The sequence below is a fragment of the Eulemur rufifrons genome, chromosome 2, assembly GCF_041146395.1.
Source record: "Eulemur rufifrons isolate Redbay chromosome 2, OSU_ERuf_1, whole genome shotgun sequence".
Classification (NCBI taxonomy): domain Eukaryota; kingdom Metazoa; phylum Chordata; class Mammalia; order Primates; family Lemuridae; genus Eulemur; species Eulemur rufifrons.
The window spans coordinates 126461016-126527002 of NC_090984.1; the positions used below are offsets into that span (position 1 = coordinate 126461016).

At 46.2% G+C, this 65987-nt stretch overlaps 2 gene segments (V, D, J or C); both read left to right on the forward strand.

Annotated features, from left to right (window-relative positions):
* Nucleotides 1–30143: 30143 nt before the first annotated feature.
* On the forward strand, nt 30144–30604 carry LOC138397103 (immunoglobulin heavy variable 3-23-like; the record flags this gene model as incomplete). The annotated part of the segment is given in 2 exon segments: nt 30144–30189; nt 30294–30604. Coding segments are annotated over 2 exon segments (357 nt in total), but the record flags the coding sequence as incomplete, so codon positions are not given.
* Nucleotides 30605–43431: 12827 nt separating this feature from the next.
* Nucleotides 43432–56676, forward strand: LOC138398817 (immunoglobulin heavy variable 1-2-like). The segment is given in 4 exon segments: nt 43432–43533; nt 43615–43911; nt 50356–50375; nt 56617–56676. Coding segments are annotated over 4 exon segments (423 nt in total).
* Nucleotides 56677–65987: the final 9311 nt, after the last annotated feature.

Consider the following 65987-nt stretch of genomic DNA (forward strand, 5'->3'; position numbering starts at 1 on the left):
TCGGGGAGCTCAGGTACAGATACTGCAGGTAGCTCTCACTATACATGTGCTTCCTCTTGCACACATTGCAAAACTGCACCATCCTTCTCTTTGTAGTTTCATCTGTGAAATATCATGACCTATGAACTCCTCCAGGATGCTCACCTCTTCCCTGGGCACTGCCTTCTCCGCAGGTGTCCCCACTCAGGGCTTGCTATATAGCAGGGGACATGCAAATAGGGCCCTCCCTCTGCTGATGAAAACCAGCCCAGCCCTCACCCTGCAGCTCTGGGACAGGAGCCCCAGCCCCGGCATTCCCAGGTGTCCCCATTCAGTGATCAGCACTGAACACAGACACTCACCATGGAGTCTGGGCTGACCTGGGTTTTCCTTGTGGCTCTGTTACAAGGTAATTCATGGAGAACTGGAGATATTGGGTGAGGGAGGGGTTGTGAGTGAGAGAAACAGGGGTGTGTGTGGCAGTTTCTGACCAGGCTGTGTCTGTGTTTGCAGGTGTCCAGTGTGAGGTGCAGCTGGTGGAGTCTGGGGGAGGCTTGGTCCAGCCTGGGGGGTCCCTGAGACTCTCCTGTGCAGCCTCCGGATTCACCTTCAGCAGCTACTACATGCACTGGGTCCGCCAGGCTCCAGGGAAGGGGCTGGAGTGGGTTGCTCTAGTTAGAATCAAAGCTAATAGTTACACGACAGAATACGCTGCGTCTGTGAAAGGCAGATTCACCATCTCACGGGATGATTCCAAAAGCACTGTCTCTCTGCAAATGAACAATCTGAGAGCCGAGGACACAGCCCTGTACTACTGTGCCAGTGACACAGTGAGGGGACATCAGTGTGAGCCCAGACACAAACCTCCTGCGGGGGTAGCGCGGGGCGACCAGGGGGCGCCCAAGACACAAGGAGCAGAGTCAGCCCAGGACAGGTGCAGGTGGAGGGTAAGGGCTGGTTTCCTCTCAGGGTCGTGGCTTCCTCTCAGGGTCGTGGTTTCCTCTGGGGAACTTCTCTGAATTCACGATTCTGTGTTACCCTCTGCAGTCTCTGAGTTAGATATGTTTGTGGTAAGGAGAGAAAATATTGTCACCTGCTCAAAAGGCAGACAGTGCCTTCCAGGCACTTTCTCCTCTCCCCAAATGGACATTAATTATCAACACTTCTCCACAAGCCCGAAAATCAACAAAACATTTTTTTCTTGGACAACACAATGCAGCACAGCACACAGAAATAAACGTTCCTTCTAGCCAGCAAGCAGGACAAAGTGCCTAGTGGACGTCAGGGGCAGACGGAGTCAGCGTCCTAAGCAAGAGCAGGAAGTCCCTGTGGAGCTCCGTGTCCCAGCACCAGGCTCACAACATCGATTATATCTCACAGAATTCAAGGGCAAAGGGACCCACCAATATTTAGTGTCGATGTTGACTCTGATGGTGTTAGACACCTGCACACACAGGCAGGCACAGATGCACACACACACACACACACACACACACTGAGTGAACACGGGAAGGGTGAGTCTCTCCACTACTGAGGTGTCTGCGGAGCAGGGCAGGCCTCTCAAGACAGTCCCAAGTGGCTTTTTAGGGCAGGAAGGGAGACTGGCTCAGGTTTTCACAACAGTTCCCTTGGGGGGGCAGGGAGGGTCTGGTGAGGTCTGGGCCTGTAACAGCCATCTGGTGAGAAAGCACCTGTGATTCCTTCCTAGGATTCCCATGAGTGGGGCAAACAGGGAAGACGAAGGATGGGCCTTCAGATGTCAGCGGACAGACACCAGTTAGGAGACACTGACTTCTTATTCCACTCAACAACTATTAAATATTTTAAAAAAATTTGTTTTGAAAAGCAGGCAAAGGCCATTATGTTTGGAAAACAATGAAGTCTGCTGAAAAATAGATGACATTTCTTTAGTATGAACACATCATAGTACTAATGAGGATGAGCAGGAGGAGGAGTTACACAGGGTCTTGGTCCAATGTCATGGGGGGAAGCTTTTCACTGTCCAAGCTCATCAGCTTATCCTGAAGGCTCTGGGTCAACTGTGGGCTTCAAAATACCAGAAGCTTTGCAGGTTCTACTAGGATGCTCAGTTTGACATTCTCTACCACAGCAGACTTCCAAGTGTCTAGAATTCTGAACTGATGCTGTCGTTGTGAAACATGAACCCGAGGGTTTCCTCCCTGGAATTGCACTGCTGTGTTTCCCTTAAAATCCTTAATAATATTTGTTCCAGTATGGCTCAAGACCAGTATTTTCCTGATGTTTCTCCAACACACACTCTGTGCTGGTTGAACATGATGAGAGACTGCTAAAAAGACATAGTAAAAAGAGCCTGAATCTGTGGTGATAGGAGTATCTATAATGCATGAATTGTTTTTAAAATTATTTACTCTTACATGCAATAGGGAAAATGCTAGTAGTGGGGTAAAATCTAAATGTTTGTTCAGTTGCTACCAAGTGATAGGGTAACAACTGATGTGTCCCTGAGGGACTGGACCACAATGCTGTAAGCAAATGCTCATGGTACACTGGTGAAGGAGTTGAAGATCTGCTTAAAACTGTGACATTCAAATTTCATAATGCTAATTAGATCAACATTTTCCACATTTTGAAAATATTTCCCATGAGTGGACGGTGTGTTACCTGAGCAGTGGTGATGCCTCACAAGCTTGGACAGCATCACAAACTAGGTTTAGGCTGCTTGTTCTTGGCAATGACCTCCTAGAACACTTGTTTAACCCCCATGCTATTTTTTTTTTTTTCTTCTTGATTCCTGTTTACTTTAGCTGGATCTCTAGGATTTAGAAGTCTATCTACAAGTTCCTTAGCTTTTTGTTCATTTTGATAGGTTTTCCAGAACCTTTGAGAAACCGTTTTGTTTGCAAAATATCCCAAGTTCATGTACTACTCTAAAAACATATGCATTTAATTCCGGATTTTGGCTAATTGGCAAGCACTAAGTAGGGCAATGACTTCTGCCACACGGGCTGATTTTACCTCCAGTTGGGCACAACATTTCCAAAGGAAAGTTTTCTTCCGTAACATGAATCACTGCTTAATAACTTCCAGTTTGATTACTGAAGTGTGATTGATCAACAAATAATATTGTCTCAAGTGTCTCAGTGAGAATCTCATTCAAGGAATATACAGAACTTTTCGCTGATGCAGACAAAATAGCTCTGTGCGCACACTTAGCTTTCAGCCACGTGTCCTAGCACACAATGAACCACACGCCACTGTTCACCTCAGTGGGGGCTCCTGACTAGGAAATCAGGTACTTTTGATTTTAATGCCTCTAGACCATCATATCTGTCTATTTTACCAAAAAGTAATGGCAACATGAAATAACTAAATGAGGTAAAGCATAACCTAATGTAACAAGAAGCCAGATGTGAGTGGCTCCATCTTTGCCAATTTCAAAAGTTCATCCACAGAAGGAGCTTCTTGTCTCAACGTTTCACACTGATATGCAGAAAACGTCCCCTTTATCCCCCAGTCCCCTCTTATGTGGACGTGGTGGGAGTGTTTTCAGGGTCACACAGATAGGACAAGGGTGGAAGAGGAGAGGACACCTTTCTGAAATTTCCCCTGAAGGATCAGCAAGGTCACAACAGAGAGTCTCTCCTGCCTCCATGACTAGAACTCTGTCACACGCCCACATACACTTGAGTTCCTGATGGGCATAAATGCTACAATGATGAGGCTGATCATTTTATCACATAAAATTACTGGAAACTGACATAAATATTTTCTTTTCTTTTTTTCTGTTTCTTCTTTTTCTTTGTTCTTTTGGAAAGACGGTCATGTTATCTATCTACGCTACAGAACAGTGTCATCGTCAGAGCTCACAGAAACCTCAAAGTAATGGGCACAAGTGATCCCACAGCCTCAGCCACCCAAGTATCTGGGACTACAGGTGCACCCACAGTGGCCGGGTGAGATACATATATGTATAAAACATTGTCTCACTGGGATGCCAGCCAGGCTGTCCTCAAACTCTCGGCCTCAAATGACCCTCCTACTGTGACCTCCCAAAATGATGGGTTTACAGACATGGGTCACAGCACATGATGAGCATATTCAATAACAAACTTTCCTTCGCATAAACTTAATTACTTTTTGATCATTACCTGAACTTTCACTGAAACATTCCTACTGTGATTGAGTTTCATTTTCATTTCCAGTGTTCAAAACTGGGCCTCCATCAGAGTCTAGAGCATAAAAACATCTTCCCCCAGACACTCATTTGTGATCTGGACCCTTCTCTCACTCAGCTGTCCCAGTCAGAGCTTGCTATATAGCAGGGGACATGCAAATAGGGCACTCCCTCTCCTGATGAAAACCAGCCCAGCCCTCACCCTGCAGCTCTGGGACAGGAGCCCCAGCCCCGGCATTCCCAGGTGTCCCCATTCGGTGATCAGGACTGAACACAGACACTCACCATGGAGTCTGGGCTCACCTGGGTTTTCCTTGTTGCTCTGTTACAAGGTAATTCAGGGAGAACTAGAGATATTGGGTGTGGGAGTGGATGTGAGTGAGAGAAACAGGGGTGTGTGTGGCAGTTTCTGACCAGGCTGTGTCTGTGTTTGCAGGTGTCCAGTGTGAGGTGCAGCTGGTGGAGTCTGGGGGAGGCTTGGTCCAGCCTGGGGGGTCCCTGAGACTCTCCTGTGCAGCCTCCGGATTCACCTTCAGTAGCTACGGGATGAACTGGGTCCGCCAGGCTCCAGGGAAGGGGCTGGAGTGGGTGGCAAATATATGGAATGATGGAAGTAAGCAATACTATGCAGATGCCGTGAAGGGCCGATTCACCGTCTCCAGAGACAACAGCAAGAACACGCTGTCTCTGCAAATGAACAGTCTGAGAGCCGAGGACACGGCCCTGTACTACTGTGCCAGTGACACAGTGAGGTGACTTCAGTGTGAGCCCAGACACAAACCTCCTGCGGGTGTTCGCATGAGCCACCAGGGGGCGCGCGGGACACAACGAGCAGAGTCAAGACAGGGGACAATGATTGTTTCCTGTCAGAGTTTGGGGCCTCTTCTTTAGAAATTTCAACCAGGGACCTATATTCTTTCCTGGCTCTGCTCTCGTCACTGTAGTGTCTGAATTAGAAACGTCTTGTTGTACTAAATGAACACACTCTCACCTGGACACAAGGCAGAACGTCACTCACGTGGGCAGAAATGACCCTGGTGTTACCACAGGGGTCAGAGTCCTGAGGAAGGAAGCCCAGGGGAACCTGCTGAGCATTTTCCAACCAGACTCAGCGCACAGACCTCAGTGGGACTCCCTGAGTGGGACAGTCTTTGGGATTCAGGTTGGGACATGTAGGGACCTGGGACAGGGTCAGTGTCTCATAAAACCTAACACTGTCAAGTTGTTCTCTCCTCATTTAAAACTGTACATTTCAGATGCAGAAATGATTTAGTTCAATTTTTTTTTTTTGGAAGTCTGTTTGTTTCTCCCTTGGTTCTGTTTTCACATCTTCCTCTGTTCCTTTGTCCCACACAAAATGGAGGGTGTGGTCTCTGTGTCTAAATCCTGGGGCTCAAACCCTTTACCTGGAGCTCAGGTGTGGCTCTGGCTGTGGCTCCTGAGGCACCTGGGAGAGATTGATGGGATGGGACTGTGTCACCCACCATTGCTGGGACCCTCCTGCTGTCACCTGGGCATGGACTCACATTGGAAATGCAAGCAGCCATTAGTAGCTGCGAGAACAAGATTGATTGGTCAAAGTGGGATGTGTCCACTGAGACTCTCACAGAGTCACCTTCAACACCTGTGGCATTGGTGAGACCTAAAGATGGAAACCTAAGTGTGCTGAGCAGTCTGGGTGACATCCAGGTCCTTGTGAGTGGTGTCCTTTGGCTCCACATGATCACACCCCACCCTGCAGTCCAGTCCCTGCTGTGTGTTGTGTCTGCCCGAGATGGCCCTTTATCCAAGAGCCTCCTCATCCTCCCCCCTCTGCTCCTCCTGACTGCCCTCTCCTATGTTCTCCTCCTTCCTGTGGAGAGCAAAATCATTCCTTGTTTTTATTGTCATACCCATCACTATCAAGGAGAAAGAAGTGTCGTGTATTGAACAAGGATTTGTGTCTAACCCACATGGGATTCACAAAAGATTTCTTCCATACATTAGTCTTCATCATGGGAGATATTTGTGGAAAATGGTGCACAACATCCATCTCATGAAGAAATTTCCATTCTGAGTTAGTTCCATGTGTACCTTTAGACACAGATGTGTCCTCATTGCAAGTAGGAAACAGCTAACTATGTGACAGGCTTTGCCACCTTGTACAGTCCCTGCCTATGAAATAGCTACAGGGTCAGACAGGAAGGTGCTAACACCACAGGGCACATCAGGGAGTGTGGAGGAAGGGACAGGGCCATCAGGACAGGTGTGACCACTGCTCCTTTAGAGTAACTTTGTTGATTTTTGTTGTTTATAGCATTTTAATTCAAAATTCCTACAGCACTAAAACACACTTGATTTATGTAAAGCCCAAGAAAGCTGCAAAGCTCAGGAGTTGGTGAGCACATGTCATGGTGCAGGACGCGGTGGCTGCCCCTGAGGTGGCCACAGGTGAAGGGTCACTCAGCATGAGGGTGAGGAATATGGACATTATGGCAAAGAAGGCAGGTGTCCTGCTGGGGAAGACAGGACGTGGAGACTCTGTTGGCTGAGTCTGCAAGGGCTTGGGCAGGGGCACCAGGGTCTGTCCTAGAGAAATGGCATCTGATGAAAGGATCTGATGTTGGGCGATTCTGGAACAAAGTGAGGAGCACGGAAATCAGCTGAGGGGGCTCCCCTGAGGCCTTGAAAGAGGTTGCTTTATGAATGCGACATCATGACATGTGGATCAGAGGAGCAGAGAGCCACACTGTGGAGCGGCCACGACCCCGGACCTGTTAGATGCGATCATGTGTGTGCAGAAGCAGCACAGCTGACACAGGGCAGGAACGGATGGCGTGGATGGGTGTGGCCGCACGTGTGTATCGTGGGAAAGTGTGATCCGTGCAGGGACAACTCAAGTCAGCGCGGAATCCTCTCTTCACAATATCGCAGCTTTGAATGTTCATATCTACAGTTAGCAACATGCATATTTTCTTAGTTTATTTGCTAAAGGCAACAGTATATGTTTCAAATAATTCGTGATTATTTTATATTTCCTGATATTTATAGGTTTTTCTTTCAATAAATTCTCTAATCTGTGGCTGGGAGCCTGTTTAAATATGCCCCTATCAGAGCATAGCAACTAAATCTACAAGAGAAAAATGTTTCCCAGTTGCTGATTGCCAGGAGTCAGCGATTTCAGTAAGATGTGTGCGGTGACAGCGTGTGGAGCCACGAGATGACGTTTGCAGTCACCTACCGTGAGATGCTTCATTCTCTCCCAGTGAAACACAGCAAGTTGGGACGGCCACAGCAGACGCAGTTGGGATAATCTCCTGTGTTCTAAACTGCTCTTGCATGATGGGTTTCTCCTTTGAAGAGTTTATTTTAACTCACATCAGCCTGTATTTACTATTTTAAGGAGATGATACATGGGGTCCTGTTTTGTCATACCTACGAGTAAGTCATAATGAAATGATTTAATTTTAACTTACTACTCAGTGGGCCAGAGCATCCAAGCCCTCAGTAGAATATTTTGGAACAATGTGTGCTCTCACCGTGGCGATTTAGGCAAGGAAATCCTTACAGTGTTTAGGGTGAGGTGTTCCTCCTTGTCCATATTATATATGGCAAAAACCATAATAGTATAGGGAGACTTTGTGAAAACTTTTTATGGGATTCCTAGCTTTAATAGTAATCTGTGCTTCAGTATTAAGGATATGCAATACTGTCAACGAGTGAATTTCTGCTCTAAGATACTTACAGCTTTTGTTGAAGAGGACAAAAACCCAGACGACACCCCATTATATTTACCATATATTATTTTATTATATTTATATTTACCATATATTATTTTAGTATATTTTGGATTTCTAATTGGGTCACTCACAGACTGCTCTCTGTTCTATTGCACAGTATAACTAGAGTTAATAAAGTTAATAATAATGTATATTTCAAAATAGCTGAAACACAGAATTTTACATATTCTCACTATAACGAAATAACAAATATTTGCAGTGATGGACATGCTAATTATGCTGATTTGATCATTCCACAATGTACACAAGTATTGACATCCTATTGCGTCTCTTCAATATATATAATTATTGTCAATCAAAAATAAATGAAATTTTACACAAGTGCCCAAAAATATACGACTGGAGTAATAAAATGTGGCATCTGTATACCATGGAGTTCTACTCAGCCACAAAATGCAATGGTGATCTAGCACCTCTTGTATTATCCTGGATAGAGCTGGAGTCTATTCTACTAAGTGAGGTATCACAAGAATGGAAAAACAAGCACCACACGTGCTTCCCATCAAATCTGTGCTGACTGATCAACAGTGCAGTGTTCACATGGTAGTAATATTCAATGGGTGCCCGACAGGTGGAGATGTGGGCGGTGAACTTACAACTAATGCATGTTGAGCCCACTGTGTGGGGGGAGGGCACTCCTACAGTCCTGTCTCGGGGCGGGGGAGGGGGGGCAAAGGCATTATATGTAACCAAAAAATTTGTACCCCATAATATTGTGAAATGAAAAAGAAACGATAAAAATGATAAATATTTTGGATGAGGAATATTATAATTTTCTTAATTTGATCAATATGCAAGGTATACATATATCAAAACACATGTTAAATATATGCATTGTTTTTCAATGAAAATAAAATAAAATGTTTAAATGTAATGGTACAAAAAAAAATCACCCAGGTATATTTCCTTTTATGCAAATTGTATAATTTTCTTTATTTTTTATTTAATTTTTCACGTATCTTTTTTTATTTCATAAAAATCTTTAGGCTACATAAATTGCCTTCCTCCCACCTGAGTCAGAGCTTCAAGCCTGTCCATCCTCCAGATCCCAAAGGCAATCACAACAACAACAAAAATAAGTAAATGGGACCTGATCAAATTAAAGAGCTTCTGCACAGCAAGAACACTATCAGGAGAGCAAACTTACAGCCTACAGAATGGGAGGAAAGATTCGCATGCCACACATTTTATATTCTTTAAGCCTTTTCTTCCATGTCTATACGCAGATCATATGCAAAGTGGTCCTTGCTGTGAAAACGTACAGACCTCTCTAGAAGCTCCATGTGATCTCTCATGGCTTCTGGGCACCTTCAATGTTCAGTGACAGAAAGGATGGTGTGAATATTTCAGTTCTTTTTCTTTTCTTTTTTTTTTTTTTTTATTTCAGGATACTATGATGGTAGAAATGTTTTGGCTACATTTTATGTCTTTGCCTCACCCAAGCGAGGATTAGAGTCATGGCCTTGCCATATACAACGCTCACCTTGTCCATGAGTTGTGAGTTTACCCCCCTCATCCCCTAATCCCTGGAAAATATTACTACCATGTGAGCACCATAGTGTTGATCAGTTAGTGCCAATTTCATGGCGAGTACATGTGGAGGCTGTTCCTCTGATCTTGTGATACCTCCCTGTGGATAATGGGCTCAAGCTGAATCTAGGAAAATAGAAGAGATGCCAGGTTTCTTATAATTGAGTAATATTCCCCTGTATACATATACCAAATTTGAACGATGCCCTCATGAATTGACGGACACTTGGGTTGTTTCCACATCCTTGCAATACTGAATTCCGCTGCCATAAATATTCGGGTGCAGATGTCTTTATTATAGAATGTCTTTTGCTCTTTTGAGTAGATGCCTAATAGTGCTATTGGTGGATCTAATGGTATTTCCATTTTTAGCCCTTTGAGGTATCTGCGAATTCTTTTCCACAGAGGTTGCATCCATTTGCAGTCCCACCAGCGGTATAAAAGTTCTGCAAGTCCTGGTCTCTCTGCAGATTTCAGGTTTGTTCTTAGTCATATAACTTCCATTACCTGAAATATTAAATAAAATGTGCTAACGTATGGCTCATGCAGGTGTGTTGATGTGAATGATGATTATGTTGCTGTTATTTTTGTTGATGTAAAAAGAAGAAGAGCTGTTTTCTCAGCTGCCTCCTTCTCCCAGATGAAGAGAAGCTTTATCCATAATAGCAAGGAATTGGAAAGAATGCCAACATTAACGAGTAGCTTAAAAACCAAGTCTTTTTTGCAAATGATGTATCAGGACACTACATCATTGACAGCAATGGCTGTGTCATGCTCACTGCAGCGTGGCCGCGTCCACAGTGTGTGCTGTGAGTACAATAGGCAAAAAGCACTTGCTACATGATTCCACTGTTACAAATTCTAGAGAGTGAAAACTGAAGTAACATAAACTATGTTAGCAGGTGCCTGGGTAAAGGGAGGGAGAGGGAAGGAGAAAGAAGGAGGAATTTTAGAAGGAGAAGTGTCAACATTGAGGGAAATCGATTTCCTCCATATCGCAGACAGGGGACGGTGTGTCAGCATCTTTCACTTGTTCACTTCAGCTATGTTAAGGCCACTGAGTACCAACTATGCCTCATTAAAGTTAATATGAACAATTAATAGATGATTTGGTAGAGAAGGAGCGATGGACAAATAGATAATAAGGGAGATTTTAGGTTCAGTTATCTGCATTAATCCTGTGTGCCAGGCTTTCTATATATTATTCAGAAAAAAAAAGCAGAGAGTCAAGAAACTGGCTTTATCTTGTTATTATAGAACTGGGTTCTAGAATCCACCCTAGGCATGTCGAGGTATGGTCTGCTGTGGGTTCCAAGGACAGGATCATGGCCCAGACACTGACATTCCCAGATATGTGTCTCTGGATATATCATACAACTTCCATATGTGTCTGGGCTTACGTTTACATCTGTAAAATACATGGAAACTTCACACCTACAGCACATGGTTTCTATGTGTCTGTAAATTAAATAAGTGAACACGAGCTATCAATCACTGTACAGTCACCGAATTATTTTCTGGTCCTGCCCTCCCTCAGGTGTCCCACACCAGTGCTTGCTATATAGCAGGGGACATGCAAATAGGGCCCTCCCTCTGCTGATGAAAACCAGCCCAGCCCTCACCCTGCAGCTCTGGGACAGGAGCCCCAGCCCCGGCATTCCCAGGTGTCCCCATTCGGTGATCAGGACTGAACACAGACACTCACCATGGAGTCTGGGCTGACCTGGGTTTTCCTTGTGGCTCTGTTACAAGGTAATTCATGGAGAACTGGAGATATTGGGTGTGGGAGGGGATGTGAGTGAGAGAAACAGGGGTGTGTGTGGCAGTTTCTGACCAGGCTGTGTCTGTGTTTGCAGGTGTCCAGTGTGAGGTGCAGCTGGTGGAGTCTGGGGGAGGCTTGGTCCAGCCTGGGGGGTCCCTGAGACTCTCCTGTGCAGCCTCTGGATTCACCTTCAGCAGCTATGCAATGAGCTGGGTCCGCCAGGCTCCAGGGAAGGGGCTGGAGTGGGTCTCATACATTAGTTATGGTGGTGGCACATACTACGCAGACGCCGTGAAGGGCCGATTCACCATCTCCAGAGACAACAGCAAGAACACGCTGTCGCTGCAAATGAACAGTCTGAGAGCCGAGGACAGGGCCCTGTACTACTGTGCCAGTGACACAGTGAGGGGACATCAGTGTGAGCCCAGACACAAACCTCCTGCGGGGGAGCACAGGGCCGCCAGGGGGCGCGTGGGGCACAAGGAGCAGAGTCAGCCCAGGCAGGTGCAGGGGACAATAATGGTTCATTTCCTGTCAGAGTTTGGGGCGCCTCCTCTACAAATTTTATCCTGGGACCTATATTCCTTTGTGCCTCTTTGCTCATCACAGTAATGTCTGAATTGGAAACATGTTTTTGTTAAATGAACACACTCTCACCTGCACACACGGCAGAACGTCACTCATGTGGGCAGAAATGACCCTGCTGTTATCACAGGGGTCAGAGTCCTGAGGAAGGAAGCCCAGGGGAACCTGCTGAGCATTTTCCAACCAGACTCAGCGCACAGACCTCAGTGGGACTCCCTGAGTGGCACAGTCTTTGGGATTCAGGTTGGGACATGTAGGGACCTGGGCAGGGTCAGTGTCCCATAAAAGCTAACAGTTTCAAGTTGTTCTCTCCTCATTTAAACCTGTGCATCCCTGATGCAGAACTGAATCAGTTATATTTTTCTCTGCAAGTCTGTTTTCTTTCTCCCTGGGTTCTATTTTCAAAACTTACTCTTCTTCTTCTTCCTGCACAAAATGGAGGGTGTGGTTTCTGTGTCTAAATCCCAGGGCTCAGGCCCTTCAGGTTGAGACCAGGTGTGGCCCAGGCTGTGGCTCCTGTGGGACCTGGGAAAGATTCATGGGACTGTCTCACCCACCTTTCCTGGGACCCTCCTTCTGTCACCTGGGAATGGACTCACATTGGAAATGTAAGTGGCCATTAGTAGCTGAGAGAAGAAGTGTGATTGGTCAAAGTGGGATGTGTCCACTGAGACTCTCACAGAGTCACCTTCAACATCTGTGGCATCGGGGAGACCTGCAGATGGAAACCTCAGTGTGCTAGGCACTCTCTGATGACCTCCAGATTCTTGTGAGTGGTGTCCTTTGGCTCCACATTATCACACCCCACCCTGCAGTTCAGTTCTTCCTGTGTGAAGTGTCTGCCCCAGATGGTCCTTTGTCCAACAGCCTCCTTATCCTCCCCCCTCTGCTCCTCTTGACTGCCCTCTCCTATGTTCTCCTCCTCCCTATGGAGAGCAAAATCGTTGCCTGTTTTTACTCTCACACCCACCGTTATCAAGAAGGAACCAGGGTCATGTATTGAACAAGGATTTCTCTATAAACCACATGGGATTCACAAAAGATTCCTTCCACAGTGTGGTGTGTCATCATGGGAGACACTTGTGGAAAATGAGGGGCACCGTCAATCTTACCAAGAGATCTCCATGCTTGAGAACTTTTTCTGTCTATCTGAGACACAGATGCATCCTCATTGCAAGTAGAGAAGGAATTAATAGCACGAGAGCCTTTGTGGCATTCTATGGGCCTTGCCTCTGCGATGGCTTCAGAGCAAGACAGTGAAGGGTGAGAACATGACAGTGTGTTTCGTGGAATGTGGAGGAAGGGAGAAGACTGCCAGGGCAAAGGGGAGTGCTCTGCTTTGCAGTATTTTTTCTTTAGTTACTGATGGGGAGAAGATCACCGAAGCTTAGAGACCCCTTTTCTGAGGCCGTGGGAGGACAGGAGGTGAAGGGATGCTGCCTGAGCAGGAGCCAGCGATAAGGGCAGAAGTTAACTGCCCAGTTGGGGGACATTCCAGCGATCAGGGAGCACAGCAAAGCAGACTCCCATCTTAAAGCCTGAGGGGCCTCATGCCGAAAAAGCCACGGAGCGGCTTGACACGAATACCACACATGGCTATGAAGGAAGATTGCAAAATGTCAGCCCTGGAAAATGGACCCCAGACTCCAACTCTTAAAACACACCAGGTTGAGCTCCTTCCCTCCCCTTTCTCCGTAAAATGCCTCAGTTGATGGAGAGCTAACCTCCCCGGAAGAAGTACTAATCTCTTTGTTCCTCAATCGAATGGGCCACAGCTGCTGAGTTCAGAGATACTATCTGTACATAGCTTAAGGCGTAGTTGTGCTTAGTAACGAGCTACGTGTTCCTGCTTCTATAGATAAGAGTAATTAGCTAAGGCATCTTGTGACTTTTAGGGGAGACTTGAAACTTCTACACATTGTAACCCATGAGCTTTTCACGTGAAATCATTGTAATCTATAGCATCAAAAAGGGAGAAAAACGGGTGCTAGATTTCAGTCAGTGGCACCTGGCTCATGGGAATGCTGGTGGCCCCTGACTTCCCTGCACCCTTTCCTCTTACTTTTTGTGTCCGTGTCTTTGTCTCTCTCATCTTTGCAGCCCACAGTGCCTGGGACCCGGTCATATCACAGGCATCATGAACCCCCGATAGTTCACAGTATTTTTTTTCTTCAAGATTGGTAGGGAGTGAAAACATACTGTATTTATGTAAAGCCCAGGAAAGCTTCCCGGCTCAGGTGTTGGTGAGTGAATACGATGCTGCAGGAAGCTGTCTGTGCCCCTGTGGGGCACAGAGGGAAGTGTTCACTCAGCCTGTAGCCGAGGAACAGGGACGAGGTGACAAAGAAGGCAGGTGTCCTCCTGGGGAGACCAGGACTTGGTGATTCTGTTGGCTATGTCTGCAAGGGCTTGGGCAGGGGCACCAGGGTTTGTCCCAGAAAAATGGCATCTGATGAAAAGACCTGATATTGAGAGAGTCTGGGGTGGAGTGAGTTACGGGAACCTGCCCGGCGGGGGGGGGGGGGGGGGGGTCTCCTATGAGGGCGTGAAAGACATAAGGACACGACACAGAGGTGCAATTCTCAATAGAAGTAGCAAACATTTTTCATCAGAATCACTGAATTTTACAACAGAAGATAATCTACTCAAAGTGATGGGGAAAATGTTTTAAAAACTGAAAACAAAGAATATTTTTCCAACATATTTTTTCATTCAAAAACAAGGAAGAAATTTTTTAAAAATCCCAGACGAACAAAAGGTAATGGAGTTCATTACCAGGAGGCCTGCCTTATAAGTGCCAAAAGGAGGGTTTTTAGATGAAAAAGTCCATTGATTAATAACATAACACATACGAAAGCACAAAACTTAATGGTATAATTAACATAGAGTCATATGAAGAGTACCGTATAATGTTGCTGTGTCAAGCAATTTTATTCTCCTCTAAGGGTTAAAATACAAAATTTTCAATAACAACTCTTAAAAATTATGTAAATTCTGACTTCAGAACCATAAAATATAATGGCTGTGTGTAAAAGTGTAAAATTTTTGATATGCAATGACAATTCAGTTGTTATCAATTGGAAATAGACATTTCTAAGTGTGAGGTGTTTTATGTAAGCCTCATGGTAACAACAAAAGTAAAATCTATACTAGGCACACAAAAGATAAATAGAAAGCATTCAAAGGATACCACTACAGAAAGCCATCAAACCACGAAGGAGTCAGCAAGAAAAGTAGAAACTAAGGATACATTTATAAAACGACCATCAAACAAAACATAGGAGTAGTCAGTACATATTGAAATTACTAGGAATATAAATAGATTAAATTATCCAATGAAAAGAAAGAATGACTGAAAGGTTAAACAAATGAATGAATAAAAAGACTCAACTATTCCTCTGGTACAAGAGACACACCTGACTTTTAAAAACACACATAGACAGAAATTGAGGCTATAGAAAAATAAATTTCATGAAAATGGAAACCAAAATAAAGAAGGGGTTGTTATACATACATGAAACACAATAGACTTCAACTCAGAAGTAGAAATTAGAGAAAAAGAAGGACCTTGCATAATTATAACTTGTGAATTCATAAAAAGGATATCCCTTTTGTAAACAAATACCCCCTCTCATCAGGGCACTGAAATATATAAAGCAGTTACATAAAAATCTGAAGTGGTGAAAAGCCTGCAATACAGTAGAGTAGGAGACTTCATTGCCCCATTTTCAGCAATGGGAAGATCATTAAAAGAGAAAATAAACAAGAAAATATGAGACTTCTTGATTTTAAACCAACCTCCCTAACAAATATACGTAGGACACTCCATCCATCTATAGCACAGCAGGACAACTGTAGTTAACAAATTAATATGCACTATAAACTTTCCAGTGCTGGAAGAGAGCATTTTGCATATTCCAAACACAAAGAAATGATAAATGTCTGAGGTGATAAATTTGCTGTTTGCCTGATTTGATCATTAGATATTTTATACACATGCAATACAAAAAATGTAAAATTATTAAGCGGAAATTAAAAATTTTAAAAGTCCTTTCTATTTAGATAGGATGCTATTGTCACACAGTAAAAATAAACCAACACAGAGCTGAAAAATGGATATTACTTTACCTTTAAATAGTACATTGTCTAAACATGACACATACATTCAGTTTTATCAAAATATATTTAATTGTATTTTATAATATGGGTTGGAATGGACACACTTTCACATAGAAATATATAATCTCCACTTTTGACAACTACTTCATGGCATGAATACAAATATTTTCAAATAAACCAAGTGGAAAGAGTAACATTGGGGCAGTGCCCGTGTGTGTGTGTGAGGTGTGGGAGCCTTTGCAAGTGCACAGACCTACGCCCATGGCAGATGTGTTGTGTGTGTGTGTGTGTGTGTGTGTGTGTGTGTCTATGTGTGTTTATCCAGCTTCAAATTCTAGGAAATTCTTGGGTGTGTTACTTGGGGTTTGTCATAATATTTGGGAAATTATTGCCTGTATAATTCTTCAAATATTTATTTTTGTCTGTTTTTAATTTTCCTTTGGAATTTGAAACATATCCATCTTAAAATTTTCATAGTGATATTCTGTTTTCTTCACTCTTTTTGTCTGTGCAACTAGGTTTGTGTCATTTCCAATGACACTTTTTTAAGTCCCTCGTTTCATTTTGGGGCTGAGCCCACTCTACTGACGAGTGCACCCAAGGCTTCTTCAATTCTCAAGCACATTGTTTGGTTATTTCATGCTCTAGGTTTGATTCTTGATGTTTCCATCTGTCAGCAGCAGGCACCTGTCTGATCCTACAGTCTGCCCATATTTTCCCTTAGAAATTTTTGTATATTGATTGTGGTTGTTTTAAATATTTTATTGAATTAGATCATTCCAATATGGTGTCATTTACAAATCACATTCTGATCATTTGTCCATTATGACCTTTGTCTTCCTCCTGGAAAAGTCGTCTAATTTTTGTGAGTAGCCAGACACATTGCACTGGACAGTTGGTGGGGCCTCATGACCGATGCTGTATTTATGCATCTTCTCCCTGCAGTTTCTCATACCCTACCTTGACTAGGCCTTTCTTGTGGAGGTTTCTGACAATCTCCTCGGGGCCACATTTGGAATCAGTTTCTGCCGTGGCTACCACAGTTGAAGGCTGTTCCTTCTACGTCCACCAGAGGCTTCAGATTCCTGCAGTGACCCCGGTTTCTGTTTCTTGCTTGGCTGTATGTTTGCACCTTGTGCTGTCCTGCAGAGATCTGTCTGTGTCAGCTCTGCCACACGCAGTCCCCTGTGATGTCCGCCTGACAATTGTCAATGGATGGACAGGGTGGGCTGAGGTGGGATTGTCTGCCCTTCGGCAGAACTATATTTCTAGTGGGCTGGGGGCCCTGGGTCTGGCGGCTGCCTCCAAGTGTCCCCGTCTCTGCCCCAGAGGAGCTGATGGTCCAGCATCTTGCCCGTCCTCCTGGGGTACAGTGTCCCTGGTTGTCCCTCATTGTTCTGTCTCCCAGCTGCAGGGGTTCTCCCTCGGTGTCCTTACCTTCCAGGTGTGCTGCCCTTCCCTGCAGATTGAGGCTTTTATTCCACAGGGAACAGGGAGGTGGCTCTGGGCCTAACCTTGCTGGGGACCTCTGTTCCCTCCCAGGTCCTACAGGGTCCATCTGTGCCCCCAGGATGCCAGTTTTGTGGGTTTTGTGGGAGATCAATTCTCAGTTCCACAGTGGTGATGGGGATGGGTCTGGATGCACTTCCGAAGTGTGTGCATCCCTCTCTCCCAGAGAGCACCTTCATGACAGAGAGAGTTTGTGACTGTCCCTGTTATAGAGGACAGAGACAAGAGGAGGGGAATCCCCTTAAACACGTGGTCCCTGAGCATTTCCCAGCAGGATGTCTTCACCATGCTCAGCCTCCAGCAGTCCGGTGCATGCTGGCAGCTGCATCCGGCCGTAGCCTGCATTGTATATGGCAGCCCCTGCCCCGGAGCAGCGAGCTCCCTGGCTCTGTCACTTCCTGCAAAACTCACCTCTCCCCACCTTGAGTTAGTTTTTAGTCTTACAGCATCAATTATCTGAATTTTTAAATAATGTTTGCAAAATTGCAACTACTGCAGTTTATCTGTTGTTGTCAAAGTTGTTCTAAGAATAAAATAATAAAATATGTTTCTCACTTGTGTACACCTTCAAGCTCAGTAGCAGGTTTATTTGTAAGACCCAGAAAATGTAAGTAATGTATATCGATCAATATCTTAACAGAAAAAATACTGTAACTGTGTTCATTGGAATACTACGCCTTGTTATCATCTATGAATGTATGATACACAACACAGCACCGCTGTTACTCGCCTTTACACTGAGTTAATAAGAGTACAGATTACATTATTCCATTTTTACATATTCTAGAAAATGAAAGCTAAAGTAGTTTAACAAGATGAACGTCTGCCCAGGGGATGGTGGAAGAAGGTTAGCGGACAGAAGGGAAGACACAAGCAGAGATGGAAACATTACCGAGAATTGATCTGCTCAAAGTCTTCATAATGATTATGGATGTGTCAATATTTGTCAATTGCACACTTTAAATATATGAAGTTCTCCCCATGTCAATTATAACCCATTAAACTTATTTCACATAAATAATAAAAATACTATTGGTAAGAAGTCTTACAAAGATAATATGTTACGTGTCCAAGCACCCTGAAAATTCAGCAGCATCTACCTTGGCCTCTGCCTCTGTTGGGGTAAAGTCCAGGTGTGGAAAACCACACATGTTCTCATGACAGAGTTCTAGAACCTGCACTAGACATGCTCAGCTCTGTGCGGGAGATGGTTCATGGGTCAGGCGTGTGCAGTGCTAAGGAGCACAGGCTCAGATCCCAGAGCTCACTCTCACCAGACGTGAGCTCCTGACACATTACACAGGCCCTGGATGCCCTGGGGTGACTCTCACATTTGTAACATGGAACAGACATGGACACTTACAGCACATGATCCATGTCCTTGTGCCAATAATAAATATGATGATAGATACTCAGTATTTATCACATTACGATCTCATAGGAAGAATTTGTAATGTACAATATACTATTATAATTCTCATACAACTTCAACCAGACACTCACATCTTATCTGGGCCCTGCCCTCCCTCAGCTGTCCCACCCCGGCACTTGCTATATAGCAGGGGACATGCAAATAGGGCCCTCCCTCTGCTGATGAAAACCAGCCCAGCCCTCACCCTGCAGCTCTGGGACAGGAGCCCCAGCCCCGGCATTCCCAGGTGTCCCCATTCGGTGATCAGGACTGAACACAGACACTCACCATGGAGTCTGGGCTCAGCTGGGTTTTCCTTGTGGCTCTGTTACAAGGTAATTCATGGGGAACTGGAGATATTGGGTGTGGGAGTGGATGTGAGTGAGAGAAACAGGGGTGCGTGTGGCAGTTTCTGACCAGGCTGTGTCTGTGTTTGCAGGTGTCCAGTGTGAGGTGCAGCTGGTGGAGTCTGGGGGAGGCTTGGTCCAGCCTGGGGGGTCCCTGAGACTCTCCTGTGCAGCCTCTGGATTCACCTTCAGCAGCTACTGGATGACCTGGGTCCGCCAGGCTCCAGGGAAGGGGCTGGAGTGGGTCTCAGCCATTAGTAATGGTGATAGCACATACTACGCAGACGCCGTGAAGGGCCGATTCACCATCTCAAGAGACAACAGCAAGAATACGCTGTCTCTGCAAATGAACAGTCTGAGAGCCGAGGACACAGCCCTGTACTACTGTACCAGTGACACAGTGAGGGGACATCAGTGTGAGCCCAGACACAAACCTCATGCGGGGCAACGCGGGGCCGACAGGGGGCGCCCAAGACACAAGGAGCAGAGTCAGCCCAGGGCAGGTGCAGGTGGAGGGTAAGGGCTGGTTTCCTCTCAGGGTCGTGGCTTCCTCTCCAGAAAACGGTTTCCTCTGGGGAACTTCTCTGAATTCACGATTCTGTGTTTCCTTCTGCACCCTCTGTTTTAGATATGTTTCTGGTAATGAGAGAAAATATTGTCACCTGCTCAAAAGGCAGACAGTGCCTTCCAGGGACTTTTTCTTTCCCCCAAATGTACATTAATTATCAACACTTCTCCCTAAGTCCAAAAATCAATAAAAGATTTTTTTCTTGGACAGCACAATGCAGCACAGCACACAGAAGTACACGTTCCTTCTAGCTTACAAGCAGGATAAAGTGCCTACTGGACGTCAGGGGCAGACAGAGTCAGCGTCCTAAGCAAGAGCAGGAAGACACTGTGGAGCTCCGTGTCCAGCACCAGGCTCACAACATTGATTATATCTCACAGAATTCAAGGGCAGAAGGACGCCCCGACATTTATTGTAGATGTGGACTCTGGTGGTGTTAGACACCTGCACACACAGGCAGGCACAGATGCACACACACACACACACACACTCTCTCTCTGTGAACACGGGAAGGGTGAGTCTCTCCACCACTGAGGTGTCTGCGGAGCAGGGCAGGCCTCTCAAGACAGTCCCAAGTGACTTCGTAGGACAAGAGGGGAGACTGGCTCAGGTTTTCACAACAGTTCCCTGGTGGAAAGGGAGGGGGCTCTCACTCCCAGGAAGGGTCTGGTGGGGTCTGGGCCTCCGACAACCATCTGCTGAGAAAGCGCCTGTGATTCCTTCCTAGGATGCCCATGAGTGGGGCAAACAGGGAAGAGGAAGGCTGGGCCTTCAGATGTCAGCGGACAGACACCAGCTAAGAGACTCCGACTTCTTATTCCACTCAATAACTAGGAAATATTTTTAAAATTCTTTTTGAAAAGCAGGCAAAGGCCATTATGGGTGGAAAACAATGAGTTCAGCAGGAAAAAAGAAGACATTTCATTAGTACAAACCATAGTACTAATGAGGATGAGTAGGAGGAGGAGTTATACCGGGTCTTGGTTCAATGTCATGGGTGAAAGCTTTTCACTGTCCAAGCTCATCAGCTTATCCTGAAGGCCGTGGGTCAGCTGTGGGTTTCAAATTACCAGAAGGTTCACAGGTTCTACAGGGATGCTCAGTTTGACATTCTCTACCACAGCAGCCTTCCAAATGTCTAGAATTCTGAACTGATGCTGTCGTTGTGAAACATGAACCCGAGGGTTTCCTCCCTGGAATTGCACTGCTGTGTTTCCCTTAAAGTCCTTAATAATATTTGTTCCAGTATGGCTCAAGCCCAGTATTTTCCTGATGTTTCTCCAACACACACTCTGTGCTGGTTGAACATGATGAGAGACTGCTAAATAGATGTAGCAAAAGGCAGCCTGAATCTCTGGTGATAGGAGTGTCTATAATGCATGAACTGCTTTCCAAATTGTTTACTTTCACATGCAATAGGGAAAATGCTAGCAGTTGTGGTAAAATGTAAATGTTTGTTCAGTCCAGCTACCAAGTCATAGGGTAACAACTGATGTGTCCTGGAGGGACTGGACCACAATGCTGTAAGCAAGTGCTCATGGTACAATGGCGAAGGAGTTCAAGAATTGCTTAAAGCTGTGACACTTATATTTCATAATGCTAATTCGATCAACAATTTCAGAAGATTTCCAATGAGTGGACGGTGTGATACGTGAGCAGTGGTGATGCCTCACAAGCTTAGATGGCATCACAAAGTAGGTTTAGGCTGCTTGTTCTGGGGAATGACCTCCCACAGCACTTCTTTAATCCCCATATTATTTTTTTGCATGATTTCTGTTTACTTTAGTTGGGTCTCTAGGATTTAGAAGTCTATCTCAAAGTTCCTTACCTTTGGTTAATTTTGATAGGTTTTCCAGAACTTTTGTTTGCAAAATATCCCAAGTTCATGGACTACTCTAAAAACATACCAATTCAATCCCAGTTTTCTACTAATTGACAAGCACTAAAAAGGGCAATGACTTCTCTCACATGGGCTGATTTTACCTCCAGTTGAGCACAACATTGTAATGGAAATTTTTCTTCCGTAATATGAATCTCTGTTTAATAACTTCCAGTCTTATTACTGAAGTTTGATTGATCAACAAATAATATTGTCTCAAGGGTCTCAATGAGAATCTAATCCAAGAATATACAGAACTTTTCTCTGATGCAGACAAAATAGCTCTGTGCCCATACTTAGCTTTCAGCCACGTGTCCTAGCACAGAGTGAACCTCATGCCACTGTTGACCTCAGTGGAGGCTCCTGACTAGGAAATCAGGTACTTTTGATTTTAATGCCTGTAGACCGTCATATCTGGATATTTTAGCCAAAAGTAATGGCCACATGAAGTAACTAAACACTAAGGAAAATCATAATCTAATGAAACAAGAAGCCGTGATGTGAGTGGCTCCATCTTTGCCAATTTGAAAAGTTCATCCACACAAGGAGCTTCCTGTCTCAACGTTTCACACTGATATGCAGAAAACGTTCACTTCTTCCCCCAGACCCCCCTTGTGTGGACGTGATGAGAGAGTTTTCAGGGTCCCACAGATAGGACAAGGTTGGAAGAGGAGAAGACACCTTTCTGAAATTTCCCCTGGAGGATCAGCAAGGTCACAGCAGAGACTCTCTCCTGCCTCCGTGACTAGAACTCTGTCACACGCCCACATGCACACGAGTTCCTGATGGGCATAAATGCTACAAGGATGAGGCTGACCATTTTATCACATAAAATTACTGGAAACTGACATAAATATTTTCTTTTCCTTCCTATGTTTTTTTCTTCTTCTTCGTTCTTTTGGAAAGAAGGTCCTGTTCTGTAGGCACCTAGCCTACAGAACAGTGTCATCATCATAGCTCACAGCAACCTCAAAGTAATGGACACAAGTGATCCCACTGCCTCAGCCACCCAAGTGTCTGGGACTACAGGTGCACCCACAGTGGCCGGGTGAGATACATATATGTATAAAGCATTGTCTCACTGTCCTGCCAGCCAGGCTGACCTCAAACTCTTCACCTCAAGTGACCCCCCTACTGGGGCCTCCCAAAGCGATGGGTTTACAGGCATGGGTCACAGCACATGATCATATTGAATAACTAACTTTCCTTAATGTAAAGTTAATTACTTTTTGATCATTACCTGAACTTTCACTGAAACATTCCTACTGTGATTGAGTTTCATTTTCATTTCCAATGTTCAAAACTGGGCCTCCATGAGAGTCCCACAACTCAGGCCCTTTACCTGGAGCTCAGGTGTGGCCCAGGCTGTGGCTCCTGTGAGACCTGGGAAAGATTGATTGGACTGTCTCACCCACCATTGCTGGGACACTCCTGCTGTCACCTGGGCCTGGACTCACGTTGGAAATGCAAGTGGCCATTAGTAGCTGAGAGAATGAGATTGATTGGTCAAAGTGGGATGTGTCCACTGAGACTCTCACAGAGTCACCTTCCTTACCTGTGGCATCAGGGAGACCTGCAGGTGGAAACCTCAGTGTGCTGAGAGCTCTGTTGTGGCATCCAGGTCCTTGTGAGTGGAGTCTTTGTGGCTCCATATGATGACACAGCACCCTGGAGTCAAGGCCCTCCTGTGTGAAGTGTCTGCCCAAGATGGACCTTTTTCCAAGAGCCTCCTCATCCTCCCCCCTCTGCTCCTCCTGACTGCCCTCTCCTATGTTCTCCTGCTTCCTATGGAGAGCAAAATCATTCCCTGTCTTTACTCTGACACCCACGGTTATCAAGAAGGAACCAAGGTCATGTATTGAACAAGGATTTCTCTATAAACCACATGGGATTCACAAAAGATTTCTTCCACAGTGTGGTGTGTCATCATGGGAGACACTTGTGGAAAACGAGGGGCACCACCAATCTTACCAAGAGATCTCCATGCTTGAGAAATTTTTCTGTCTATCTGGAGACACAGATGCATCCTCATTGCAAGTAGAGAAGGAATTAATATCACGAGAGTCTTTGCGGCATTCTATGGGCCTTGCCTCTGAGATGGCTTCAGAGTAAGACAGTGAAGGGTGAGAACATGACAGTGTGTTTCGTGGAGTGTGGAGGAAGGCAGAAGACTGCCAGGGCAAAGGGGAATGCTCTGATTTGCAGTTATTTTGTTTAGTTACTGATGGGGAGAAGACCATCGAGGCGTAGGGACCCCATTTCTGAGGCTGTGGGAGGACAGGAGGTTAAGGGATGCTGCCTGAGTAGGAGCCAGAGATAAGGGCAGAAGTTAACTGCCCAGTTGGGGGACATTCCAGCGATCTGGGAGTACAGCAAAGCAGACTCCCACCTTAAAGCCTGAGGAGCCTCATGCCGAAAAAGCCACGGAGCGGCTTGACATGAAAACCACACATGGCTATAAAGGAAGATTGCAAAATGTCAGCCCTGGAAAATGGACCCCAGACTCCCACCCTTAAAAAATACCAGGTTGAGCTCCCTCTCTCCCCTTTCTCAGCAAAATACCTCAGTTGATGGGAAGCTAACCTCCCAGGAAGAAGTACTAATCTCTTTGTTCCTCAATCGAATGGGCCACAGCTGCTGAGTTCAGAGATACTATCTGTACATAGCTTAAGGCGTAGTTGTGCTTAGTAACGAGCTATGTGTTTCTGCTTCTATAGACAAGAGTAATTAGCTAAGGCATCTTGTGACTTTTAGGGGAGACTTGAAACTTCTACACATTGTAACCCATGAGCTTTTCACGTGAAATCATTGTAATCTATAGCATGAAATAGGGAATAGACACAGGTGCTAGATTTCAGTCAGTGCCACCTGGCTCACAGGAATGCTGGTGGCCCCTGACTTCCCTGCACCCTTTCACCTTACTTTTTCTGTCCGTGTCTTTGTCTCTCCCATCTTTGCAGCCCACAGTGCCTGGGGACCCGGTCATATCATGGGCTTCATGAACCCCCGATAGTTTACAGTATTTTTATTCTTCAAGATTGGTAGGGAGTGGCCGGGCGCGGTGGCTCACGCCTGTAATCCTAGCACTCTGGGAGGCCGAGGTGGGCGGATGTTTGAGCTCAGGAGTTCGAGACCAGCCTGAGCAAGAGCGAGACCCCATCTCTACTAAAAATAGAAAGAAATTATATGGACAGCTAAAAAAATATATATATATAGAAAAAATTAGCCGGGCATGGTGGTGCATGCCTGTAGTCCCAGCTACTTGGGAGGCTGAGACAGGAGGATCTCCTGAGCTCAGGAGTTTGAGGTTGCTGTGAGCTAGGCTGACGCCACGGCACTCACTCTAGCCTGGGCAACAGAGTGAGACTCTGTCTCAAAAAAAAAAAAAAAAAAAGATTGTTAGGGAGTGAAAACATACTGTATTTATGTAAAGCCCAGGAAAGCTTCTGGGCTCAGGTGTTGGTGAGTGGATACGATGCTGCAGGAAGCTGTCTGTGCCCCTGTGGGGGACAGAGGAAAGTGTTCACTCAGCCTGTAGCCAAGGAACAGGGACGAAGTGACAAAGAAGGCAGGTGTCCTCCTGGGGAGACCAGGACTTGGTCATTCTGTTGCCTATGTCTGCAAGGGCTTGGACAGGGGCACCAGGGTTTGTCCCAGAAAAATGGCATCTGATGAAAAGACCTGATGTTGAGAGAGTCTCGGGTAGAGTGAGTTACGGGAATCTCCCCGGGGGGTCTCCTATGAGGGCGTGAAAGACATAAGGACACGACACAGAGGTGCAATTCTCAATAGAAGTAGCAAACATTTTTCATCAGAATCACTGAATGCTACAACAGAAGATAATATAATCAAAGTGATGGGGAAAATGTTTAAAAAACTGAAAACAAAGAATATTTTTCCCAGATTTTTTTTCATTCAAAAACAAGGAGGAAATTTTTTTAAAATCCCAGACAAACAAAAGGTAAAGGAGTTCATTACCAGGAGGCCTGCCTTATAAGTGCCAAAAGGAGGGTTTTTAGCTGAAAAAAGTCCATTGATTAATAACATAACACTTACAAAAGCACAAAACTTAATGGTATAATTAACATAGAGACATATGAAGAGTACTCTATAATGTTGCTGTGTCAAGCAATTTTATTCTCCTATAAGGGTTAAAATACAAAATTTTCAATAACAACTCTCTTAAAAATTATGTAAATTCTGACATCAGAAACATAAAATGTAATGTCTGTGTTTAAAAGTGTAAGATTTTTGATATGCAATGACAATTCAGTTGTTATCTATTGAAAATAGATACTTCTAAGTGTAAGGTGTTTTATGTGAGCCACATGGTAACAACAAAAGTAAAATCTATACTAGGCACACAAAAGAAAAATAGAAAATATTCAAAGGATACCACTACAGAAAACTGTCAAACCACAAAGGAGTCAGCAAAAAAACTAGAAACCAAGGATACATCTATAAAACGACTGGCAAACAAAACATAGGAGTAGTCACTACATATTGAAATTACTAGGAATATAAACAGATTAAATTATCCAATGAAAAGAAAGAATGACTGAAAGGTTAAAAAAGTAAATGAATAAAAAGACTCAACTATTTGTCTGGTACAGGACACACACCTAACTGTGAAAAACACACATAGACAGAAATTGAGGCTATAGAAAAATAAATTTCATGAAAATGGAAACCAAAATAAAGCAGGGGTAGTTATACGTACATGAAACACAATAGACTTCAACTCAGAAGTAGAAATTAGAGAAAAAGAAGGACCTTGCAGAATTATGACTTGTGAATTCACAAAAAGGATATCCCTTTTGTAAACAAATACCCCCTATCATCAGGGCACTGAAATATGAAAAACAGTTACATAAAAAGCTGAAGTGATGAAAAGACTGCAATACAACAGAGTAGGAGACTTCATTGCCCCATTTTCAGTAATGGGCACATGACTAAAAGAGAAAAGAAAAAAGAAAATATGAGGCTTCTTGATTTTATACCAACCTCCCTAACAAATATATGTGAGGCACTCCATCCATCTATAGCACAGCAGGACGACTGTAGTTAACAAATTAATATGTACTGTACATTTTTAAGTAGCTGGAAGAGAGCATTTTGCATATTCCAAACACAAAGAAATGATAAATGCCTTAGGTTATAAATGTGTTAACTGCATGATTTCATCCTTAGACATTTTGTACACATGTAATATAAAAAATCTAAAATTATTAAGCAGAAATAAAAATTTTAAAAGTCCTTTCTATTTTGATAGGATGCTTTTCTCACCTATTAAAAATAAACTAACACAGAGCTTTAAAATGGATATTATGTTACCTTCAAATAGTACATTTCCTAGAAATGACACATATTTTCAGTTTTATCAAAATAGATTTAATTGTATTTTATAATATGGGTTGGAATAGACACACTTTCACATAGAAAAATATAATCTCCACTTTGGAGAACTACTTCATACAGTGAATACAAATATTTTCAAATGAACCAAGTGGAAAGAGAAACATTGGGGCAGTGCCCATGTGTGTGTGTGAGGTGTGGGAGCCTTTGCAAGTGCACAGACCTACGTCCATGGTGGATGTGTTGTGTGTGTGTGTGTGTGTCTATGTGTGTTTATGCACCTTCAAATTCTAGGAGATTCTTGGGTATGTTACTTGGGGTTTGTCATAATATTTGGAAAATTGTTGCCTATATAATTCTTCAAATATTTATTTTTGTCTGTTTTTAATTTTACTTTTGGAATTTGAAACATATCCATCTTAAAAATTTTCATAGTGGTATTCTGTTTTCTTCACTCTTTTTGTCTTTGCAACTTGGTTTGTGTAATTTCCAATGACTTTCTTAAGTCCCTGGTTTGATTTTTGGGCTGAGCCCACTCTACTGACGAGGGCACCCAAGGCTTCTTCAATTCTCAAGCACATTGTTTGATTATTTCATGCTTTACATTTGATTATTGATGTTTCCATATGTCAGCAGCAGGCACCTGTCTGATCCTACAGTCTGCCCATATTTTCCCTTAGAGATTTTTGTATATTCATTGTGGTTGTTTTAAATATTCTGTTGATTTAGATCACTCTAATACGGTGTCATTTACAAATCACATTCTGATCATTTGTCCATTATGACTTTTGTCTTCCTCTTGGAAATGTCTTCTAATTTTTGTGGGTAGCCAGACACATTGCACTGGACAGTTGGTGGGGCCTCATGACCTATGCTGTATCTATGCATCTTCTCCCTGCAGTTTCTCATACCCTACCTTGACTAGGCCTTTCTTGTGGAGGTTTCTGATAATCTCCTTGGGGCCACATTTGGACTCAGTTTCTGCCGTGGCTACCACAGTTGAAGGCTGTTCCTTCTACATCCACCAGAGACTTCAAATTCCTCCAGTGACCCCGGTTTCTGTTTCCTGCTTGGCTGTATGTTTGCACCTTGTACTGTCCTGCAGAGGTCTGTCTGTGTCAGCTCTGCCACACGCAGTCCCCTGTGATGTCCCCCTGACAATTGTCAATGTGTGGACAGGGTGGGTTGAGGTGGGATTGTCTGCCCTTCGGCAGAGCTGTATTTCTAGTGGGCTGGGGGCCCTGGATCTGGCTGCTGCCTCCAGGTGTCCCCTGTCTCTGCCCCTGAGGAGCTGATGGTCCAGCATCTTGCCCATCCTCCTGGGGTACAGTGTCCCTGGTTGTCCCTCATTGTTCTGTCTCCCAGCTGCAGGGGTTCTCCCTTGGTGTTCTTACCTTCCAGGTGTGCTGCCCTTCCCTGAGATTGAGGCTTTTATTCCACAGGGAATGGGGAGGTGGCTCTGGACCTAACCTTGGTGGGGACCTCTGTTCCCTCCCAGGTCCTACAGTGTCCATCTGTGCCCCCAGGATGCCAGCTTTGTGGGTTTTGCAGCAGATCAGTACTCAGTTCCACAGTGGTGATGGGGGTTGGTCTGCATGCATTTCTGAACTGTGTGCATCCCTCTCTCCCAGAGAGCACCTTCATGACAGGGAGAGTTTGTGACTGTCCTTGTTACAGAGGACAGAGACATGAGCAGGGGAATCCCCTTAAACACGTGGCTGAGCATTTCCCAGCAGGATGCCTTCACCATGCTCAGCCTCCAGCAGTCCAGGGCACGCTGGCAGCTGCATCCTGCCGTGGCCTTCATTGTATATGGCAGCCCCTGCCCCGGAGCAGCGAGCTCCCTGGCTCTGTCACTTTCTGCAAAACTCATCTCTCCCCACCTTGGGTTAGTTTTTAGTCTTATAACATCTGTTACCTGAAGTACTAAATAATGTTTGCAAAATTGCAACTACTGCAGTTTATCTGTTGTTGTCAAAGTTGTTCTAAGAATAAATTTAAAAAAATATGTTTCTCACTTGTTTACAGCTTCAAACTGAGTAGCACATTTATTTTTAAGACCCAGAAAATGTAAGTAATGTATATTGATCAACATCTTAACAGAAAAAATACTGTAACTGTGTTCATTGGAATACTACGCCTTGTTATCATCTATGAACGTATGATAAACACCGCAGCACCACTATGTTGCTGGTCTTTACGCTGAGTTAATAAGAGTACAGATTACATTATTCTATTTTTACATATTCTATAAAATGAAAGCTAAACTAGTTTAACAAGATCAATATCTGCCCAGGGGATGGTGGAAGGAGGTTAGCGGACAGAAAGGAAGACAGAAGAAGAGATGGAAACATTATTGAGAATTGATTTGCCCACTGTCCTCATAACGATTATGGATGTGTCAATATTTGTCAATTGCACACTTTAAATATAGGAAGTTCTCCCCATGTCAATTATAACTCATTAACCTTATTTCACATAAATAATAAAAATACTATTGGTAAGAAGTCTTACAAAGATAATATGTTACCTGTCCAAGCACCCTGAAAATTCAGCAGCATCCACCTTGGCCTCTGCCTATGTTGGGGTAAAGTCCAGGTGTGGAAAACCACACATGTTCTCATGACAGAGTTCCTGAACCTGCACTAGGCATACTCAGCTCTGTGCAGGTGAAGGTTCATGGGTCAGGCGTGTGCAGTGCTGAGGAGCACAGGCTCAGATCCCAGAACTCACTCTCCCCAGACGTGAGCTCCTGACACATTACACAGGCCCTCGATGCCCTGGGGTGACTCTCACATTTGTAACATGGAACAGACATGGACACTTACAGCACATGATCCATGTCCATGTGCCAATAGGAAGTACGATCATGGATGCTCAGTATTTATCACATTGAAATCACATAAGAAGAGCTTATAGTGTATAATAAAATATTACAATTGTCATACACCCTCCCCCAGACACACACTTCTCATCTGGACCCTGCCTTCCCTCAGCTGTCCCACCCAGGGCTTGCTATATAGCAGGGGACATGCAAATAGGGCCCTCCCTCTGCTGATGAAAACCAGCCCAGCCCTCACCCTGCAGCTCTGGGACAGGAGCCCAAGCCCTAGAATTCCCAGGTGTCCCCAATCGGTGATCTGGACTGAACACAGAGACCCACCATGGAGTCTGGGCTGCGCTGGGTTTTCCTTGTGGCTCTGTTACAAGGTAATTCATGGAGGACTAGGGATACTGATTGTGTGAGTAGATGTGAGTGAGAGAAACAGGGGTGTGTGTGGCAGTTTCTGACCAGGCTGTGTCTGTGTTTGCAGATGTCCAGTGTGAGGTGCAGCTGGTGGAGTCTGGGGGAGGCTTGGTCCAGCCTGGGGGGTCCCTGAGACTCTCCTGTGCAGCCTCCGGATTCACCTTCAGCAATTACGAGATCACCTGGGTCCGCCAGGCTCCAGGGAAGGGGCTGGAGTGGGTCTCAAGCATTAGTAGTCCTAGTGGTAGCAGCACATACTACGCAGACGCCGTGAAGGGCCGATTCACCATCTCCAGAGACAACAGCAAGAACACGCTGTCTCTGCAAATGAACAGTCTGAGAGCCGAGGACACAGCCCTGTACTACTGTGCCAGTGACACAGTGAGGGGACATCAGTGTGAGCCCAGACACAAACCTCCTGCGGGGGCAGCGCGGGGCCGCCAGGGGGCACCCAAGACACAGGAGCAGAGTCAGCCCAGGGCAGGTGCAGGTGGAGGGTAAGGGCTGGTTTCCTCTCAGGGTCGGGACTTCCTCTCCAGAAAACGGTTTCCTCTGGGGAACTTCTCTGAATTCACCATTCTGTGTTTCCCTCTGCAGTCTCTGAGTTAGACATGTTTGTGGTAAGGAGAGAAAATATTCTCACCTGCACAAAAGGCAGAGGTTGGATTCCAGTCACTTTCTCCTGTCCACAAATTGACATTAATTATCAACACTTCTGAAGAAATCCAAAAATACATAAAATATTTTGTGTTGGACAACACAATGCAGCACAGCACACAGAACTGAACGTTCCTTCTAGCCGGCAAGCATCATAAAGTGCCTATTGGACGTCAGGGGCAGACGGAGTCAGCGTCCTAAGCAAGAGAAGGAAGACCTAGCTCCTCGGTCACATGTCATGAGTGGAAGGTTGTCACTCTCCAAGATCATCAGCTTATCCTGAAGGTCGTGGTTCAACTGTGGCCTTCAAAATACCAGAAGCTTCACAGGTTTTATAAAAATGCTCACTTTGGCGTCCTCCACTGCAGTAGCCAGCAAGTGCTCGGAGCTCTGAATTGATACTGTAGTTGTGAAACATGAACCCAAGAATTGTCTCCCTGTAATTTCACTACTGTATTTTCTTAAAAGTCCTTACTAATATTAGTTCCGATATGGCTGAAGTGCATTGCTCCGATATCTCTTCCAGTACACACAATGCCCTGGTTGAACTTCATGAGAATTTTTAAAAAGATGCAGTAAAAGGCAGCCTGAATCTGTGAGCTATAGGAGTGGCTATAACACATGAATTACTTTCAAGATTTTTTTTAACTCTTCCATGCAGAAGGGAGAATGCTAGTACTCGTGGTAACATCTAAGTGTGTGATCTGTCCAACTACCAAGCCATTGGGTAGTAAGTGATGTGTCCTCCAGGGAGGGGACCGTAATGCCACAGTGCTAATGGTAGAACCATTGGCCAAGGGAGTTCAGATAGCTCTTAAAATTGTGACATTTTGAACTTAATAATGTCAATTTGATCAACATTTTCAGAAGACTTTTATTGAATGGATGCTGTGTTTTATGAGTAGTGGTAATGCCTTACAAGCTTAGATGCGTTTATAAATGAACTCTAGCTGGTTTTTCTGTGTAATATTCTACAACACTTGTTTAGCTCCCATGCTACTATTTTTTTTTTTTTGCATGATTTCCAAAGTTACATTTGTGAGGTCTCTAGGACTTAGAAGTTTATCTAAAACTTCCATAGCTTGCTGTTACTTTTGATAGGGTCTCCAGAGGTTGAGAGAAACCCTTTTCATTGCAAAGTATCCCAAGTTCATGTACTGCAAAAACATATGGATTTAATCCCAGTTTTGGCTAATCGACAAGCTCTAAAAAGCACAATACCTCTTGTGATGAAAGCCAATTTTACACCAGGCTGAGCACTATATTCTAATGAAACATTTACATTAGTAATATGAGTTACTGGTTATTGACCTCCAGCTGTATCATTCAAATGTGATTGATATTCCATAGAGGTTGCATTAATTTGCAGACACACCAACAGCGTGTGAGTGTACCTTTCTCTCCACATCCATGCCAGCATATAATGGTTTGAGATTTCTTGGTAAAAGCCATTGGGGTTAGGTGATATCTCATTGTGGTTTTGACTTGCATTTCCCTGATGATTAGGCACATTGTGAATTTATTCAAATATTTACTGGCCACTCGCTGTAGAGCCAATCTGTGAGCCCCATTAAAAAGTGGGAAAAGGACATGAACAGAAACTTTTAAAAAGAAGATAGACTGATGGCCAAGAAAGATATGAAAAAGTGCTCAACATCTCTAGTCATCAGGGAAATGCAAGTCAAAACTGTAATAAGATATCACGTAACTCTAGTGAGAATGGCTTTTATCAAAAAGTCCCACAACAACAAATGTTGGCATGGCTGTGGAGAGACGGGAACACTCATACACTTGAGACATCTGTGGTTCTTTCCGTCTTCTGGAAGTTCCCAGCTGTGGGTGGCTCAGGGATTCAGACACAGAGATGAGAGGATGCTGCACCCAAGCACATGGCTCACTGAGGTTCCCTCCATCCCCAGGGGTCCTGTCCCAGGTGCAGCTGCAGGAGTCATGCCCAGGCCTCACGGACTTCCCCCTCCCCTGTTGGTCTCTGGTGTTTGGTGGAGCTGGATTCAGCAGGCCCCAGGGAAGGGGCGTGATGGATGGGACACGTCAGTAATACAGGTGGCAGGACCGCTTATCCGTCCTTCAAGAGTGAGTCACTGTCTCTGGAAACATGTCCAAGGCCCAGTTCTCCCTGCAGCTGAGCTTTCTGCCTACCAAGGACATGGCCGTGTGTTACCGTGTGAGAGACACAGCGAGGGAACGTCAGTGTGAGCCCAGACCCAGGCCTCCCGTCAGTGGTATATAGGACCGTGGGGGTGCTCAGAGCCACCAGAGAGACGTCAGGACCACCAGGGAGTCCACAGGACCACCCAGTCCTGCCCCCTGCCCCACGGGTTGCGCAGGGTGGTCAGGGAGGGGTTTCCTCCCAGGCACAGAGTTTTCCTTTTTGAAAAGAGAAATCAAAAGTGAGAATTCGACACGGACTGCAGATGTTTGTGTGAACATCATAGTCTATGGGGAGCATTTGCCTAACTGTATAAGACAAAGAGACCCACATTTGAAGAGTGCATTTCTAGGGTTCTAGCAATCTTGCTATTGACAGAACAGAGAGGTGACACATATCCAAGAATAAGTCTCCCTCATCAGGGCGGAGATGAGGCCTGGTCTGTGTGTGTGACAGGGAAGCCTTGGGTCGGAGACTGTGTGGCTGTGGCTCCAAGTTCATCCAAAATCCAGGAGTAAATGTGAAGAGGGATGGAAATTAAATCATGCAAATATTGTACCCGTTTTTATTTCATGGACCTTGAATTAAGACACAAACTTACCCAAAGCACGAATTCCTACGCCAGGTGATGAAAGACGTGAGTTACTGCAGAGCACAGCGTGCTTGTCGTGCTGCCTGAGAGCAGAAGGGAAGGATGTTCCCTGAGACCCGCGCCCTCAGGCTGGCGCAGACACACTGTCTGGAGGGAAGTCATTTGCAGAGAGTTAACCTCGGAGGGGAACTGCGCCGCTCCCGGGACCCCCTGTGGTCCTGCATCTCCTCTGAGAGGAAATAATCCATAAGGTGGAGAGCGAGGGGCATAGTCTAGGGTGCCACACCCAGGGAAGGGAGGAGAGGGCAGGGGCAAATGACCTCTATCACCGGGGCACTGCTGGTGAAGGTCACAGCCCAGGGGCAGAGGACGTCTGAGTCAATGAGGTTTAGTCATAACAATACCCACCCTTCCCCTCCCAACACTTTGTCACCCCCCCAGCATGGTGAGAGTGGGTGACAGCTCAGTGTGTGCTGACAGAGTCTTGTCGCAGTCTGAGTTTCACGCCGAAAAGTCACTAATCTGCCATTCTGCTTCTGTGAACCTGCTTGCTCCTGCTTACTCAAGATAGTACCCCCAACACAGAAATCCCTAAGTGACTACAGCACCCATGTTCTGTGTAAAATGATTACAGCTCCCACGTTTTGCATGAAGCGATTACAACACTCATGTTTTGCATAAACAAGATATGGTCGAGATCCTGTTACATCAAAGATAAGAAAATGATGTAATGCTTACTCAAGCCTTTTTGTACACGTGCTTGCTCAATCTTAATAATTTTCCACCCATAAACTTACAATATAAAAACTTTCCATTTCAAAGGCTAACTGCTGCTCTCTGTGCCGCCTTTGGTGGTGTAGAGAGTAGTCGCTGGCCAGCTAATGAAGACTCCTGATTTGGCTCAATTCGGTCTTTAGGTGGTCCTTTCTTGCGTCTCAGACCATGACATTTGGAGGCCCCAGCGAGATCCTGCCCTAATATAGGGCACATGGTGACCACTGGTGCCTGGGGACCAGGCGCGGAGTCGAGTGTCTTGCCCAGGGGAAGCCATCTGAGATACGTTCCTTAGCCCCGGGCAGAGGCTTGAAATGCACTGGCCCCGACACCTTCAAAATGGCAAATTCTTCTGGATGAGTCTTCTGGTTCTGTTCACCGGTGAGTTCTTTTCTGGTCTGTTTCTGACTCCACAGTTGTCTGGCGCCTCAGGAGATTGGCTGGACGCAGCTTCGCTCCTCAGGCGGGTTCAAGAGGTGAGACGCCTGGAACTTATTGGGTATTGTCGGAATCTGACTGTATTTCCCTTTTCCTGAGTCCTGGTCAGATTCTCGAATCTGCTTCTGTTTCCCTTTTCTTCGGGCAAGTCCTGGGACATGAGGCATCACCTAGGACTTGAGAGCCCTGGTCGGATTCCTGGTACTTTGTTTCAGATTACTACTTTCATTTCTCTCGGCTTCGATTCCATTTCGGTTTCATCTGTCATCTGGGTCCTCGGTTATAGTTTTGAACTTTAAAGAACGGTGCGCGCTTACCACTGGGATCCGTGATTGTCAGTTTCCTATCTGTCTTTTTCCTGAGGCCGTCTGGGGTGGTAGAACAAGGCCTCTCTCTCTCTCTCTGTCTGTCAGTGCCTTTCTCTATGTGTGGTCTTCAGATCTTTTTAGGTGGCTGAAATTTCTGGTTTTCTAGTTTTCTTTTTCCAAAGAGTGGGAGGCACCCAAGAGGGGTGAGACCAGGGCCACTCAGTGGAAATTCTGGTTCTGGTTTTCTGGTTTCCTGGTATTCTGACTTCTGGGTGGTTAGTACAGGGCCAGTCTAATAAACCATAATGGGCACTTTTGGGTTGTTGGTCCTGTTGGGGCTTCGGTGTCTCTCTTGGATTACATCTTAATTAGTTGTAAGTGTGAAATTGTGCAACTAAAATGTAAAATCGGGTCTCAGGCTAAGGTAACAATAAGGCCAACCCCAGGGCTGCCCAACTGGTCCCTCCACTGCCACCCACCAGGCTCAGCACCCTTAAGAATTATATTGTCTATCTTTGTCTTTGTGGAATTCTTTTGAATGATATTGGCCAACTGTGTTTCTGTTTGTTCTGGTCTGTCTCCTTGTGCTGTCTGTCTTTGTCCTCCTGCCTCACAAAAAAATAGTTCTTTTGTTGCCAGTATGGACCAGTCCCACTCTTGTGTCAAATGTGGTCTGCTTAGATGTTAAATTGTGTCTAATTCAGAAGTTAAAGTTTGATTCAAAACATAGGTTTAAAAAAACAAAAACAAGATAAAAAGTAACCAGTGAAGCAAGGCAAAGAGATGTAAAAAGGCTATGAGTACATAAACATATTTTTGGTAAAAAAAAAAAAAAAGGTTAAACAGAGAGGAGAATAATATTGTATAAGAAAGAATCTTGTATGGTAAAAAAGGGAAAGTTAAGGCAAAACAGAAAGTTTTAAGTGTGCTGTAGCTGGTCTGTGCAAGTTGAAATAAAGTCCATATGAGGGGATTTAAGCCTCTGATATTTGACAGGCTTTCCAAAATCCAAATTCCAGTTTTTTAACTTCAAACTAACTTTTTTAAAATAGTAAGGCCACTGAAAGTCTAAAAAAGACATATTGGGCTTATTAGGTATGTTAAAACTATACAGAAAACATTGTCAAATAGGAAATGGTGTTACCTTTCTTGGGATTATATTTCTATAAACATGTTATTAATATATGTTCTAAATTGTAAAATACTGATATATCTTCATATATATAATCAGTAATAATTATGGTTATCAGTACATAGTTGTATGCCATAAAATTAACCAACTCTGTCAACTGTCTCTCTGCCCGTGGCTATTCTAAGAGTTTTGTCATCCATAGACAATCCGTGGCCCTGATCGGCAAATTTCATTTACCTTCCCCACCGCGAGCCTGGACTGGGACCCAAATGAGGAACGAGGTAAGGAGGCTCTCGATCGGTATCACAGACTCTGCTACGAGGCATACAGACAGTGGCTAAAAAGCCGACTAATCTGTCCAAGGTAAGTGAGACCATACAGGGGCCTAATGAGCCCCCAGCAGTGTTCCTGGAATGCCTTTTTGAAGCTTACCGCCTGTATACTCCCATAGACCCAGAGGCACCAGAAAATGACGTGCCATTAATATTGCCTTTGCCACTCACTCGGCCCCAGAGAGTAGGAGAAAGCTGCAGAGATTAGAAGGATTTAAAGAAAAATTGCTGTCTGAGTTAATAAAAATTGCTCAGAAGATTTATACCAACAGAAAACATCCTGGGACTGTGCAGTCTAAAAGGATGGTCAAAATTCCTGTATCCGATATAGTGAAACAAGAAACATATAAAACTGAAAAAGGCAAGAGGCCCAAAAGAGCAGAGGGGGATGCTAGGAGGAGCAAGACCAGCCTAAGCCATGACCAGTGTGCCTACTGCAAAAAGCATGGTCACTGGCAAAACGAATGTCATCACTGAAAGCAGGAGGTGACTAAGCCTGTGCCAGTCCTCATGGAGGACGCAGACTGACGGGGCCGGGACTCCATTCTGATAAGCCCCCAGGAGCCCAAGGTAACTCTGAATGTGGGGGGCAAACCTATAGAGTTTCTGATAAACACCAGTTCCACCAAGGATCACGCCACATATAAAAGGGCTACTGAGGATCTGCTAACAGAATTAGCTCAGTTGGGCTACCGTGTTCCGGCTAAAAAGGTTCAGCTTTGTACCCAGACAGCAACCTACCTAGGGTACGAACTAAAGAAAGGCAAACAAACCGTCCCCACCAGTAGAATTAAAGCTGTCCTGAAGATCCCACAGCCCAAACTAAGAGACAAGTACGAGAGTTCCTGGGGGCAGTGGGGTACTGCAGACTCTGGGTCCCTGAGCTTGCTGAGATAACAAACCCCTGTATGCCAGCATAGGGGGAAAGAGGGACGCTCTGACCTGGACTGAAAATGAGGCTAAAGCCTTCAAGAGCCTCAAACCGGCACTTGTGAGTGCCGCTGCACTGGCCTTGCCCAGTCTGACCGAGCCTTTCCAGTTATATGTTGCTGAAACCGAGGGATGGCTAAAGGGGCCCTAACTCAAAAACTAGGGCCCTGGAACAGACCGGGTGCATACCTGTCTAAAAGGCTGGAGCCTGTAGCATCTGGCTGGCCAGGCTGCTTGTGGGCCATTGCTGTGACTGCCGTCTTGGCAAAGGAAGCCTCCAAGCTCATTTTGGGGCAAGAGTTATATATAATTATGCCCCACACTCAGTGGAGGCTCTACTAAAAAGCCCCCCCGAGAGGTGGCTTTCAAACTCCCGCATAACCCAATATCAGGTGCTGTTGCTACACCCCCCAGAATTCGGTTCCTAAAGACAGCCTCCCTCAGCCCTGCCACCCTGCTTCCGGAAGATGAGCCATCGGAGCCACTCCATGACTGTCTCAAAACGCTCGAGTCTGTCACCAATCTGAGAACTGGCCTCACTGACCGCCCGTGGCCGGACCCCAAAGAAGAATTATACACAGATGGGAGAGCTACGTCTCAGAAGGAGCCAGGTGTGCAGGGGCGGCTGTCGTGACTGCAGGCCGGGTTACCCGGGCACAGGCTCTCGGACATGGAACCCCAGCCCAGAAGGCTGAACTCATAGCCCTGACCCAGCCCCCAGGACGGGGCAGAGCCTTTGCAACGACACAGGTACGTGGGACAGTTCACCAAAAGTGCGGACTGACTCCCCGGTGGTGAGAGACGATGCTTTCAGTGATGTGACAGCAAGAAAAGTCACACAAAAACCAGTGGGGACTCTCCTCACTCTCCATGTTCTGCCAGAACGGCTCCTGCCAAACTCCCCAAACTGCACCAAAGAGAAAGTTAAATTAAGAAAAGCCCTGTCCTCTTAGCACATCTAGGGAAAAAAAAAAAAAAAGAAAAGAAAAGAAAGGCCCTGAAGACTAAAACTGATTCAGGAGGTTGGAAAATCCTCCCGGAAAATAGGGTCTTAGTCCCTGAACACCTAGGATGAGACCTAATCAAGGAAATACATCAGAACGCCCACCTTGGCAGCACCAAGTTGACCGAACTTCTCCAGAGGGCCTACTGCACTCCCCGGCTACCTCAGATGGCCCAGCAGGTGACAACGAGATGTCTCACCTGTGCACAAGTCAATTCAGGTAAAAGCACTAATCCCTCCTTACTGGACTAGGTTAAGGTGACAAGCCCCGGGGGAACAGTGAAAAGTGGACTTTACAAAAGTAAAACTAGACAAATACAGATATCACTACCTGCTTATATTTATTCTTTCTCTAGATGGGTGAAAACTTTTCCTATGAAGTCAGAGACAACACAGGTAGTTTCAAAAAAGTTAGTGGCTGAAATTGTTCCCCGATTTGGCCTCCCACTTGCACTGGGTTCTGACAATGGCCTGCGGTTCATCACGCAAACAACTCAATCATTAAATTACACTGTACTTATAGGACTCAGAGTTCAGGATGGATAAAAAGGATAAAACAAACTTTAAAAAACATTAAACAAATTAAAGCTGGAGCCTGGCACAGACTGAGTAAGCCTCCTCCCCTTTGCCCTCCTAAAAACCAGATACACTCCGTATGTCAAAAGCACAACCCTATGTAAAATCACGTTCAGCCGACTAACCCCACTCCCGAGAAAGCTCTATTTCAGGTACAGGCTGGAGACCTCGTCTGGATAAGAAAACTTCCACCTGCCAGCTTAGAGGCCAGGTGGACTGGATCCCTGCCAGTGGCCCTCACCACGCCACAGCCGTGAGGGTTCCCGGAAAGCGCCACTGGATCCACCATGCGTGGATCAAAAGGCGACCCCAGATCAACTCCCTGAGAAACGGATCACCCGGCCCACCGAGGACCCACTCAAGATAAGACTTTCCAGAGACTCCTCTGGTTCCTCCCAGTTATCTGTTTTAATTCAGCAGATGACACCCCCCCCCCATCAGCCTATAAACTACACTTAGGTGCTTACAAAGACAATAAATGACACTGTGATAATTAGACAGACCCGGAGAGCCTCAGCGAAGGCTGGGCTGGAGCCTGTCCAAGCTCCCGCCCCTCTGCTGCCTCTGAAGACATGTCTCTGAGTGGCCTCCTCCCCTCTTCCTGGGCTGGGAGGGAATACTGCCCTTTAAACTCAAAATTCCACTCTGTACTTAAAAGATAAATCCTTAGGCATAAGCTAAACACCTTATTTACTTAAAACATTTATGTGAAGGACAGAGTGATACAGATAGCCAAAAAAAGGTTAAAATAGATTCTTTGCAAGATCATTTTTGACACTATGTATTGATGTATATTACAGTATTATAAACATCAAAAAAAGGGGTGGTAAGTTTAAAAGCACTTGTCATCTCTAGCATTCCTAATCCCCGTGGACGACAACACTTTTGTCAGCCACAACAAAACCAGTTATTCCCATTCTGCTGAACTGCTCCTTGGCCCCTGGGTCATAAACAACCTCATTTCTTATGTTAAACAAAGAGTTCAAGCTGTCAAACTTATGGTCCTCCAAACCCACTATCAACATATTTGTGATGTTAATACCAAAGAATCAATGATTTGATTCCTCCTCAAAACCAGTGGCGAATGTTACAGTCTGAGTTTCGCACCGAAAAGTCACTAATCTGCCATTCTGCTTCTGTAAACCTGCTTGCTCCTGCTTACTCAGGATAGTACCCCCAACACAGAAACCCCTAAGTGACTACAACACCCATGTTCTGCGTAAAATGATTCCAGCCCCACGTTTTGCATGAAGCGATTACAACACTCATGTTTTGCATGAACAAAATATGGCCCAGATCCTGTCACACCAAAGATAAGAAAATGATGTAATGCTCACTCAAGGCTTCTTGTACACGTGCTTTTCAATCTTAATAATTTTCCACCTACAAACTTACAATATAAAAACTTTCCGTTTCAAAGGCTGGCTCCTGCTCTCTGTGCCGCCTTTGGTGGTGCAGAGAGTAGTCCCTGGCCAGCTAATAGAGACTCCTGATTTGGCTCAATTCGGTCTTTAGGTGGTCATTTCTCACGTCTCAGACCATAACAAGTCTATCTGAGTAGGAGAACGTAGGGAGCCTAGACACACAGGGGGACAAAACCGAGGTCACTAGAGGAACTTGGACCCTCTGGCAGCTACATGCACAGCACCCCTCTCTCATCAGCCTCAGACTCATTTCTTTCTCATCCTTTGTGGTATTTGCAAAGTTTCTCTTCCCCCCATGGAAATATTCAGCATTTCCTTGGGAATCCCTTGGGCTCATCCAGGTACAGAACCAGGGAGACCCAGGTCTCTCCTGCAGCGCCCTGGGCTTGGGCAGGTGCAGGGGTGACTAGGAAGTGCCTCGGCCCCTGTGTCAGATGCAGGGCCTGCGGGCCAGGGGGAGGTCAGGGAGGGGAGATGAACAGTGGGCTGGGCACACGAGGATGGTCAATGCCACCTTCCTTGCTGGTGAAGAGGGAGCCCCGGGGAAGCCTGGCCTCCCTCACAGGGCAGGAGCCACACTCACCCGGCTGCTGCCCACCCAGGAGCTGACCCGGCTCAGCAGCACCACCTGAGCTGGCCGACAGCTCCTGCTCTGAATTATCAGGGCCTCACTTCCCTCAGTTGTGGGTTCCCAGGGGGCCCCCAGCCCCGACTCACACCCCTGCTGGTCTCCACAGTGTCCTTGGCAGCAGTCAACTGGGGACACCCAGTGTCCCTGCACCTTCATGGCCTCTGTGGTTGGCACAAGGGAGTCCCTGGGCACAGCCTGTGTTTGGGGCCAGACACAGCCCTCTGCTCTGGGCAGGAGGCACCAGGAAGTCACATTGCAAAGGGCCCTGCTATGGCATGGAGGACCAAGGTCCATGGTACAATCACCCGCGTCCTCCCCAGGCCACGTGCAGCCCCTGCTCACCCCAGCGGAGACACTGGGTCCACGTGCAGCGTCAACTGCAGCCGGGACCAGGAAGCAGACGTGTCTCCTCCACTGTGGTTTTCCAGTGCGGCTCTTCTGTTCCTGGACTTGAGAAGTAAAAAGCAAAAGACAGTCACCCCGTGGAGCCCACCTGCCCAGATGGGACAGGGACATGGCCCACAATAGATGCCCCATGGGGGAAGCAGCAGGTGGTGGCCCATCCCAGGCCCTGGTCCTCAGGGACTCGGACCTTCCCAGATCTCCTTCCTGAGTCCCCTCTTCCAAGATCAGTTCTTGCTTCTCCACCTGGGGAGATGCCCCATCCAGGTCCCCAGGGCCCTGCCCTCCAGCTCCTGGCTGTGCCCCTGAGAGGGGCCTGCTGGGCTGCAGGGCCAGGGTGGCCCTCCCCACAGTCCGGGCAGCTCGGTGTTGGCTGCACTGACTGCACATGGCTCTGCCGGCTGTGGCCTCCAGGGGCAACCCTGGCCCCACTCAGGGGCATCTGCAGGGTCCCTCTTGCCGGGAGAACAGGCAAACCCACAGCGTGGGCAGGTCCCTTTCTCCCATTGTGAGGTGTTTGCTGTTGTCTGTCTGACAAGGACACATACCCAGGCCCAGGGTCAGTGTGTGGGCTCGGCCCATGTGCCACATGCAGGGAAGAAGGGAAGTACCACTCCGGCTGCTGTGAACGCGGGCCACAGTGTGTGTGTGTGTGTGTGTGTGTGAGTGTGAGTCTGTGTGACTGTGTGTGTGTGTGACTGTGAGTGTGTGTGTGACTGTGTGTGTGTGTGTGACTGTGTGTGTGTGTGTGTTGTGACTGTGTGTGTGAGTGTGTGTGTGTGAGTGTGTGTGTGTGTGAGTGTGTTAGTGTGTGTGTGTGAGTGTGTGTGTGCGTTTGTGCCCTGCAGGATCAGTAGTTGTGAGGCCGGCTCTGAGCCAGGCCCATGAGCTGTGGGTTAAAGTGACATTTAACCAGAAGAACTTCAAGGACATACGAGGCTCCTACCAAGCCCCGAGGGTTTCTGCACCACTGTGGGTGTGGCCGGGCCAGGGCCTGTGGAGCTCCAGGGAAGGGGCTCCCCGAGGCTCTCACAGAATCCTTGCTTGGGGCCTCCCTGCAGAGCTCCCTGGGTTTAGAAAGGCCAGTTCACCCTTTCCAGTCAAAAGCACCTGCTGTCAGTGAAGGAGCATGGGACCCGGGGCACAGCCAGGTCACCCTGGGCTGGGACACTGGGAGGAAGATGCTCTAGGAGCCCAGAGGGAACCTCCGATGCTGGAGGCGCTGGGCTGCAGGGGGCGCTCAGGAGCACCCAGCACAGGCTGCCGCCAGCAGCAGGCGCACAGGAGACAGGGAGGGGTTCCTCCTGGGGACTGGCTCTTCCTTTTTTAAAAAACGAAAACAAGAATTTTATATGATGTATTATTCCTCCTCAGCTGTGTTTAAGTAACACAATATTTTAATGAAAGCCACATTTACAAAGGGTCTCTAGCCCTCCTGCATGTGCTAAGAGTAAGCAGCTGGGGGCAAGGGAAGATTTTTATATACAAATGGGCAGAAAATTTCAGGGAACTCACGGATCCAAAGGACAAGACCTTTGGGTATAAAATGGCACAGATGGTCCCAGGGCTCTCTGTGCATTTCCCACGTGGGTTCACAGTGAAGAACATGTGTTTGGCAGCTTGTCCCTCAGTGGGAGGACCTCTGTGCACTGGAGTCAAGGGGGTTGCAGGGACACCTGTCCTCAGCGTCACCCTGTTGCATGGCCCCCGCATCATCTGGGTTCTCTTTCTCACACTGGGGAAGGTCTAGGGCTATGAAACGTCCTGCCTCATGAATATGCAAATGGCCTGAGGTCTGCTGGGGTACATACAGCTATGCCTGCGCCCTGAGAGCGTCACCCCACCACCACGTCCCTGCTCTGGAGAAGCCCCTGGCAGCTCAGCTCCTCACCATGGACTGGACCTGGAGGATCCTCTTCCTGGTGGCCGCAGCGACAGGTGAGGGCTCCCCAGTCCCAGGGTGAGGAGGGGCCCAGACCCAGCCAGGGGGTCTCACCCAGTCCTGTCTCCTCTGCACAGGCGCCCGCTCCCAGGTCCAGCTGGTGCAATCGGGGGCTGAGGTGAGGCCACCTGGGGCCTCCGTGAAGGTGTCTTGCAAGGCTTCCGGATACACCTTCACCAGCTACTACATGGAATGGGTGAGACAGGCCCCTGGACAAGGGCTGGAGTGGATGGGATGGATCAACCCTAGCAATGGAGCAACAAACCACGCACAGAAGTTCCAGGGCAGAGTCACCATGACCAGGGACACGTCCACCAGCACAGCCTTCATGGAGCTGAGCAGTCTGCGACCCGAGGACACGGCCGTGTATTACTGTGCGAGAGACACAGTGTGACAACCCACATCCTGAGGGGTCAGAAACCCTGAGGGAGACGCAGCTGTGCTGGGGATGAGAAAGTGATGAGGGACATTAGGTTGAAATGTTTCCCAACATGGGTTAGTTAGTTGAGGAAAAGGAATATGTGACAGGTGTATGCAGTCTAATTACATTGCAAAGGTTTCATTCAGTTGTCACCGTATCAACAGAGCTTAGAGAATTACGGAAGACTCAAGCTAATAAAGCTAGTACAAGCATTTCCATTAAGTTATTAACGTGAACAAGAGTTTTCACATCAGTTGGGTAAATAAATTGGAGTAAGAATTCTTTTTTTTTTTTTTTTTTAGGCAGAGTCTCGCTTTATTGCTTGGGCTAGAGTGAATGCCCTGGCATCAGCCTAGCTCACAGCAACCTCAAACTCCTGGGCTTAAGCAATCCTACCGCCTCAGCCTCCCGAGTGGCTGAGACTACAGGCATGTGCCAATGTACAGCTAATTTTTTTCTATATATATTTTAGTTAGCCAGATAATTTCTTTCTATTTTTTTTTTTTAGTAGAGACAGGGTCTTGCTCTTGCTCAGGCTGGTCTCGAACTCCTGACCTTGAGCGATCCACCCACCTCGGCCTCCCAGAGTGCTAGGATTACAGGTGTGAGCCACCGCGCCTGGCCTGGAGTAAGAATTCTTAATCACATGGTACATGCCTTTTAACACATAAGAAATGGCCAAAATGTCTTTCTTATTTCTTTTAAATGAAATTTATTTTATGGTGGTTTTAAGTTCACAGTAACATCGAGAGAAGGTCCAGAGAGTTCCCGTTTACTCCCGGCCTGCCCACGTGGGAACTTCCTCGGTGTGGACACACCGTGACAGGTTCATAAATAGGTTTCAATGGACGAACCTACGTTGACACATCATCATTACCCAAAATCCACAGCTTGAATTTGGTTTCGCCATTGGTGCTGTCACTTCTGTGGGTTTTGACAAATTGATGCAGACATGCATCTATTATTCTGGTGCCATAACTTGCCGACTCACTTGTGGAATTCCAAGGAAGGCAAACGATGGTGCCTGGGAAAAGAGGCCACTCTAGGGAGGGTGGAAGCGGACAGTGGGTCAGGAACCGAGCCTGCCCTCGGGAAGGCCCGCAGTGACTGCCTGCCCCATCCTAGCGCGCGCGGAGGAGGGCAGGGCACGGACTCTCTCCCCCAACACAGTGGCATCAGGGCATTGGTGGCAGGAGGGTATTCCGATTAGGAATTACGAGACAGTGAGGGACAACAATTCAGTTGGCTGTTCTCAGGTGTCGAGAACATTCAGGTGTAGGTTTGAGACCTTCCTTTGCTTTTGGCTTTAAGTAATTTACGGAAGTTGGGTAGTGGATCCCTTTCATCTATTAGAGTGTGTTGGAACTTCAATAACTTTCGTGCAAACTTTTATATCATGTCTATGGAAATTTTAGCCTGCTCAATATAAAATAAGATATAAAGGTATTTTCTGGGTTTATCATCCAATATAATAGAATAATCAATGGTATAAACGAGAGAGAAACGTTTGATTAAGATTACAGAAGTATCTGCTGTGCATGGGACGTTATAATCACTTTGGTAAAGTCGCTTTAACTTGAAAGTGCCTTGTTTAAAAGTAGCAAGAAACGTTACTCGGCTGAGGCTCATGTGTTACAAGGAAAAGCTGAGAGTTTGGGAAAATCTGTGTCACTCTTGACACCCAATACCTTGGACCCCTGGTGAGCAGAGTCTCGCTGACAGAGTGGCAAGGCGTCCCCCGGGTACTGACGGGTGTCGGCCTTGTCACCGTCCACGCACCCTGAACACTTCCGGGTAGGGAGGGGATGGGGCACTTCTTCTCTTCAGAGCCTTCTCGCTGATGGGACACGAAGGGACCTACTGCTGTCAATGTGCTTGGTCACTGCTGTGCCATCTTTTGTTCCGCTGTCTCTTCTGCTCACGGCATCCGCGGCTGCTTCCAGGACAGGCCCTGGAGAGGGGGCCGCCCGGCTCTGCGGTCTGCGGGCCACGGGCCTTGCATCCTGCATCATTTTTCTTTGACAGCATTTCAGCATGTCCTGTGGCTGTTTTAAAACAGGCAGAGGGGCGACTTCACATTCTATTTCTGTTGTTAATACAGGTCTGAAATTTCCCATTTAACGTCACTGGTGAAATGCAATAAAATCGGGAAACTTGTTACATCAGACACTTTGTAAACTCCTGAGTTGTGTCAGGAGTTGATTCCTGCCCCGTCCCCCGATCTTCTGCAGTCTGCGTGGTGGCCACTTCTCGTCTGGTCTTGTGTTCCTCTTCAGCCGCAGACCCTGCCTGAGCACACTCCGTTCCGAATCCCTGGGAATCGGCTCCACTATTCCAAGGAAATGCCCATAACTTGACTCACATCATATTCTTCCAGTGTTTTCTGCCACTTGTTTCCATGTGGGCAGATTCTCCGAGCCCTGTTCTGGGCAGAGCTGCACAGCTGAGGTCCTGCCCTTTCGGGGACACAACATCCAGCTTCTCCAAGTGACGTCCTCCCTGGTGTCCTCTGAGGGATGGAATCCCTTCGCAGGGCTGGGCCTGGCCACAGACCTCAGGGAAGGCCTGTGGCGTGTCCAGGACACACTGAGTGTGGAAGAAGAAAAAGGCCTGGGGAAACTCCTGGAGACATTGTGGGGAGGGACCCGGCTGTGTCCGGATCTACATAAGAGAAGGAGGGTTCAGGTATGGGCTGGAAGCAGACGCCATTCAGCCCAGCTGGCCTTTCCCCACGCAACATCCTCTGCAGTCACCTCCTTTTGGATGGAGGGAAGGGCAGGTCAGGCTCTCACGTAACAGCGGTAACGTAACAATCTCTCAGGGGAGACGGGAACCGCAGTACATGGGAGGTTCAGGGAGAGAAAGCAGGAAGGACCCAAACGAGCCAGATCTCAGTCCCTTCCCTGCGTGAGTACGAGGCTTCCCCGTGGGAAGATTTGTCCTCAGTCTCCAGGACAGAATAGATCTGCTAATGGGCTGTGTAAGGTCCCGACGCCCTCCTTAGACAGGCCGGGTGTCTGGGGACGGCGGCGCTGTGGTCTGGAAGAAAACGAGATTGCTGTGTCCTCTCCTTGGCCTGCTGCCAGCTGCACAAGGCATCTCAGAGGTCAGACGTGCACCAGGTGCCATGGCCACTGCTGCACGTGGCTGGCGGGGACCAAGGCTCTGTGCCCTCAGGTGTCGCTTCCAAGGTGCAGCTGCAGGAGTCGGGCTCAGGGCTGGTGAAGCCATCTCAGACACTCTCCCTGACCTGGGTCATCTCTGGACTGTTCATCACACGCTGTGGTTACTGCTGGAGCTGAGTCTGCCAGCCCTGGGACAAGGCATGGGACTGCGTCAGGGACACATGCTACGTAGGGAGCACAAATTACAATGTGTCCCTCCAGAGCTGAGTTGCTACGTCCTGAGCAGTGTTCAAGAACCAGTTGTCCCTGCAGCTGAGCTCTGTGTCCACGAAGGACAGGGCCGGATTCACTGTGGACACACAGTGAGGGGACATCAGTGTGAGCCCAGACACAGACCTCCCTGCAGGGGTGCTCGTGGCCACCAGGGGGCGCCCGGGAACAACCTGAGCACAGAGCAGGACCTGGGCAGGTGCAGGTGGAGGGGAAGGGCTGCTTTCCTGTCGGGTGGATCATGGCTTCCTCTCCATATAACCATCTCCTCTGGGGGACTTCTCTGAGTTCACGACCCTGTCCTTCCCCCTGCAGTCTCAGATACATTTGTGCTAACGACAGAAAATATTCTCACCTGCTCAAAAGGCAGACAGTGGCTTCCAGGCACTTTCTCCTGTCCCCAAATGTACATTGACTATCAACACTTTGGAATAAGTTGTAAATGGATAAAAGACTTTCTCTTGGACAACACAATGCAGCACAGCACGCAGAAGCCGGCAAGCAGGACACAGAGCCCGCGGGACATCAGGGGCAGACGGCTCCTCTCCCAGCTGGAGACCCCAGAGGGGCTCATTTCCCAGCTCAGGAGCAGGTGTGGAGGGAAACTGAGGATTCCTTTCAGACCCTGGGGTTTCCTGTCTCTGCCTCTCTCTCTTCTTCCTCAGGAGTCCAGGGTTTTCTCCTTGTAATGCCCTGGTCTCGTTCATCTGAAATGGGATGACTCAGGACCTGAATTCAGTGCAAATTTAAGCCTTAATTTTTTTATACTTTTCTGTTCTCCATAAACTTTCAGTACAATATTTGGAGTATGCAATCAGCCACCCGCCATTCACACTCTTGTGCCATAAAAGGGTTTTGTGTTTCCTACGCTGTGTTGGTCATTCAGGAGCAAACACTTCTCTGCAGAGATGATTCTGTATGTGCTGGGGGTTGGCTTGGCCCCTGGAAAATTTAAACTGCCATCCCTTTAGCAAGTCCAGCTTCCAGCGATCCAGTACCTATGTCCAGTGTAGTCTTGTCCCAGCCCACATGCCGCCTGGTGGGCTGTGCCTAATAAGCTAATGCTCTGGTCCTGTTTCTCCCTGCAAGTCCTGGTCTCTCCGCAGATTTCAGGTTTGCTGTTGGTCATATAGCTTCTGCTATTTCAAATATTAAATAAAATTTTCTACTCTACAGCTTCCTCAGTCATGCTTTATAGATGACGATGATGTTGCTATTGTTGTGGCTGATGTAAGAAGAAGAGCTTTTTCTCAGCTGTCTACTTCTCCCAGGTGAGGATAAGCTTTATCCTTAATGTCAAGAAATTGGAAACAATCAAACTATTAACCAGTAGTTTAATAAATAAGCATATTTTGCAAATGATGCATCAGGACACTACATCATTGACAGCAATGGCTGTGTCATGCTCACTGCAGCGTGGCCGCATCCACAGTGTGTGCTGTGAGCAAAATAGGCAAAAATCACTTGCTACGTGATTGCACTGTTGCAAATTCTAGAGAGTGAAAACTGAAGTAACATAAACTATGTTAGCACTTGCCTGGGTAAAGGGAGGGAGAGGGAAGGAGAAAGGAGGAGGAATTTTAGAAGGACAAGTGTAAACTTTCAGGCCAGGTGCGGTGGCTCACGCCTGTAATACTCGCACTCTGGGAGGCCGAGTCGGGAGGGTCATTCAAGATCAGGAGTTCGAGACCAGCCTGAGCAAGAGCTAGACACTGTCTCTACTTAAAGAAAGAAAGAAAGAAAGAAAGAAAGAAATTAGCTGGACAACTAAAAAATTGTATATACAAAAACATTAGCTGGGCATGGAGATGCATGCCTGTAGTCCCAGGGATTCGGGAGGGTGAAGCAGGAGGATCGCTTGAGCCCAGGAGTTTGAATTTGCTATGAGCCAGGCTGACGCCACGGCACTCTAGCCCGGGCCACAGAACAAGACTCTGTCTCCAAAAACAATAAATAAATAAGTGTAAATATTGAGGGAAATCAATTTCTTCAATATCACAGACAGGGTGATGGTGGCGTCAATACTTTTAATTTGCACAGTTAAAATATGTTAATGAAACTGTACATCAATTATACATCACTAAATATGAACAATTAAATAGATGATTTGCTAGGGAAGGAGTGATAGACAAATAGGTAAAAATAAGTGAAACATTAAGTACATGAAAATGCTTCTGCTTTGACCCTGTGTGTTCCCAATATTTGGTGCATATTATTTAAGTGAAAACAGGAAGGCATAAATTTGCTTTATATTCTTAGCACAGAGTCAGGGGGCCAGAAAGCACCCTAGGCTTGTCCAGCTCTGGTTTGCAGTGGGTCCAGTGATGGGATTATAGGTCCAGACACTGAGCCTAAATCTTCCTGGATATGTGCTCCTGGACATACCAGACAAGCTCAGTATGCATCTAGGGTTACGTTTATGTCTGTAAATACATGAAACACCGACATTTAAAACACATGGTTTATGTGTGTTTGTAAATTAGATAAGTGAACAGAAGTTAATTATTTAAAACAGTACAGTCACGCAGATTTTCTCAGGGCCTTGCCGTCCCTCAGCTGTCCCACCCAGCGCTTGCTATATAGCAGGGGACATGCAAATAGGGCCCTCCCTCTGCTGATGAAAACCAGCCCAGCCCTCACCCTGCAGCTCTGGGACAGGAGCCCCAGCCCCAGGATTCCCAGGTGTCCCCATTCGGTGATCAGCACTGAACACAGACACTCACCATGGAGTCTGGGCTGCGCTGGGTTTTCCTTGTTGCTCTGTTACAAGGTAATTCATGGAGAACTGGAGATATTGGGTGTGGGAGTGGATGTGAGTGAGAGAAACAGGGGTGTGTGTGGCAGTTTCTGACCAGGCTGTGTCTGTGTTTGCAGGTGTCCAGTGTGAGGTGCAGCTGGTGGAGTCTGGGGGAGGCTTGGTCCAGCCTGGGGGGTCCCTGAGACTCTCCTGTGCAGCCTCTGGATTCAGCCTCAGCGACTATGGGATGAGCTGGGTGCGCCAGGCTCCAGGGAAGGGGCTGGAGTGGGTCTCTTTTATTAGCTGGAATGGTGGTAGCATATATTACACAGACGCCGTGAAGGGCCGATTCACCATCTCCAGAGACAACAGCAAGAATACGCTGTCTCTGCAAATGAACAGTCTGAGAGCCCAGGACACGGCCCTGTACTACTGTGCCAGTGACACAGTGAGGGGACATCAGTGCTAGCCCAGACACAAACCTCCTGTCATGGTGCGCAGGCCGCCAGGGGGTGTACACGACACAGGGAACAGAGTCAGCCCAGGGCAGGTGCAGGGGACAATAATGGTTCATTTCCTGTCAGACTTTGGGGCTTCCTCTCTGGAAATTTCGTCCTGATACCTTTCTTCTTTTGTGACTCTGTGCTCATCACTCTAGTGTCCGAATTAGAAGCGTCTTGTTGCAGTAAATGAACACATTCTCACCTGCACACAAGGCAGAACGTCACTCACGTGGGCAGAAATGACCCTGGTGTTACCACAGGGGTCAGAGTCCTGAGGAAGGAAGCCCAGGGGAACCTGCTGAGCATTTTCCAACCAGACTCAGCGCACAGACCTCAGTGGGACTCCCTGAGTGGGACAGTCTTTGGGATTCAGATTAGGACATGTAGGGACCTGGGACAATGTCACTGTCTCATAAAACCTAACAGTGTCAAGTTGTTCTATTCTCATTTAAAACTGTATTTCTGATGCAGAAATGATTTACTTCTTTTTTTTTCTGGAATTCTTTTTTCTTTCTTCCTAAGTTCTGTTTTCACATCTTCCTTTTCTCCTTCTACCCACAAAAAATTGGAGGCTGTGGTCTTGGTGTCTAAATCTCAGGGCTCAGGCCTTTTACCTGGGGCTCAGGTGTGGCCGAGACTTTGGCTCCTGTGGGACCTGGGAAAGATTGATGGAACTGTGTCACCCACCACTGCTGGGACCCTCCTGCTGTCACCTGGGCCTGGACTCACATTGGAAATGCAAGTGGCCATTAGTAGCTGAGAGAATGAGATTGATTGGTCAAAGTGGGATGTGTCCACTGGGACTCTCACAGAGTCACCTTCAACACCTGTGGCATCAGGGAGACCTTCAGGTGGGAACCTCGGTGTGCTGAGAGCCTGTGGTGGCATCCAGGTCATTGTGAGTGGTGTCTTTGTGGCCCCAGCATGATGACACAGCACCCTGGAGTCGAGGCCCTCCAGTGTGAGGTGTCTGCCCCAGATGGTCCTTTGTCCAAGAGCCTCCTCATCCTCCCCCCTCTGCTCCTCCTGACTGCCCTCTCCTATGTTCTCCTGCTTCCTATGGAGAGCAAAATGATTCCCTGTTTTTACTCTCACACCCATCGTTATCAAGAAGGAACCAGTGTCATGTATTGAACAAGGATTTCTCTATAAACCACATGGGATTCACAAAAGATTTCTTCCACAGTGTGGTGTGTCATCATGGGAGACACTTGTGGAAAATGAGGGGCACCGTCAATCTTACCAAGAGATCTCCATGCTTGAGAACTTTTTCTGTCTATCTGAGACACAGATGCATCCTCATTGCAAGTAGAGAAGGAACTAATATCATGAGAGATTTTGTGGTATTCTATGGGCCTTGCCTTGAGTTGGCTTCAGAGCAAGACAGTGAAGGGTGAGAACGTGACAGTGTGTTTCATGGAGTGTGGAGGAAGGGAGAGGACTGCCAGGGCAAAGGGGAGTGCTCTGCTTTGCAGTTTCTTTTTTTCTTTAGTTGTTTACTGATGGAGAGAAGACCACCGAGGCTTAGGGACCCCATTTCTGAGGCCGTGGGAGGACAGCAGGTGAAGGGATGCTGCCTGAGCAGGAGCCAGAGATAAGGGCAGAAGTTAACTGCCTAGTTGGGGGACATTCCAGCGATCTGGGAGCACAGCAGAGCAGACTCCCACCTTAAAGCCTGAGGGGCCTCATGCCTAAAAAGCCACGGAGCGGCTTCACATGAATACCACACATGGCTATGAAGGAAGATTGCAAAATGTCAGCCCTGGAAAATAGACCCCAGACTCCAACTCTTAAAACACACCAGGTTGAGCTCCTTCCCTCCCCTTTCTCAGTAAAATGCCTCAGTTGATGGGGAGCTAACCTCCCAGTAAGAAGTGCTAATGTCTTTGTTCCTCAATCGAATGGGCCACAGCTGCTGAATTCAGAGATACTATCTGTACATAGCTTAAGGTGTAGTTGTGCTTAATAACCAGCTATGTGTTCCTGCTTCTATAGGTAAGAGTAATTAGCTAAGGCATCTTGTGACTTTTAGGGGAGACTTGAAACTTCTATACATTGTAACCCATGAGCTTTTCACGTGAAATCATTGTAATCTATAGCATGAAAAATAGAACAAAAACAGGTGCTAGATTTCAGTCAGTGCCACAAGGCTCACGGGAATGCTGGTGGCTCCTGACTTCCCTGCACCCTTTCACCTTACTTTTTCTGTCCATGTCTTTGTCTCTCCCATCTTTGCAGCCCACAGTGCCCCGGGACCCGGTCATGTCACAGGCGTCATGAACCCCGATAGTTTACAGTATTCTCATTCTTCAAAATTGCTAGGGAGTGAAAACATACTGTATTTATGTAAAGCGCAGGAAAGCTTCCCGGCTCAGGTGTTGGTGAGTGGATACGATGCTGCAGGAAGCTGTCTGTGCCCCTGTGGGGGACAGAGGGAAGTGTTCACTCAGCATGTAGCCCAGGACCAGGGACGAGGTGACAAAGAAAGCAGGTGTCCTCCTGGGGAGACCAGGACTTGGTCATTCTGTTGGCTATGTCAGCATTTGCTTGGGCAGGGGCACCAGGGTTTGTCCCAGAAAAATGGCATCTGATGAAAAGACCTGAAGTTGAGAGAGTCTGGGGTGGAGTGAGTTATGGGAATCTCCCCGGGGGGTCTCCTATGAGGGCGTGAAAGGCATAAGGACGTGACACAGAGGTGCAATTCTCAATAGAAGTAGCAAACATTTTTCATCAGAATCACTGAATGTTAGATCAGAAGATAATCTAGTCAACATGATGAGGAAATGTTTAAAAAACTGAAAACAAAGAATATTTTTCCCAGATATTTTTTCATTGGAAAACAAGGAAGAAATTTTTTTAAAATCCCAGACAAACAAGAGGTAAAGGAGTTCATTACCAGGAGGCCTGCCTTATACGTGCCAAAAGGAGGGTTTTTAGCTGAAAAAGTCCATTGATTAATAACAAAACTTATGAAAGCACAAAACTTAATGGTATAATTAACATAGAGACATATGAAGAGTACTCTATAATGTTGGTGTGTCAAACAATTTTAATCTCCTATAAGGGTCAAAATACAAATTTATCAATAACAACTCTCTTAAAATTATGTAAACTCTGACATCAGAAACGTAAAATGTTATGGCTGTGTGTAAAAGTGTAAAATTTTTGATATGCAATGACAATTCAGTTGTTATCAATTGAAAATAGACACTTCTAAGTGTAAGGTGTTTTATGTAAGCCTCATGGTAACAACAAAAGTAAATTCTATACTAGGTACACAAAAGAATAATAGAAAGTATTCATAGCATACCACTACAGAAAACTGTCAAACCACAAAGAAGTCAGCAAGAAAAGTAGAAACCAAGGATACATCTACAAAGCGACCAGCAAACAAAACATAGGAGTAGTCACTACATATTGTAATTACTCGGAATATAAATGGATTAAATTATCCAATGAAAAGAAAGAATGACTGAAAGGGTAAGCAAATAAATGAATAAAAAGACTCAACTATTTTTCTGGTACAGGAGACACATCTAACTTTTAAAAACACACATAGACAGAAATTGAGGCTATAGAAAAATAAATTTCATGAAAATGGAAACCAAAATAAAGCAGGGGTAGTTATACGTACACGAAACACAATAGACTTCAACTCAGAAGTAGTAATTAGAGAAAAAGAAGGACCTTGCAGAATTGTAACTTGTGAATTCATAAAAAGGATATCCCTTTTGTAAACAAATACCCCCTATCATCAGGGCACTGAAATATGGAAAGCAATTACGTAAAAAACAGAAGTGATGAAAAGACTGCAATACAATAGAGTAGGAGACTTCATTGTTCCATTTTCAGTAATGGGCACATCACTAAAAGAGAAAATAAAAAAGAAAATATGAGACTTCTTGATTTTATACCAACCTCCCTAACAAATATATGTGAGGCACTCCATCCATCTATAGCACAGCAGGACGACTGAAGTTAACAAATTAATATGTACTGTACATTTTTAAGTAGCTGGAAGAGAGCATTTTGCATATTCCAAACACAAGGAAATGATAAATGCCTTAGGTTATAAATGTGTTAACTGCATGATTTCATCGTTAGACATTGTGTACACATGTAATACAAAAAATCTAAAATTATTAAGCAGAATTAAAAATTTTAAAAGTCATTTCTATTTAGATAGGATGCTATTGTCACATATTAAAAATAAACTAACACAGAGCTTAACAATGGATATTATGTTACCTCCAAATAGTACATTTCCTAGAAATGACACATACTTTCACTTTTATCAAAATAGATTTAATTGTATTTTATAATATGGGTTGGAATAGACAGACTTTCACTCAGAAAAATATAATCTCCACTTTGGAGAACTAATTCATACCGTGAATACAAATATTGTCAAATGAACCAAGTGGAAAGACTAACATTGGGGCAGTGCCCGTGTGTGTGTGTGTGTGTGTGTGAGGTGTGGGAGCCTTTGCAAGTGCACAGACCTCCGTCCATGGCGGATGTGTTGTGTGTGTGTGTGTGTGTGTGTGTCTATGCGTGTTTATACAGCTTCAAATTCTAGGAAATTCTTGAGTATGTAGTCTGGGGGTTGTCATAATATTTGGAAAAGTGTTGCCCTTATAATTCTTCAAATATTGACTTTTGTCTGTTTCTTTTTATTTTCCTTTTGGAATATGAAACATATCCATATTACAATTTTCATAGTGATATTCTGTTTTCTTCACTCCTTTTGTCTTTGCAACTTGGTTTGTGTAATTTCCAATGACACTTTTTTAAGTCCCTGGATTCATTTTTGGGCTGAGCCCACTCTACTGACGAGTGCACCCAAGGCTTCTTCAATTCTCAAGCACATTGTTTGATTATTTCATGTTTTACATTTGATTATTGATGTTTCCATCTGTCAGCAGCAAGCACCTGTCTGATCCTACAGTCCGCCCATATTTTCCCTTAGAGATTTTTGTGTATTAACTCTAGTTGTTTTAAATATTCTGTTGATTTAGATCATTCTAATATGGTGTCATTTCAAAATCACATTCTGATCATTTGTCCATTATGACTTTTGTCTTCCTCTTGGAAATGTCTTCTAATTTTTGTGGGTAGCCAGACACATTGCACTGGACAGTTGGTGGGGCCTCATGACCTATGCTGTATCTATGCATCTTCTCCCTGCAGTTTCTCATACCCTACCTTGACTAGGCCTTTCTAGTGGAGGTTTCTGACCATCTCCTGGGGGCCACATTTGGAATCAGTTTCTGCCGTGGCTACCACAGTTGAAGGCTGTTCCTCCTACGTCCACCAGAGGTTTCAGATTCCTCCAGTGACCCTGGTTTCTGTTTCCTGCTTGGCTGTATGTTTGCACCTTGTGCTGTCCTGCAGAGGTCTGTCTGTGTCAGCTCTGCCACACGCAGTCCCCTGTGATGTCCCCCTGACATTTGTCAATGGATGGACGGGGTGGGCTGAGGTGAGATTGCCCTTTGGCAGAGCTGTATTTCTAGTGGGCTGGGGGCCCTGGGTCTGGCTGCTGACTCCAGGTGTCCCCATCTCCGCCCCTGAGGAGCTGATGGTCCAGCATCTTGATCGTCCCCCTGGGGTACAGTGTCCCTGGTTGTCCCTCATTGTTCTCTCTCCCAGCTGCAGGGTTTCTCCCTCGGTGTTCTTACCTTCCAGGTGTGCTCCCCTTCCCTGCAGATCGAGGCTTTTATTCCCCAGGGAACGGGGAGGTGGCTCTGGACCTAACCTTGGTGGGGACCTCTGTTCCCTCCCAGGCCCTACAGGGTCCATCTGTGCCCCAGGATGCCAGTTTTGTGGAGTTTGCGGCAGATCAATTCTCAGTTCCACAGTGGTGATGGGGGTGGGTCTGGATGCACTTCTGAAGTGTGTGCATCCCTCTCTCCCAGAGAGCAGCTTCACAAGAGGGAGAGTTTGTGACTGTCCCTGTTACAGAGGGCAGAGACAAGAGGAGGGGAATCCCCTTAAACACGTGGCCCCTGAGCGTTTCCCAGCAGGATGCCTTCACCATGCTCACCAGCAGTCCAGTGCACTCTGGCAGCTGCATCCTGCCATAGCCTGCATTGTATATGGCAGCCCCTGCCCCAGAGCAGCGAGCTCCCTGGCTCTGTCACTTTCTGCAAAACTCATTTCTCCCCCTTCGGAGGTTACTTTTAGTCTTATAGCATCAGTTATCTGAAGGATTAAATAATCTTTGTGAAATTGCAACTACTGCAGTTTATCTGTTGTTGTCAAAGTTGTTCTAAGAATAAAATAATAAAATAGGCTTCTCACTTATGTACAACTTCAAGCTGAGTAGCAGGCTTGTTAGTTAGACCCAGAAAATTAAAGTAATGTATGTCAATCAGCATCTTAACAGAGAAAACACTGTAAATGTGTACACTGGAATACTATACCTTGTTAACATCTATGAATGTTTCATACACACCACAGCACCACTGTGTTTGCTGGTCTTTATGCTGAGTTAATAAGAGGACAGACTACACTATTCCATTGTTATGTATTCTAGAAAATAAAAACTAAAGTAGTTTAACAAGATCAGTATCTCCCCAAGGGATGGTGGAAGAAGGTTAGCGGACAGAAGGGAAGACAGAAGAAGAGATGGAAACATTACAGAGAATTGATTTGCTCACTGTCTTCATAATGATTATGGATGTGTCAATATTTGTCAATTGTACATTTTAAATATATGAAGTTCTTCCCATGTCAATCATAACTCATTAAACTTATTTCACATAAATAATAAAAAACTTATCAGTAAGAAGTCTTAGAAAGATAATATGTTACCTGTCCAAGCACCCTGAAAATTCAGCAGCGTCCACCTTGGTGTCTGCCTATGTTGAGGTAAAGACCAGGTGAGGAAAACCACACATGTTCTCATGACAGAGTTCTTGAACCCACACTAGGCATGCTCAGCTGTGCGCAGGAGATGGTTCATGGGTCAGGCGTGTGCAGTGCTGAGGAGCACAGGCTCAGATCCCAGAACTCACTCTCCCCAGACGTGAGCTCCTGACACATTACACAGGCCCTCGATGCCCTGGGGTGACTCTCACATTTGTAACATGGAACAGACATGGACACTTACAGCACATGATCCATGTCCATGTGCCAATAGGAAATATGATGATGGATGCTCAGTATTTATCACATTGAAATCACATAAAAAGAGCTTGTAATGTATAATAAAATATTAAAATTGTCATACACCTTCCCCCAGACATTCACTTGTGATCTGGACCCTGACCTCCCTCAGCTGTCCCACCCAGGGCTTGCTATATAGCAGGGGACATGCAAATAGGGCCCTCCTTCTGCTGATGAAAACCAGCCCAGCCCTCACCCTGCAGCTCTGGGACAGGAGCCCCAGCCCCGGCATTCCCAGGTGTCCCCATTCGGTGATCAGCACTGAACACAGACACTCACCATGGAGTCTGGGCTGCGCTGGGTTTTCCTTGTTGCTCTGTTACAAGGTAATTCATGGAGAACTGGAGATATTGGGTGTGGGAGTGGATGTGAATGAGAGAAACAGGGGTGTGTGTGGCAGTTTCTGACCAGGCTGTGTCTGTGTTTGCAGGTGTCCAGTGTGAGGTGCAGCTGGTGGAGTCTGGGGGAGGCTTGGTCCAGCCTGGGGGGTCCCTGAGACTCTCCTGTGCAGCCTCCGGATTCACCTTCAGCAGCTATGACATGAGCTGGGTCCGCCAGGCTCCAGGGAAGGGGCTGGAGTGGGTCTCAGCCATTAATGGTAATGGTGGTAGCACATACTACGCAGACACCGTGAAGGGCCGATTCACCATCTCCAGAGACAACAGCAAGAACACGCTGTCTCTGCAAATGAACAGTCTGAGAGCCGAGGACACGGCCCTGTACTACTGTGCCAGAGACACAGTGAGGGGACATCAGTGTGAGCCCAGACACAAACCTCCTGCGGGGGCATCGCGGGGCCACCAGGGGGCGACCAAGACACAAGGAGCAGAGTCAGCCCAGGGCAGGTGCAGGTGGAGGGTAAGGGCTGGTTTCCTCTCAGGGTCGTGGCTTCCTCTCTGTGTTCATCTCTGCAGTCTGTGACTTAGACATGTTTGTGGTAATGAGAGAAAATATTGTCACCTGCTCAAAAGGCAGAGGTTGGGTTCCAGTCACTTTCTCCTGTCCCCAAATGTACATTAATTATCAATACTTCTGAGTACGTCTGAAGGACACCACGGGCAGATGGAGTCAGCGTCCTAAGCAAGAGCAGGAAGACCCCGTGGTGCTGAGTGTCTCCGCACCAGGCTCACAACATCGATTATATCTGACAGAATTCAAGGGCAGTGGAACCCCACCAACATTTAGTGTAGATATGGACTCTTAAGGTGTTAGATGCCTACACACACAAGCATGTACGCACAGAACACATGCACACACACACACACACACGCACACACTGAGTGAACACGGGAAGGGCGAGTCTCTCCACTACTGAGGTGTCTGCGGAGCAGGGCAGGCCTCTCAAGACACTCCCAAGTGGCTTCGTAGGGCAGGAAGGGAGACTGGCTCAGGTTTTCACAACAGTTCTCTGGTGGAAAGGGAGGGTCTGGTGGTGTCTGGGCCTCTGACGGCCATGTGGTGAGAAAGCGCCTGTGATTCCTTCCTAGGATTCCCATGAGTGGGGCAAACAGGGAAGATGAAGGAAGGGCCTTCAGATGTCAGCAGACAGATGTCAGCTAGGAGACTCTGACTTCTTATTCCACTCAATAACTAGGAAATATTTTTAAAAATTTTTCTTGAAAAGCAGGCAAAGGTCAGTACGGGTGGAAAACAATGAGGTCAGCAGGAAAAAAGAAGACATTTCATTAGTATGAACAAATCATAGTATTAAGGAGGATGAGTAGGAGGAGGAGTTAGATCAGGTCTTGGTCCATTCATGGGGGGAAGCTTTTCACTGTCCAAGCTCATCAGCTTATCCTGAAGGCCTTGCGTCCCTGTGGGCTTCAAAATACCAGAAGCTTTGCAGGTTCTACAGGGATGCTCAGTTTGACATTCTCTACCACAGCAGCTGTCCAAGTGTCTAGAATTCTGACTGATGCTGTCGTTGTGAAATATGAACCTGAGGGCTTCCTCCCTGGAATTGCACTGCTGTGTTTCCCTTAAAGTCCTTAATAATATATGTTCCAGTACAGTTCAAGACCAGTATTTTCCTGATGTTTCTCCAACACACACTATGCTCTGGTTGAACATGATGAGAGACTGCTAAAAAGATGTAGTAAAAGGCAGCCTGAATCTGTGGTGATAGGAGTGTGTATAATGCAAGAATTGCTTTCAAAATTGTTTACTCTCGCACGCAATAGGGAAAATGCTAGTTGATGTAGTAAAATCTAAATGTTTGTGCAGTCCAGCTACCAAGTCATAGGGTAACAACTGATGTGTCCTTGAGGGACTGGACCACAATGCTGTAAGCAAGTGCTCGTGGTAGAATGGCAAAGGAGTTCAAGAATTGCTTAAAAGTGTGACATTTAAATTTCATAATGCTAATTAGATCAACATTTTTCAGTAAATTTCCAATAAGTGGACGGTGTGTTACCTGACCAGTGGTGATGCCTCACAAGCTTAGACGGCATCACAAACTAGGTTTCGGCTGCTTGTTCTGGGTAATGACCTCCTACAACACTTCTGTATTCCTCATGTTATTTTTTGGCATGGTTCCTGTTTACTTTAGTTGGGTCTCTAGGATTTAGAAGTCTGTCTCAAAGTTCCCTACCTTTTGGTTAATTTTGATAGATTTTCCAGAACTTTTGAGAAACCCTTTTGTTTGTAAAATATCCCAAGTTCATGGACTACTCTAAAAACATACCAATTCAATCCCAGTTTTCTGCTAATTGACAAGCACTAAAAAAGGAAATGACTTCTCCCACATGGGCTGATTTAACCTCCAGTTGAGCACAACTTTGTAATGGAAACTTTTCTTCCGTAATATGAATCACTGCTTAATAACTTCTAGTTTTATTACTGAAATTTCATTGATCAACAAATAATATTTTATCAAGGGTCTCAATGAGCATCTAATCCAAGGAATATACAGAACTTTTCGCTGATGCAGACAAAATAGCTCTGTGCCCACACTTAGCTTTCAGCCACGTGTCCTAGCACACAATGAACCACACGCCACTGTTCACCTCAGCGGGGGCTCCTGACTAGGAAATCAGGTACTTTTGGTTTTAATGCCTCTAGACCATCATATCTGGCTATTTTAGCAAAAAGTAAAGGCAACATGAAATAACTAAACAATAAGGAAAATCATAACCTAATGAAACAAGAAGCCAGGATGTGAGTGGCTCCATCTTTGCCAATTTCAAAAGCTCATCCACCCAAGGAGCTTCTTGTCTCAACATTTCACACTGATATGCAGAAAACATCTGCTTCATCCCCCAGACCCCTCTTGTGTGGACGTGGTGAGAGTGTTTTCAGGGTCCCACAGATAGGACAAGGGTGGAAGAGGAGAAGACACCTTTCTGAAATTTCCCCTGAAGGATCAGCAAGGTCACAACAGAGACTGTCTCCTGCCTCCGTGACTAGAACTCTGTCACACGCCCACATGCACACGAATTCCTGATGGGCATAAATGCTACAGTGATGAGGCTGACCATTTTATCACATAAAATTACTGGAAACTGACATAAATATTTTCTTTCCTTTTTTTGTGTTTTTCTTTGTTCTTTTGGAAAGAAGGTCATGTTATGCCACCTAGGCCACAGAACAGTGTCATCGTCATAGCTCACTGCAACCTCAAAGTAATGGGCACAAGTGATCCCACTGCCTCAGCCACCCAAGTATCTGGGACTACAGGTGCACCCACTGTGTCCGGGTGAGATAAATACATGTATAAAATATTATTTCACTGGGATGCCAGCCAGGCTGTCCTCAAACTCTCGTCCTCAAGGGACCCTCCTACTGTGGCCTCCCAAAGTGATGAGTTTAGAGACATGGGTCACGGCACATGATCAGCATAATCAATAACTAACTGTCCTTAACCTAAAGTTAATTACTTTTTGATCATTACCTGAACTTTCACTGAAACATTCCTACTGTGATTGAGTTTCATTTTCATTTCCAATGTTCAAAACTGGGCCTCCATGACAGTCTAGTGCATAAAACATATCCCCTCAGACACTCACATCTGCTCTGGACCCTGTCCTCCCTCAGCTGTCCCACCCCGGCACTTGCTATATAGCAGGGGACATGCAAATAGGGCCCTGCCTCTGCTGGTGAAAACCAGCCCAGGCCTCACCCTGCAGCTCTGGGACAGGAGCCCCAGCCCCGGCATTCCCAGGAGTCCCCATTCGGTGATCAGCACTGAACACAGACACTCACCATGGAGTCTGGCCTGCGCTGGGCTTTCCTTGTTGCTCTGTTACAAGGTAATTCATGGAGAACTGGAGATATGGGGTGTGGGAGGGGATGTGAGTGAGAGAAACAGGGGTGTGTGTGGCAGTTTCTGACCAGGCTGTGTCTGTGTTTGCAGGTGTCCAGTGTGAGGTGTAGCTGGTGGAGTCTGGGGGAGGCTTGGTCCAGCCTGGGGGGTCCCTGAGACTCTCCTGTGCAGCCTCCGGATTCACCTTCAGCAGCTATGACATGAGCTGGGTCCGCCAGGCTCCAGGGAAGGGGCTGGAGTGGGTCTCAGCCATTAATGGTAATGGTGGTAGCACATACTACGCAGACGCCGTGAAGGGCCGATTCACCATCTCCAGAGACAACAGCAAGAACACGCTGTCTCTGCAAATGAACAGTCTGAGAGCCGAGCACACGGCCCTGTACTACTGTGCCAGAGACACAGTGAGGGGACATCAGTGTGAGCCCAGACACAAACCTCTTGTGGGAGCGCGTGGGGCCTCCAGGGGGCGCCCAAGACACAGGAGCAGAGTCAGCCCAGGGCAGGTGCAGGTGGAGGATAAGGGCTGATTTCCTCTCAGGGTCGGGGCTTCCTCTCTGTGTTTATCTCTGCAGTCTCTGAGTTAGATATGTTTGTGGTAAGGAGAGAAAATATTCTCACATGCACAAAAGGCAGAGGTTGTGTTCCAGGCACTTTCTCCTGTCCCCAAATTGACATTAATTATCAACACTTCTGAATACGTCTAAGGGATATGAGGGGCAGATGGAGTCAGCGTCCTAAGGAAGAGAAGGAAGACCTCATGGTGCTCAGTGTCCCCACACCAGGCTCACAACATCGATTATATCTGACCCAATTCAAGGGCAGAGGAACCCACTGACATTTAGGGCAGATGTTGACTCTGATGGTGTTAGACACCTGCACACACAGGCAGGCACAGATGCACACACACACACACACTCACACACTGAGTGAACACGGGAAGGGTGAGTCTCTCCACTACTGAGGTGTCTGCAGAGCAGGGGAGGCTCCTCAAGACAGTCCCAAGTGGTTTCGTAGGGCAGGAAGGGAGACTGGCTCAGGTTTTCACAACAGTTCCCTGGGGGGGTAGGGAGGGGGCTCTCACTCACAGGAAGGGTCTGCTGGGGTCTGGGCCTCCGTCAGCCATCTGGTGAGAAAGCACCTGTGATTCCTTCCTAGGATTCCCATGAGTGGGGCAAACAGGGAAGACGAAGGATGGGCCTTCAGATGTCAGCGAATAGACACCAGCTCAAAGACTCTGACTTCTTATTCCACTCAAAAATAGGAAATATTTTTAAAAAATTTTTTTGAAAAGCAGGGAAAGGCCATTATGTGTGGAAAACAATGAGGTCAGCAGGAAAAAAGAAGATATTTCACTAGCGTGGACAAATCATAGTACTAATGAGGATGAGCAGGAGGAGGAGTTAGACAGAGTCTTGGTCCAATGTCATGGGGGGAAGCTTTTCACTGTCCAAGCTCATCAGCTTATCCTGAAGGCCGTGGGTCAGCTGTGGGCTTCAAAATACCAGAAGCTTTGCAGGTTCTACAAGGATGCTCAGTTTGACATTCTCTACCACAGCAACCTTCCAAGTGTCTAGAATTCTGAACTGATGCTGTCGCTGTGAAACATGAGCCCGAGGGTTTCCTCCCTGGAATTGCACTGCTGTGTTTCCCTTAAAGTCCTTGATAATATTTGTTCCAGTATGGCTCAAGACCAGTATTTTCCTGATGTTTCTCCAACATACACTCAGTGCTGGTTAAAGACGATGAGAGACTGCTAAAAAGATGTAGTAAAAGGACCCTGAATCTGTGGTGATAGGAATGTCTCTAACACATGAAGTGCTTACAAAATTGGTTACTCTCTCATGCAATAGGGAAAATGATAGCAGTTGTGGTAAAATCTAAATGTGTTTTCAGTCCTGCTACCAATTGAGAGAGTAACAAGTGATGTGTCCTTGAGGGACTGGACCACATTGCTGTAAGCAAGTGCTCATGGTAGAATGGCGAAGGGAGTTCAAGAATTGCCCAAAAGTGTGACATTTAGCAGTTTCTTAAAAGGTAGTATTCCATTTTAAAGAAATGTCCAGAAAAGAAAAAATTATAGAGACAGAAAGTAGGACAGTAATTGCCTGGGGCCATGGGTGGGAATGGAGAGTGAAACAAAATGGTCATAAGGGATCTTTTAGGGTGACGGAAATAGTGTAAAAATTTTAAATATTCTAAAATATTTTAGATCTTGATGATTATTTGCACCTCTTTAAACTTATTCAAAATCATTAAATTGTATGCTTAAAGCAAAACAAAAACACTGTGACATTTAAATTTCATAATGCCAATTAGATCAACATTTGCTCTCCCTTGCAGTTTTTTTTTCTTTAGTGGTTTACTGATGGGGAGAAGACCACCGAGGCTTAGGGACCCCATTTCTTAGGCCGTGGGAGGACAGCAGGTGAAGGGATGCTGCCTGAGCAGGAGCCAGAGATTAGGGCAGAAGTAACTGCCTAGTTGGGGGACATTCCAGCGATCTGGGAGCACAGCAAAGCAGACTCCCACCTTAAAGCCTGAGGGGCCTCATGCCTAAAAAGCCACGGAGCGGCTTGACATGAAAACCACACATGGCTATGAAGGAAGATTGCAAAATGTCAGCCCTGGAAAATAGACCCCAGACTGCAACACTTAAAACACACCAGGTTGAGCTCCTTCCCTCCCCTTTCTCAGCAACATTCCTCAGTTGATGGGGAGCTAACCTCCCAGTAAGAAGTACTAATCTCTTTGTTCCTCAATCGAATGGGCCAAGCTGCTGAGTTCAGAGATACTATCTGTACATAGCTTAAGGCGTAGTTGTGCTTAGTAACAAGCTATATGTTCCTGCTTCTACAGATAAGAGTAATTAGCTAAAGCATCTTGTGATTTTTAGGGGAGACTTGAAACTTCTACACATTGTAACCCACAAGCTTTTCACGTGAAATGATTGTAATCTATAGCATGAAAAAGGGAGAAAAACGGGTGCTAGATTTCAGTCAGTGGCACCTGGCTCACGAGAATGCTGGTGGCCCCTGACTTCCCTGCACCCTTTCACCTTACTTTTCCTGTCCGTGTCTTTGTCTCTTTCATCTTTGCAGCCCACAGTGCCTGGGACCCAGTGATATCACAGGCATCATAAACCTCCGATAGTTTACAGTATTTTTTTTCTTCAAAATTGCTAGGGAGTGAAAACATACTGTATTTATGTAAAGCCCAGGAAAGCTTCCCGGCTCAGGTGTTGGTGAGTGGATACGATGCTGCAGGAAGCTGTCTGTGCCCCTGTGGGGGACAGAGGGAAGTGTTCACTCAGCATGTAGCCCAGGACCAGGGACGAGGTGACAAAGAAAGCAGGTGTCCTCCTGGGGAGACCAGGACTTGGTCATTCTGTTGGCTATGTCAGCATGGGCTTGGGCAGGGGCACCAGGGTTTGTCCCAGAAAAATGGCATCTGATGAAAAGTCCTGATGTTGAGAGAGTCTGGGGTGGAGTGAGTTACGGGAACCTGCCCGGGGGGTGGGGCGTCTCCTATGAGGGCGTGAAGGGCATAAGGACACGACACATAGGTGCAATTCTCAATAGAAGTAGCAAACATTTTTCATCAGAATCACTGAATGCTACAAGAGAAGATAATCCAGTCAACGTGTGAGGAAAATATTTGAAAAACTGAAAACAAAGAATATTTTTCCCAGATATTTTTTCATTCAAAAACAAGGAAGAAATTTTTTTAAAATCCCAGACAAACAAAAGGTAAAGGAGTTCTTTACCAGTAGGCCTGCCTTATACGTGCCAAAAGGAGGGTTTTTACCTGAAAAAGTCCATTGATTAATAACAAAACTTATGAAAGCATAAAACTTGATTTAATTAACATAGACACATATGAAGAGTACTCTATAATGTTGGTGTGTCAAACAATTTTAATCTCCTATAAGGGTCAAAATACAAAATTATCAATAACAACTCTCTTAAA